The sequence below is a fragment of the Salvelinus fontinalis genome, chromosome 4 (genome assembly GCF_029448725.1).
Source record: "Salvelinus fontinalis isolate EN_2023a chromosome 4, ASM2944872v1, whole genome shotgun sequence".
NCBI lineage: Eukaryota > Metazoa > Chordata > Actinopteri > Salmoniformes > Salmonidae > Salvelinus > Salvelinus fontinalis.
This window is the reverse complement of record NC_074668.1, coordinates 23751202-23812149: the sequence shown is the minus strand read 5'-3', so window position 1 is coordinate 23812149 and position 60948 is coordinate 23751202. Positions and strand designations below refer to the sequence as shown.

General features: G+C 43.7%; 3 protein-coding genes across 13 annotated transcripts in view; all 3 read right to left on the bottom strand.

Moving 5' to 3' along the window:
- Positions 1-7148: 7148 nt before the first annotated feature.
- On the bottom strand, positions 7149-30659 carry LOC129853416 (endophilin-B2-like). 11 transcript variants are annotated; one of them, XM_055919430.1, is made up of 14 exons: positions 30333-30651; positions 29058-29199; positions 28802-28813; positions 26689-26817; positions 21701-21834; positions 21512-21604; positions 17920-17931; positions 13399-13461; positions 12952-12975; positions 12647-12736; positions 11835-11935; positions 11657-11671; positions 11316-11517; positions 7149-8687 (listed from the first exon to the last, which is right to left on the bottom strand). In XM_055919430.1, exons 1-14 carry the CDS (start codon positions 30393-30395, stop codon positions 8580-8582), a joined length of 1188 nt encoding a protein of 395 aa, XP_055775405.1. In that variant the 5' UTR covers positions 30396-30651; the 3' UTR covers positions 7149-8579. The 11 variants fall into 11 exon arrangements, with proteins under 11 accessions (XP_055775405.1, XP_055775406.1, XP_055775408.1 ...); XM_055919424.1 differs by lacking the exon at positions 7149-8687 and adding an exon at positions 10960-11128 and having other exon boundaries at positions 30333-30658; XM_055919431.1 differs by lacking the exon at positions 11657-11671 and having other exon boundaries at positions 30333-30652.
- Positions 30660-30899: 240 nt separating this feature from the next.
- LOC129853415 (phosphatidylinositol 4-phosphate 5-kinase-like protein 1) lies at positions 30900-37224 on the bottom strand. The gene is made up of 11 exons (XM_055919422.1): positions 37139-37224; positions 36964-37023; positions 36038-36226; positions 33266-33316; positions 32965-33119; positions 32732-32856; positions 32606-32640; positions 32474-32529; positions 32287-32396; positions 31953-32115; positions 30900-31740 (listed from the first exon to the last, which is right to left on the bottom strand). Exons 3-11 carry the CDS (start codon positions 36224-36226, stop codon positions 31302-31304), a joined length of 1323 nt encoding a protein of 440 aa, XP_055775397.1. The 5' UTR covers positions 36964-37023; positions 37139-37224; the 3' UTR covers positions 30900-31301.
- Positions 37225-56884: 19660 nt separating this feature from the next.
- LOC129853414 (early estrogen-induced gene 1 protein-like) overlaps positions 56885-60948 on the bottom strand; it is a 17517-nt gene continuing 13453 nt past the window's right edge. Inside the window, exons 8-12 of the mRNA XM_055919421.1 lie at positions 60879-60948; positions 58452-58635; positions 58167-58288; positions 57969-58038; positions 56885-57879 (exon numbers count right to left, since the gene is read on the bottom strand). The exon at positions 60879-60948 is cut by the window's right edge and continues 38 nt beyond it. Of these exons, the coding sequence (XP_055775396.1) occupies positions 57825-57879; positions 57969-58038; positions 58167-58288; positions 58452-58635; positions 60879-60948 (501 nt within the window). The 3' untranslated portion in view covers positions 56885-57824. The remainder of the gene's footprint in view (positions 57880-57968; positions 58039-58166; positions 58289-58451; positions 58636-60878) is intronic.

Below are 60948 nucleotides of genomic sequence, written 5' to 3'. Positions count from 1 at the left end.
CTCTGACAAGGGCCGTGACTTGTCACTTGTACAAAGTTATGTGAAACTATTATATCTCATAGTTTCTCAAAGCACATCCCTTTTTTATGTTTATTTTATTTTATTACCCATTTTTATCCCCAATTTTGTGGTATCCAATTGGTAGTTACAGTCTTGTCGCATCGCTGCAACTCACGTACGGACTCGGTAGAGGCGAAGGTCGAGAGCCGTGCGTCCTCGGTCCTGGCAATATGACCGCAGAAACCTACCCACATCCTGATTCACTCTCTCCACCTGCCCGTTACTCTCGGGGTGAAAACCTGAGGTGAGGCTGACCGAGACCCCCAGACGTTCCATGAACGCTTTCCAGACCCTGAACGTGAACTGGGGACCCCGATCAGAGACTATATCCTCAGGCACCCCATAGTGCCGGAAGACGTGAGTGAACAGGGCCTCTGCAGTCTGTAGGGCCGTAGGGAGACCGGGCAAAGCGAGGAGATGGCAGGACTTAGAAAACCAATCCACAACATCCAGGATCGTGGTGTTGCCCTGTGATGGAGGAAGATCTGTCAGGAAGTCCACCGACAGGTGCAACCACGACCGTTGTGGAACGAGTAGGGGTTGTAACTTCCCTCTGGGCAGGTGCCTGGGAGCCTTGCACTGGGCGCACACCGAGCAGGAGGAAACATAAACCCTCACGTCCTTGGCCAAGGTGGACCCCCAGTACTACCCACTAAGGCAACGCACCGTCCGACCGATGCCAGGGTGACCAGAGGAGGGTGACGTGTGGGCCCAATAGATCAAACGGTCGCGGACAGTAGACGGAACATACAGGCGCCCATCACGATCCTGGAGGTCCCCGGGGTCCCCAGTCCCCCACCGTGTAAAAAACATGGCCCACCTTGCCTGGCGAGGGTTCAGTCTCCTCGCCGCCCGGATATACTCCAGATTGCAGTGGTCAGTCCAGATGAGATAAGGGTGTTTAGCCCCCTCAAGCCAATGTCTCCACGCCTTCAGAGCCTTGACAACAGCCAACAGCTCCCGGTCCCCCACATCATAGTTTCGTTCTGCCGGGCTGAGCTTCTTCGAAAAGAAAGCACAGGGGCGGAGCTTTGGTGGCGTACCCGAGCGCTGAGAGAGCACGGCTCCTATCCCAGCCTCGGACGTGTCCACCTCCCCTATGAACCCCAAAGAGGGATCCGGATGAGCCAGCACAGGAGCCGAGGTAAACAGAGCCTTCAGGTGACCAAAAGCCCTGTCCGCCTCAGCCGACCACTGCAGCCGCACCGGTCCCCCCTTCAGCAGTGAGGTAATGGGAGCTGCTACCTGACCAAAACCCCGGATAAACCTCCGGTAGTAGTTGGCAAACCCTAGAAACCGCTGCACTTCCTTTACCGTGGTGGGAGTCGGCCAATTACGCACGGCTGAAATGCGGTCACTCTCCATCTCCACCCCGGAAGTGGAAATGCGGTACCCTAGGAAGGAGACGGACTGTTGGAAGAACAGACATTTCTCAGCCTTGACGTACAGGTCATGCTCCAACAGTCGACCAAGCACCCTGCGCACCAGGAACACATGCTCGGCGCGTGTAGCGGAGTATATCAGAATATCGTCGATATACACCACTACACCCTGCCCGTGCAGGTCCCGGAAAATCTTGTCAACAAAGGCCTGGAAGACTGATGGAGCATTCATCAACCCGTACAGCATGACGAGGTACTCATAGTGCCCTGAGGTGGTACTAAATGCTAAATGCACTCCTGAGATCCAATTTTGTGAAGAAGCACGCCCCGTGCATTGACTCGATCGCACTGGTGATGAGAGGCAGCGGGTAGCTATACCTCACCGTGATCTGATTGATCCATTGATTGTCAATACACGGGTGCAGACCACATCCTTCTTCTTCACAAAAAATAAACTTGAGGAGGCAGGTGAAGTGGAGGTCCGAATGTATCCCTGCCCCAGGGATTCGGAGACATATGTTTCCATAGCCGCAGTCTCCTCCTGTTACAGAGGATACACGTGACTCCTGGGAAGTGCTGCGTCTACCAGAAGATTTATCGCACAATGCCCCCGTCGATGAGGTGGTAATTTAGTCGCCCTCTTCTTACAGAAGGTGAGCGCCAAATCTGAATTTTCTGGGGGGATGCGCACAGTGGAGACCTGGTCTGGACTTTCCACCGTAGTCGCACCGATGGAAACCCTCAAACACCTGCCTGAGCACTCTCGTGACCACCCCTTGAGAGCCCTCTGTTACCATGAAATAGTGGGGTTATGACAGGCCAACCAGGGTAGGCCCAGCACCACGGGAAACGCAGGAGAATCAATAAGGAAGAGACTGGTTCTCTCCTTGTGACCCTCCTGCGTAACCATGTCAAGTGGAGCAGTGGCCTCACTAATCAGCCCTGACCCTATTGGTCGACTATCTAGGGCGTGCACAGGGAAGGGCATATCCACAGGAACAAGGGGAATCCCTAAACTATGAGCAAATGAAAGGTCAATAAAATTCCCAGCTGTGCCTGAACATGTCCACCAGCTGGTCCAATGTGAGGGTGGTGTCTCGGCAGGCCAACTCCCGACGGACGTCCTCGCACAGACTGCACAGGTAGTGACTGATCAGGGCCCTGTCGTTCCATCCCGCGCTGGCCGCCAGGGTCCGGAAGTCAAAGGCGAAATCCTGCGCACTCCTCGTCCCCCTCAGGTGGAACAGACGTTCACCCGCCGCTTGACCCTCAGGCAGGTGGTCGAACACTGCCCGAAAGCGGCGGGTGAACTCTGCGTAATGGTCCAACGCAGCGTCTCCTTCACTCCATACGGCATTGGCCCACTCCAGGGCTTTGCCTGAGAGGCAGGAGACGAGGGCGGACACACTTTCACGCCCCGAAGGAGCCAGGTGGCCGGTCGCCAGGTAGAGCTCCAGCTGTAGTAGAAACCCCTGCCATCTGGCAGCCGTCCCATCATACTCCCTCGGGAGCGCGAGTCAAATCCCACTGGGACCAGGTGGAAGAGGAGTGGACAGTGGGACCTGTTGTAGTGGGGCTGGTGGAGGCGCTGAAAAAGCTCCTCCTCTCTCCCAACGATCCATCGTCTGCAGCACGCGATCCATGGCTGTGCCCAGACGTTGCAACATGGTCGCGTGCTGCTGAAAGCGCTCCTCCACTGGAACTGGGAGGGCATCTGCTCCTGCTGACTCCATATCAGGTGAGTGATTCTGTAAGGGTCTATGTGTAGCTGGTGCAGAGGAGTCAGGCGCAAGACAGCAGAGATGAGTAAATAAAGGTAACTTTACTCAAAGTCATCAAAATACAAGATGAATCCAAGCCCACAATACGGACCACAATACAACAAACAATCACTCACAACCAAACATGGGGAACAGAGGGTTAAATACTAAACAGGTAATTGGGTGTGTAAGACATAGACAAAACAAATGGAAAATGAAAAGTGGATCGGTGGTGGCTAGAAGGCCGGTGACGTCGACCGCCGAACGCAGCCCAAACAAGGAGAGGGACCGACTTCGGCGGAAGTCGAATAAGTGCTGACAAAAAATGTCACCTTTTGCACACAGTGCTTCAGAAGTGGATACTCTGTGTCTGACACAAGTCACCAGAAATGGGTAACACCTGATCTTAGTTCACCTTACAATATGTAATTTGCCTGCAGCTCCACTATCTCACTCTCTATGCCAGCACGGTCAGGACAGAGGGCTGTGATGACTGGGGTCAAAGATGACACTGGCACATGAAAGGGGTCCTCAATGAATTTGAAAAACTCCTTGATATCCTTGAATCTTGACTCTTAACTCCAACTTCAACTCTTCCAACACACACACAAATGCATCATAGCTAAAATGTTGCAGTATGTCTGGGTTGGATGTGGTGACTGGTCTGAGTTTTGGGAAATGAACAAACTGTCCGTCAGGTATGAACAGTGAGATGATTTTATTTTGAAATGTTGTGACCACACGCAGCATTTTGCCCAGAGATGTAGCTTTCCCTTGGAGCTGGATATTCACCGTGATCAGGTGGCGGGTAATTTTTTGTTTAAAAAGCCAGCTTTAATATCCACTTTGGATTATCCAAAGCTGGCTCCTCTCTCCCCTTGCTTGCAACAAATTCACGGATTTGAGGGAAGAGAGGGAGAAATCTTTCTAAAACTCTGCCACGAGACAGCCATCTCACCTCATTGTGGAATATCAAGTTGCCGTATTCTGTCTGGTATTCCTCCAGCAACTCAAGGAATTGCCGGTGATTCAGTGCCCTCACAATAATAATGTTCACCACGCACACGACTTGCTGGATCACATTCTGTAAGTCACAGTCATTGAGTTTAGCCACAAGTGCTTCCTGATACAATGAAACGTAACAAATTCGGGAATATCCTTTCTCTTTCTCGTCAGGCCTATGAGTCCCTTCTTCTTCCCTCGCATGTTCGGGGCGCCGTCAGTGCACACAGATGCCAGATGAGGGCTTTCAGAATATCCTCTTCTCGTATTTGTCTCTAAAGGGGCAGTAAACATAAACGTTCCTCTCTGAACGATTCGTTTTGAGGGAAGCGGATACAAACACATAATTGTCACTAACATGCAATGTCACTTACATCAGTGCTTTCATCAAGCGCAATACTAAAACACGGCGCCACGGATATGTCAGTAATCAGTTGCTTACCGATGTCCTCGTCGTTACCGTTGTCTCATCTTCCTGGCATCTGGGAAACTAAGCCGGGTTGGGGGTAAAACACCATCCTGTGTAGATAACCAATGTGGCTTAGTTGGAACCAGTCTGACTAAGCATTTTTAGGTCCTATATAATATCTGTTTTTTTTTCATTTTCAGTTAGGCAGTTGACGGTTTCATTATTGTAATAATTAATCAATATTAAATAAAGATGATTGTTTGAAGAAATTACAAAGTCTCTCTCAGTACTAAATTTCGACAGAGGTTGCTTTGTAGCGGATATGTTTTGTCAAAGTGGGCATGGTGTGACTGGAAATGCCGCTCTAAATTTGCTCGTTTAAAACAATTGACTGCCTTCCAGCAAATAAGACAAAGTGAGCTAGTCCCATCATGCAGTACAAAAAAACAGTTGTCTGTCCATTTCTCTTGGAACTTTCTGTGTTCTTCTTGAATAGACTGCATCCTTCTCTTGGCCACCGGAGCCACGTTAGCTAGCTGCATTTCCCCGCTGCCATTTTCCTGGTTCTCCGGGGGTTGTTTGTTCATAGCTGTCCCATTGTTCTAACAGCTCTTCCTCCTCATTTTCATTGTCAATAGATTTACCTTTCTTTTTTTTACAATAAATCGATCCATGTCGACCAGCCTGCAAAATTAGCTAGCAGCAAACTGATATTTGTCAGTCGCTTTAGCTGAGCAGTTGCATTCTATTTCGGCAAACGTTCCATTTCGGCCTTTCTGTTCAACAGCTGCGCTATACTGCCATCTATCTGCCGTCCAGGGAACAATCGATATATTCAGTGAAGTGATTCAGGCATGAATTAACCACATTGGATTGAAATTTTATCATTATGTATTATGAATGGAAAATAGGCAAATCACCGTGAGCTGCAAATTAGGGGCTCGGAGGCTGCACAATGAGTGCCACTGTGTTACAGCCTGAATTCAAAATGGATTAAATCGATTTTTTTCTCACCCATTTACACACAATATCCCTAAATGCCAAAGTGAAAACATTTATTTATTTTTTGCAAATGTATTGAAACTTATTATACAGGAGTATCTCATTGACATAAGTATTTACGACCCTGAGTCAATACATGTTCGAATCACCTTTGGCAGCGATTACAGCTGTGAGTCTTTCTGGGTAAGTAAATAAGAGCTTTGTGCACCTGGATTGTACAATACTTGCGCATTCAAAATTCTTCAAGCTCAAGTTGGTTGTTGATCATTGCTAGACAGCCATTTTTAAGTCTTGCCATAGTCAAGCCGATTTAAATCAAAACTGTAACTAGGCCACACCGGAACAATCAATGTCGTCTTGGTAAGCAGCTCCAGTGTATATTTGGCCTCGTGTTTTAGGTTATTGTCCTGCTGAAAGGTGAATTTATCTCCCAGTGTCTGTTGGAAAGCAGACAACCAGGTTTTCCTTTAAGACTTTGCCTGTGCTTAGCTCTAATTCATTTTTTTTATTTTATTCCCTAGTCCTTGCCGTTGACAAGCATACCCATAACATGATTCACCCACCACCATGTTTGAAAATACGAAGAGTGGAACTGAATAATGTGTTGTGGGATTTGTGAAAACATAACGCTTTGAATTCAGGACATACATTTTCGGCAGTATTACTTTTGTGCCTCGTTGCAAACAGGATGCATGTTTTGAAATATTTTTTTGTTCTGTACGTTTCCTTCTTTTCACTCTGTCATTTAGGTTAATATTGTGGAGTAACTACAATCAGCTTTTTCCTAGGATAGGTATTAAACTTTGTAACTGTTTTAAAGTCATCATTGGGTGAAATCCCTGAGCGGTTTCCGTCCTCTCCGGCAACTGGGTTAGGTAGAACGCCTGTATCTTCATAGTGACTGGGTGTATTGATACACCATCCAAAGTGTAATTCATAACTTCACCAGGCTCAAAGGGATATTCAATGTCTGCTTTTTTATGTTTACACATCTACTAATAGGTGCCATTCATTGCAAGGCCCAGGAAACCCTCCCTGGTTTTTGTGGTTGAATCTGTGTTTGAAATTCACTGCTTGACTGAGGGACATTACAGATAATTGTATGTGTGGGGTACAGAGATGAGACAGTCATAAAAAAACTATGTTAAACACTTATTTCACACAGAGTGAGTCCATGCAACATATTATGTGGCTTGTTAAGCAAATGTTAACTCCTTAACTTATTTAGGCTTGCCATAACAATACATTACAAATTAATTAAAAATGAAAAGCTGAAAAAATTTCTAAAAACTTTGACATTATGGGCTATTGTTTGTAGGCCAGTGAAAGAAAAGCTCAATTTAATCCCTTTTTAACACAACAAAATGTGGAAAACATCAAGGAGTGTGAATCATTTCTGAAGGCACTGTACATATTGTATATCCACCGATTTGCTGGACAAATGACCTATAGTACTTATTTGAAATATGGGTTTAAGCTATATTTCTTGCATAGTTTATTTGAAATGAAATCATTACATTAATGCCAAACATGCCAGATTAAAATACTTTATACGCATGAACATGTTGATGCAGTAGTCATAGAAAATATTGTAAAAAGGAGAGCGTGTTGTAATTACCAGTATGAGTTAGAATGATGGACAAAGTTTGAATTTGAAAAAAATACATGTATTTAGAAAATAATGATTACTTCCAATCCGACAGACTGCTACACCAGAATATTAGATCAAGAACCTGAACTGACAAACCACACAAACTAGATTGTGTCCAAAGCATATAGATATATATATTTTTTATTACATCCTACGCATTCACCCAGCATGGCTTGGGAACAGACAATAAATACATTGACAGTAAAGGCAGAAAAGGGTCAAAACAAGACATGGCAAAACAGTCACAGCATCACAAACCTTGACAGAGTGCATGCATACACATGTATACTTAAGTTTGCTTTGGTACTAAAAGGTCTATGAGAAATAAATATACAGACATTAAAATTCTGATTACAAGAAAGACAGAGGCTTTGCATTGAACAGAGTAGTCTGACTAACTCCTGCCAGTAGCACATGTAGCAGCCTAGGTCCTGTCTTGAAGACACTGAGACTATCACAGAAAAGACAACATCGGATCAAACAATTCAACTAAAAACATACAAAGACAACTGAAGGAACAAGGACATGTTAAAGAAACAGAACAGCAAAAAGAGCAAAGTAAAAAAAGGGACACAAATGGGAATATAACTCACCACAGATACTTCAATAATAACAAGTTACAGTTTTGCATGCCAAAATGTATGTTCTGTGTTAGATCTGGCTTGTCCTCTTCAAAAGAAGTGTCCTAAGCAAACAGGCAAACTGGAGTGTGGACATTGCGGTGTGTCCAATACATTCTATGAGTTATAGCACATGGACACAGCCTCTCTCCCATTATTTTAAGGCAGTTAGTAAAAGACTAGGAGTGCTTCAAATCGCCGCTGTATGAGTGCTTCAATTTCTGGTTAGGCACTAAGCAGGGCATATGGCCATATCATGTTTCAGTGCCAGGTAGTGGTAGAGGTGTCCAGGAAAATGACAATATAGGAATGTGGACTAACGAGAGGTGCACAGGGTGTATGGAATGTTTTACATAAAAGTAATGGATTTGGGAAAGATGTCTAAAACAGGTGCAAGTGTCTGGGCAGGCTGTATGAAGCTTTTTCCACAGCTGTGAAAGGTCACCAAAGGTCACCAAAGCCTGAATAATACAGGGCATTTCAGTAAGTAAATATCTTACATTTCAGAATTTTCGGCCAAGTTGTCATGGTAACTATTCCTCCGTATTCAATGTTGTGCATTTTCCTTCATATTCACCAATGATGTAATGTGGTCCGTGTGCGTACAGCATGTGGGTGTGTTTGGTTGGTTGAATTTGTCAACGTCAGCATGTGAGCGCAATGTTGCAAGCGTGCGTCTTTCAATTTATCTCTTTAGCTGAGCAGCTCCAGGTATGTGACAGGCACCTTCCCTTTCTGGTTCCCTCTCTCTCCCACCAGCCAGTCTGAGTCCATGCCTGGCACTGTGTAAACTGTGATTAGCTGGGAAAAGACAAAATAATAACATGCACGGAGTGTACAAAACATTAAGAACACCTTCCTAATGTTGAATCCCTGAACATATTTCAGTCTGTGCTAGCAAACAGTCCTGCAGCTTAGCATCTGCGTCATCTGACCACTTCCATATTGAGCGAGCCAATGGTACGTCCTGCTTTAGTTTTTTCTTGTAAACAGGAATCAGGAGGATAGAATTACAGTCAGATTTGCCAAATGGAGGGTGAGGGAGAGCTTTGTACGTGTCTTTGTGGAGTAAAGGCGGTCTCAAGTTTTCTTTTTCCTCTAGTTGCACATGTGACATGCTGGTAGAAATTAGTTAAAACAGATTTAAGTTTTCTTGCATTAAAGTCCGCAGCCACTAGGAGCGTCGCTTCTGGATGAGCATTTTCTTGTTTGCTTATGGCCTTATTTAGCTTGCTGAGTGCGGTCTTAGTGCCAGTATCGATTTGTGGTGGTAAATAGACAGATACGAAAAATATAGATGAAAACGGTCTTGGTAAATAGTGTGGTCTACAGTTTATCATGACGTACTCTACCTCAGGCGAGCAAAATCTTGAGACTTCTTAAACATTAGATTTCACGCTGTTATTGACAAATAGACTTATTGACAAACCCCTCGTCTTACTGGAGGTAGCTGTTCCGTCTTGCCGATGCATGGAAAACCCAGCCAACTGTATATTATCCATGTCGTCGTTCAGTGAAACATAAGAAATCATCATTTTTATTGTCCCGGTAGGATAGTCTCGAACGGAGCTCATCCAGTTTATTCTCCAATGATTGCACGTTTGTCAATGGGACGGATGGTAGAGACGGGTTACCCACTTGCCGACGAATTCTCACAAGGCACCCGGAACTGCGTCCCTTGTATCGCCGTCTCCTCTTCATGCGAATTACGGGGATTTAGGCCTGGTATCAGCATTAAACTCATTAACTTCTTATGGCTGCAGGGGCAGTATTGAGTATCTTGGATGAAAGGTACACAGAGGTGCCCATAGTAAACTGCCTGCTCCTCAGTCCCAGTTGCTAATATATGCATATTATTATTCGTATTGGATAGAAAACACTCTGAAGTTTCTAAAACTGTTTGAATTATGTCTGTGAGTATAACAGAACTCATATGACAGGCAAAAACCTGAGAAGTTCCACTTCCTGTTTGAATTGTTTCTGAGGTGGCAGATTTTCAACAAAGCTCTCATTGAAATTACAGCGGGATATTGATGAGTTTTCACTTCCTACGGCTTCCACTAGATGTCAACAGTCAATAGAACTTTGTCTGATGACTCTAAGGTGAAGGGGGGCCGAAGGAGACAGGAATGAGTAATCACTGCCACGAGCTGACCATGCTTTCACATGCGCCTTCACATGAGGAGGACCTCCGTTCCACCGCTCTTCTGAAGTCAATCTAATTCTCCGGTCGGAACGTTATTCAAGATGTATGTTAACAACATTCTAAAGATTGATTCAGTACATCGTTTGACATGTTTCTACTGACTGTTAAGGAACTTTTGGACATTTCGTCACGTTATAGTGGATGCGCTTTGTGACTTTGGAATTGTTTACCGCTAACGCGCTAACCAAAGTAGCTAATTGGACATAAATAACGGACATTATCGAACAAATCAAGCATTTATTGTGGACCTGGGATTCCTAGGACTGCATTCTAATGAAGTTCATCAAAGGTAAGGAAACATTTATCATGTATTTTCTGGTTTCTGTTGACCCAAACATGGCGGCTAATTTGGCTATTGTTCTGAGCTCCGTCTCAGATTATTGCATGATTTGCTTTTTCCGTAAAGTTTTTTTGAAATCTGACACAGCGGTTGCATTACGGAGAGGTATATCTATAATTCCATGTGTATAACTTGTATTATCATCTACATTTATGATGAGTATTTCTGTTGAAACGATGTGGCTATGCAAAACCACTTGATGTTTTTGGAACTAGTGAATGTAACGCGCCAATGTAAACTCCGATTTTTTGTTATAAATATGAACTTTATCAAACAAAACATGCATGTATTGTGTAACATGAAGTCCTATGAGTGTCATCTGATGAAGATAATCAAAAGTTAGTGATTAATTCTCTATTTCTGCTTTTTGTGAAAGCTATCGGTCGCTGGAAAAATTGCTGTGCTTATTGTGGTTTGGTGGTGACCTAACAATCGTTTGTAGTGCTTTCGCTGAAAAGCATATTTGAAATCGGACACTTTGGTGGGATTAACAACAAGATTACCTTTAAAATGATATAAGACACATGTATGTTTGAGGAATTTTAATTATGAGATTTCTGTTGTTTGAATTTGGCGCCCTGCACTTTCACTGGCTGCTGTCATATCGATCCCGGTAGCGGGATGCAGCCATAAGAAGTTAAAGAAAAAATCTTTGTCCAGTTCGAGGTGAGTAATTGCTGTTCTGATATCCAGAAGCTACACAAAAAACACAAAAAAACACAAAATAGCACCATCTTGTATCTTGCATCTAGTCCTAGTTGTTTCAAGACTGTAGACTGTTTCCTGCCCACCATACCACATATTCTAGCACTGCACGGATACACCTGATTCAACTAATGACGGGTGTGCAGGTAGAATTCTGTGTGTGTGTTCGTGTGCTCACCTCGTCAGCCAGTAGGGATAGCTCACTGGTGTCGGCAGCGTCGTAGTCGTACAGGACCTTGGCCTTGCGTGTGCCTGTGGCAGGGGCCTGCACCTCCTCGATCTTCAGCGTGTCTGTCTCCACAGCGCTGGTAGGGTCCAGGGGAGAGGAGCCACCGGAGGCCATGGAGTGGCCTGGGTTACCAGCAAACGCATTGGGAAACCTGCAGAGGTTTAGGGAGTGAAGACATTCATAAGGTATACAGCACATTCCCTGGGAAATAATCAGACTTAACTAACGGTTAACAAAAATATGTTGAGTAATGGTGAGTTCAACTGTAATCGTCATCAAATGTTACTTACACATCTCCATTGGAACTGAGAGCATAAGAGATAATAGTGGAGATGGTCATTGATAAACAGCTTACATCCATTTGAATAGCAAACACTGCAACAAATAAAAGCCAGATCTAGACAGCCCAGCTAAGTATGCTAGTATGTCCAATATAAAGTTGTGCATCTACCCAGAGCCAGTCCTCACCTGTCCAGCTCTTTCTGCAGGTCCTGCATGTGCAGGTGACACTGCTTGTAGTAGGCTGTCTGTGCCTCCACAAACTCATGCAGGCAGCGCAGGTGGTTCACCTACAGACAACATACCCAAAACACATATAACACAGTTGTTACTTGGTCCCCCTCAACATACCCTGTCACCACCATGTTAAAACAGTTTATACCATGGCATTGTTAAATATAAGTTTCTGATTGGCTTGAAGTGCATTCTGGCGCATGCATTATTTCCCTATAATGCACGGTATATCAGTACAGTAGAATTCAATAGCTATAGTTCAGTCTTACATGTTCTATGTTTGAGCTGCTTTGAAGGCAAAAGTCAAATTGAAAACATTATTGGCACTGTTGAATTCGATTTTCAATATGTTATTCATTCATAATAACAAGATAGGACTGATTGTTTGGTTAGCAAAAACCAGTAAGTATGTTCGGTTGCCAAGGCAACTACTGTAGCTATCTAGTAACCTTGTAGCTATCTAGCTACCTACTTTAGTGGATGTTGATCACATTTCTACCTGCAAATAAAAAAATTGTTGCTGCAAATGTGTTAAATTATGTTATAAAGGGATAATCAACCCGGGGCTCTATGCATTTTCTGGAAAATAATGAAACTCTGTGGAAGGTTAGTCCACACCACACCTTCCACATCGTTCATTATTTTCCATAGAGCCCCTCATTGATTATCCCAAACTTATTACCTGGTAAACAGTGCATATGCTGAAGAGAGTGGCCATGTGTAGTGGTCATGTTGGTCCACTCTACAGGTTTGACCTCATGACTCACGTGTGTACTGCTGATTCCCTCCAGCAGGAGCCGTGTGACCTCTGCCTGTCTGTCAAACTCTGTCTGTGCCACTCGAAGCTCATGTTCTGCCTACAGAACAACCAAAACAAACAGAGAGCGGTATCATGTAATACTACAGCCCCCATTTTCCATTATCAGCTGTTTTGTTCTTGTGTGAACTCTGAAGGTAATAACTTGTGAAACGAGACAGACACTTTACCTAGAAACAAAGATCACTAGGAGTAAAGATATTACTTATTTATACAATACGGGAGGAGGATGGTGTCCAAACATGTCATACTCACTTTGTCCACCTCCTCGCTCCAGAGCTGAAAAGCCGCAGGGCAACAAGAGAGGGGGAGAGAGAGATACATTCTGATGACATCACAGGGGAGACACACATTCTTAGATTGGATTGAGACTGATGACAGTAACGATACAGATTTTCAACCTAGGGGTGCATTCAAAAGAAAGCATTTTCCAAATATTCTGGTCCTGCATTCAGAGTTCATTTTATTTGGATCAATTGAAGTATAACATCTTTGAAGAGCTTTGCCCTACTTTTGATTGTTGTGCCTGGGAAATTAGACCGTTGCCTGTGTTAAGTCAAGTACCACATAGATAATGGATTACTCTATTACTATGCCAGAAGCAATCTGGTGATATGAAGAAATACCATAGAATTTGTAACGTGACAGTAGGCTACATGTACAGTGTGAGTGTAGAGTGGACTGGCTGTTTAAGCTCCTTACCGCAGATGCACTGGCAGAGAGGACATAATTTCTGGGCCTGGTTTCCTGAAAATCAGGCACAGCCTACAGACACAGCAGAGCAGTTTACACATACAGTATGGTGTGCACCAAACCAAACAACATACACAAAAGGACAAACAAAACAACAAACAAAACCAAAAGTATAAGAGAGTCATGTGACAGGGACGCACACATAGCAAAAACTAAACCCTTTGTTATTATCTTGATGATATGAGACAAGTCTGTTCTGCAAGCACTGGCCAATCAAAGACTGCAGAGCTCTACGCTCACCTTCTTTACAAGGAGCACGTGTGTGCGCATAAGTTGTAAAATGTATGTGCACACAAAGAAATGTAGGAGCACAACGAAAAATTTTCAGATATTAAAGCTAAAATCCTTACTTTTTCTAGGCACACTAGTGTTCCAATATAAACATTCCAGGTCCCAAAGCAAAATATTTAGGCGCATATGTGAGTAAAATGGTCCCACTGTTGAGCCCTGGAATGGTACAAATATCTTTCTTCACCTGCATATCAGTGAACGCTGCTGAGGAGAGGACTGTTCATAATAATGGCTGGAACGGAGCGAATGAAATGGAATCAAACAGTTTCCATTCCACTTATTCTGCTCCAGTCATTACCACAAGCCCGTCCTCCCCAATTAAGTTGCCATCAACCTCCTGTACTGCATACCTACTGCCTGGAGTCCCAAGGCATGTTAGACTAGAAGGACGACGACCATGCTACATGTGTAAATAAACACAGCAGCATGAGAGATGTGTACACAGCCTGTCATCCGTCATTGTCATAGCCCTTAAAGAAAGCCATCCTTCAACCATCATCTCATTCTAACCCCAAACAAACCAGGTGCTGGATTTAAAACAAATATGTGTGCAGTAGCCCATAGAATGTGTAGCCTACAGTATATCTGGAGAATAGTTCCGGTCGTCTGGTCACAGAGGTTAATCTATCATATATGGAGTATGGAAGAAGAAACTGTGAATGTTATGTCTGGGAGATAAGTTGGTTTGATTTTTTATGTACAGTTTCTATAAAATGTTGAGGTCTGTGGAAAATAATTTCCTCTTCAGAGGACAATACATCTACGGTATCTAATCGAATACAGTAAATTAGTCTCAATTGACTTCTTAATCATTACATTGGGCTGGCCAAATCCCAATGTAATTAAAGTACTTCTAAAAGACAAATATTTTGCAGGAAATAAATAAGTACGCTAAACAAACATATTTTTCAAAATGTGCATGCCTTCATTTGGCAATCACCATGCATACAGGTTTCAAAAATCTGATTTGAAATTAGTCTAAAATCAAAATAAATTGTATTTATGGAGTTTCCTCTGTATATCGGTTTATTTAATCATGCTATCAAGAAAACATATATTATCAAATTAGATCTTTGACCTGAAGGAAAAAAACAGCCATACATCTTAACATTTCAAATGCTCTCACAGAGTGGGAGCTGGGAATGTGATGTGGCGGTAGACATTCACTGGACATGGTATAATTGGGCAAGCATGTGAGCAATCAGGACTTTTAACCCAAGTCATCTGTACTCACATGGGACAGGGCCATTCCTCTCACTACTGGTCTCAAAAAGGCCTTTGTGATTTAATAGGAGGATGAACTTGGTAATTGGATGCAGTTAGTCACGTTGCACCCATACACTGTTCCATTTTACAAATGATTTTGTGTACTACTCAGTTTTGTTGACTCTAGGGCAGTAGTATTCAAAGTTGAGGTTGCAACCCCACTGGGAACTGCAATGGGCTCCCCAATTTGTATGTATGTATGTATAGTGAAGTTGGAAGTCTACATACACCTTAGCCAAATACATTTAAACTCAGTTTTTCACAATTCCTGATGTTTAATCCGAGTAAAAAGTCCCTGTCTTAGGTCAGTTAGGATCACCACTTTATTTTAAGGATGTGAAATGTCAGAATAATAGTAGAAAGAATGATTTATTTCAGCTTTTATTTCTTTCATCACATTCCCAGTGGGTCAGAAGTTTACATACACTCAATTAGTATTTGGTAGTATTGCCTTTAAATTGTTTAACTTGGGCCAAATGTTTTGGGTAGCCTTCCACAAGTTTCCCACAATAGGTTGGGTGAATTATGGCCCATTCCTCCTGACAGAGCTGGTGTAACTGAGTCAGGTTGTAGGCCTTCTTGCTCGCACACTCTTTTTCAGTTCTGCCCACAGATTTTCTATGGGATTGAGGTCAGGGCTTTGTGATGGCCACTCCAATAACTTGACTTTGTTGTCCTTAAGCCATTTTGCCACAACTTTGGAAGTATGCTTGGGGTCATTGTCCATTTGGAAGATCCATTTGCGACCAAGCTTTAACTTCCTGACTGATGTCTTGAGATGTTGCTTCAATATATCCACATAATTTTCCTGCCTCAACCAGTACCTCCTGCAGCAAAGCACCCCCACAACATGATTCTGCCACCCCTGTGATTCACAGTTGGGATGGTATTTTCATCTTGCAAGCCTCCCCCTTTTTCCTCCAAACATAACAATGGTCATTATGGCCAAACAGTTCTATATTTTTTTTTCCATCAGACCAGAGGACATTACTCCAAAAGTATGATCTTTGTCTTTGTTTAAAGGCACAGTCAACTTATTGTATGTAAACTTCTGACCCTCTGGAATTGTGATACAGTGAATTGTACGTGACATAATCTGTCTGTAAACAATTGTTGGAAAAATTACTTGTGTCATGCACAAAGTAGATGTCCTAACCGACTTGCCAAAACTGTAGTTACAAGAAATTTGTGGAGTAGTTGAAAAACGAGTTTTAATAACTCCAACCTATGTGTATGTAAACTTCCGACTTCAACTGTATGTATGTATGTATGTATGTATGTATGTATGTATGTATGTATGTATGTATATACAGTTGAAGTCGGTACTGTAAGTATTCAGACCCTCAATACTTTAAAGCACCTTTGGCAGCGATTACAGATTCGAGTCTTCATGGGTATGACGCTACAAGCTTGGAAAACCTGTATTTGGGGAGTTTCTGCCATTCTTCTCTGCAGATCCTCTCAAGCTCTGTCAGGTTGGATGGGGAGTGTTGCTGCACAGCTATTTTCAGGTCTCTCTAGTGTCGATCGATCGGGTTCAAGTCCGGGCTCTGGCTGGGCCACAAGGACATTCAGAGACTTGTCCCGAAGTCACTCGTGTGTTTGCTCGGCTGTGTGTTAAGGATCGTTGTCTTGTTGGAATGTGAACCTTTGCCCCAGTCTGAGGTCCTGAGCAGGTTTTCATCATGGATCTCTCTGTACTTTGCCTCAATCCTGACTAGTCTCCTAGTCCCTGCCACTGAAAAACATCCCCACAGCATGATGCTGCCACCACCATGCTTCATCATCCCAGAGAATCTTATTTCTCATGGTCTGAGAGTCCTTTAGGTGCCTTTCGGCAAACTCCAAGCGGACTGTCGTGTGCCTTTTACTGAGGAGTGGCTTCCGTCTGGCCACTCTACCATAAAGGCCTGATTGGTGGAGTGCTGCAGAGATGGTTGTCCTTCTTGAAGGTTCTACCATCTCCACAGAGGATCTCTGGAGCTCTGTCAGAGTGACCAATGGGTTCTTGGTCACCTCCCTACCCAAGGCCCTTCTCCCCTGATTGCTCAGTTTGGCCGGGCGGCTAGCTCTAGGAACAGTCTCGGTGGTTACAAACTTGTTCCATTTAAGAATGATGGAGGCCACTGTGTTCTTGGGGACCTTCAATGCTGCGGAAATGTTTTGGTACCCTTCCCCAGATCTGTGCCTCGAAACAATCCTGTCTCGGAGCTCTATGGACAATTCCTTTGAGACACGTTTTTGCTCTGACATGCCTTCCCAAATCATGTCCAATCAATTGAATTTACCACAGACTCCAATCAAGATGTAGCAACCTCGCAGGGATTATCAATAGAAACAGGATGCACTTGAGCTCAATTTCGAGTCTCATAGCAAAGGGTCTGAATACTTATGTAAATAAGGTTATTCTGTTAATTGTTTATAAATTAGCTGTTTTTCCTTTGTCATTATGGGGTATTGATTGATGAGAAAAATATTTTATTTAATCCATTTTAGAATAAGGCTGTAGCGTAACAAAATGTAGAAAAAGTCAAGGGGTCTGAATACTTTCCAAAGGCACGGCACGGCACACACACACAGATGTAAAAATCGTAATTTTATGATTGTGTCATTACATTTGAGGTGGGGTCCCCAGAAATTCTGGTGGGAAAAAATGGGATCCTTGCTGAAAAAGTTTGAATACCACTGCTCTAGGGTCATATATGGGTTTGCTCCAGTGTACCATGCCGCAATATAATTTCTTTCACTTTCAAAAGGACGTGAAAGTCTGTTCTCTCTCTCTCTTGGCTTCTCACATGCGTTCAACTGGACTTCAAAGTACCAATGAGAAAATGGACAGAGCATGTCAGAATGAAAAAAAAGGGGGGGGGGGGGAAATAACCAAAGTGGACAATATTTTACACTAATACTCACTTCTCCCTCACACTGTGAACATAATTAGAACAGAGATAGATGTTAGTTAGCAGTAGCAGTTCACTGAACTGGAGCCTGGTTACATGATGCAGCTGAACTGGAACAGGGAGGGGTAGAGGGGGATGCCTTATTATATTATGTAATAGAAGGGGAACAAGGAGAGGTGGAGGGGGTAGAGGGTAGACTCCCTGCTACATGATGCAGCTAAAGGGAAACAGGAAGAGGTGGAGGAGGGTAGAGGGTAGACTCCCAGCTACATGATGCAGCTGAAGGGAAACAGGAAAAGGAGGGTAGAGGGTAGACTCCCTGCTACATGATGCAGCTGAAGGGAAACAGGAAGAGGAGGGTAGACTCATGGCTACATGATGCAGCTGAAGGGAAACAGGAAGAGAAGGGTAGAGGGTAGACACATGGCTACATGATGCAGCTGAAGGGAAACAGGAAGAGGAGGGTAGACTCATGGCTACATGATGCAGCTGAAGGGAAACAGGAAGAGGAGGGTAGAGGGTAGACTCATGGCTACATGATGCAGCTGAAGGGAAACAGGAAGAGGAGGGTAGAGGGTAGACGCATGGCTACATGATGCATCTGAAGGGAAACAGGAAGAGGAGGGTAGAGGGTAGACGCATGGCTACATGATGCTGCTGAAGGGAAACAGGAAGAGGAGGGTAGAGGGTAGACGCATGGCTACATGATGCAGCTGAAGGGAAACAGGAAGAGGAGGGTAGAGGGTAGACTCATGGCTACATGATGCAGCTGAAGGGAAACACGAAGAGGAGGGTAGAGGGTAGACGCATGGCTACATGATGCAGCTGAAGGGACACAGGAAGAGGAGGGTAGAGGGTAGACTCCCTGCTACATGATGCAGCTGAAGGGAAACAGGAAGAGGAGGGTAGACTCATGGCTACATGATGCAGCTGAAGGGAAACAGGAAGAGGAGGGTAGAGGGTAGACGCATGGCTACATGATGCAGCTGAAGGGAAACAGGAAGAGGAGGGTAGAGGGTAGACGCATGGCTACATTATGCAGCTGAAGGGAAACAGGAAGAGGTGGAGGAGGGTAGAGGGTAGACTCATGGCTACATGATGCAGCTGAAGGGAAACAGGAAGAGGTGGAGGAGGGTAGAGGGTAGACTCCCTGCTACATGATGCAGCTGAAGGGAAACAGGAAGAGGAGGGTAGACTCATGGCTACATGATGCAGCTGAAGGGAAACAGGAAGAGGAGGGTAGAGGGTAGACTCATGGCTACATGATGCAGCTGAAGGGAAACAGGAAGAGGAGGGTAGAGGGTAGACTCATGGCTACATGATGCAGCTGAAGGGAAACAGGAAGAGGAGGGTAAAGGGTAGACTCATGGCTACATGATGCAGCTGAAGGGAAACAGGAAGAGGAGGGTAGACTCATGGCTACATGATGCAGCTGAAGGGAAACAGGAAGAGGAGGGTAGAGGGTAGACTCATGTCTACATGATGCAGCTGAAGGGAAACAGGAAGAGGAGGGTAGACTCATGGCTACATGATGCAGCTGAAGGGAAACAGGAAGAGGAGGGTAGACTCATGGCTACATGATGCAGCTGAAGGGAAACAGGAAGAGGAGGGTAGAGGGTAGACGCATGGCTACATGATGCAGCTGAAGGGAAACAGGAAGAGGAGGGTAGACTCATGGCTACATGATGCAGCTGAAGGGAAACAGGAAGAGGAGGGTAGACTCATGGCTACATGATGCAGCTGAAGGGAAACAGGAAGAGGAGGGTAGAGGGTAGACGCATGGCTACATGATGCAGCTGAAGGGAAACAGGAAGAGGAGGGTAGAGGGTAGACGCATGGCTACATGATGCAGCTGAAGGGAAACAGGAAGAGGAGGGTAGAGGGTAGACGCATGGCTACATTATGCAGCTGAAGGGAAACAGGAAGAGGTGGAGGAGGGTAGAGGGTAGACTCATGGCTACATGATGCAGCTGAAGGGAAACAGGAAGAGGTGGAGGAGGGTAGAGGGTAGACTCCCTGCTACATGATGCAGCTGAAGGGAAACAGGAAGAGGAGGGTAGACTCATGGCTACATGATGCAGCTGAAGGGAAACAGGAAGAGGAGGGTAGACTCATGGCTACATGATGCAGCTGAAGGGAAACAGGAAGAGGAGGGTAGACTCCCTGCTACATGATGCAGCTGAAGGGAAACAGGAAGAGGAGGGTAGACTCATGGCTACATGATGCAGCTGAAGGGAAACAGGAAGAGGAGGGTAGAGGGTAGACGCATGGCTACATGATGCAGCTGAAGGGAAACAGGAAGAGGAGGGTAGACTCATGGCTACATGATGCAGCTGAAGGGAAACAGGAAGAGGAGGGTAGACTCATGGCTACATGATGCAGCTGAAGGGAAACAGGAAGAGGAGGGTAGAGGGTAGACGCATGGCTACATGATGCAGCTGAAGGGAAACAGGAAGAGGAGGGTAGACTCATGGCTACATGATGCAGCTGAAGGGAAACAGGAAGAGGAGGGTAGACTCATGGCTACATGATGCAGCTGAAGGGAAACAGGAAGAGGAGGGTAGAGGGTAGACGCATGGCTACATGATGCAGCTGAAGGGAAACAGGAAGAGGAGGGTAGACTCATGGCTACATGATGCAGCTGAAGGGAAACAGGAAGAGGAGGGTAGACGCATGGCTACATGATGCTGCTGAAGGGAAACAGGAAGAGGAGGGTAGAGGGTAGACGCATGGCTACATGATGCAGCTGAAGGGAAACAGGAAGAGGAGGGTAGAGGGTAGACTCATGGTTACATGATACAGCTGAAGGGAAACAGGAAGAGGAGGGTAGATGCATGGCTACATGATGCTGCTGAAGGGAAACAGGAAGAGGAGGGTAGAGGGTAGACACATGGCTACATGATGCAGCTGAAGGGAAACGGGAAAAGGAGGGTAGAGGGTAGACTCATGGCTACATGATGCTGCTGAAGGGAAACAGGAAGAGGGTAGAGGGTAGACGCATGCCTCTGTGATGCTGCTGAAGGGAAACAGGAAGAGGAGGGTAGAGGGTAGACGCATGGCTACATGATGCAGCTGAAGGGAAACAGGAAGAGGAGGGTAGAGGGTAGACGCATGGCTACGCATGGCTACGTGACCATTGTAAAGTGGCTGTTCCACTGGATGTCATAAGGTGAATGCACCAATTTGTAAGTCGCTCTGGATAAGAGCGTCTGCTAAATGACTTAAATGTTAAAATGTTAAATGATGCAGCTGAAGGGAAACAGGAAGAGGAGGGTAGAGGGTAGACTCATGGCTACATGATGCTGCTGAAGGGAAACAGGAAGAGGAGGGTAGAGGGTAGACGCATGGCTACATGATGCAGCTGAAGGGAAACAGGAAGAGGAGGGTAGAGGGTAGACGCATGGCTACATGATGCTGCTGAAGGGAAACAGGAAGAGGAGGGTAGACTCATGGCTACATGATGCAGCTGAAGAGAAACAGGAAGAGGAGGGTAGAGGGTAGACGCATGGCTACATGATGCTGCTGAAGGGAAACAGGAAGACGAGGGTAGACTCATGGCTACATGATGCAGCTAACGGGGAACAGGGAGAGGAGGGCAGACTCACCGCAGCCTTGGACTCTGCTAATTTGGCTTTCTTCAGCCGTGCTTTACAGGAGTCCAGGTCCAGTCTGCGGTTCTCCAGGAGACGCCTCTCTTTCTGAGACAGGGAGGAGAAGATCAGCAAATCCTGGTCTACACACTGGTCTGCATGCAATCCCAAGATGTCCCTCTGAGGCCAGATAGCCAGACTCACTGAGATGGTCCTCCAGTCTCCTTCCAGAAAGTTCCTGAGTGGGGTGAGGAAGCCGATAGCGGAGGTCTGTAGGAACTCCCTCTGTACACTGCCCAGTCTCCTCTCACAATCGCCTACTTTGATCAGGGTGCTACCTACAGCAGCACACACACACACAATATATGTGAAATATAGGCCTAGGAGTGACTTATTAATTAGGAATGACTTATTATCAGAAGAATAGAAACAGACAAAGTCTAGACCAATAGGACATGGTAGCGCAATACAACCTGTATCAAACATTTAGGCTATTCCCATCCCAGTAATCTATGGCACAAACGCCCCTTCACCAACTGTCTATCAATGCCCTGATTAGCCTACCCCACAAAGCCTGCTGTTTTGGTGTAGTAGTGTAGATTCAGAGCTCCATCTAGATAGCAACACCCAGTGCATCAATAATAAATGCACTCCAACTGAGATAGTGTGTGGGAGAACCTTGGCCAACTACAATATACCTGCAAAGAGAGGGGGAGGGCCACACTGAGGGAACCTCTAGACACGGCGACATTCTTGACATGACTTTTACCAAAGCAACAAAACTCAAAATTCCCCATTTTAACATTGGGGTTTCCCCAGATGTAAAACAGACTAGATTACAGACCTCAAGGGAATATCTAATGAATAACAACACACAGCAATGATTATAGCGTCAAAAAGGCCTATACTAGCTAAATTTGAAGTATGCAAATCTGTGTCAAACATGGACAGACCACATTCTAATACTTAGGAAATGTTTTTCTACACATCTTTGCTGTTTTTGCTGTTAGAGCCACTATTTCAACAGTTTTTCTACACCCATCAACACGAAAGGCTACATCACTAAAAGCCACCACTGAGAAACAGGCCACTAATGATCTGATTAAAGCAACTGAGTGTTCATCTAGTAATAGTTGCTATGGCAGGAGAGAATGGGATTGATGTCTTGCTCTTCCACAGTTCCAAAGATGTCTGTGACATTTATTTTTAGCTACAGAACTGAATACCCTGTGTACAAATGAATTCATTATAAATCAAATTATTTCAAAATCACTAAAACATGCCTGTTTCTCTCATGAGGGAATTACAGGGTATAAACGTAACTTGCTTAGTGTAGGCAGGGTTGGGGAGTACCGGAATACATGTAAGGGATTACAAAAAATGGTAACTGTAATCCGTTACGTTAACACCAAAAATATTGTAACCAGATTAGATACTTTTGAAAAACTAGATGATTACTTCGAGGTTTACTTTTAAATTCAGAAAGGATGTTTGCGAAAAAAATAATAATTGACACTTCTGTTTTCTCAATGACATTCAAACCAGCATTGAAAAAAGGCACAAGTTTAAATTTGTTCCACCTGAGCGAGTCAAAGACCACTATGATGACACACTAAATGTGTTTGATGGATCGTGGGAAAAGAGCAGGAATATCCTTTTGTAGGCTACAGTCCAAGCTATGACTGCTGTCTGCATCCAGAGTTTATCCAACTTGAATAAACTCTTGGAGGTAAGGATGACAGCAGTGGTGTAGTCTACGGCGAAATGGATATCACTTGTTATTGATATCTATATAGTGCATGTAGCAATTTGCGCCTTACAGATTGTGGTTGTTGTGGACGGCTGTTCACAAATCTAAATGTGTATTTGAACCCAATAATGGTTCAATTCAAGAAGTTTAAACTGCCTAACAATCATTGTTTTTGAAACCAGTGAACAGCCAGTGACAATGCGCTCGTAACAGCTGCATAGTGCGGATCCCAGCCTATGAAATAAAAGTGGGGCTTTTATCGTTCAATCGAATTCATGCTGGTAATTTTTTTATTTTATTCATAGGCCTAATGGACACATGCTCAAACCCTCACACATTTGATAGACTTAAAGGGGAAATCTGTAGTTGCTACATCCATTTTTGGACTTAGAAATTATATTTATTTATGGTAAAGATAATTGAATTGAATTGTATTATTATATATAGTAGAAAGCGATGGGTTTGAAGAAGCCTACATAACCAACCCATGAAGTAAAATGTAACATCCATATATGGCCAGCTATGTAAACTGCAATAGATGTCGTTCAATTGGTAACATACATTTTTGCCTATTTCTAATGCCTCTTCAGGGGAAAGTAGTCTAAAAGTAACGGAATGTAATCAGATTACATTACTGAGTTTAGGCAATACAAAAGTTACGTTACTGATTACAATTTTGGACAGATAACTAGTAACGGATTACATTTAGAAAGTAACCTACCCAACCCTAAGTATAGGCTACTGTATTTGTGATTTTTTCATCTTGGAAAAAAGTCACCGTGGATTTATTGGCATGAGCTTTCCATTCCAAATTAGCTGAATTAATTTAGAAAACAACTCCTAGCTAAACAGGAGGTCTGCAGAGCCCTAAATAAATCTGTACATGACCCATCACTCAGGTCTCTGTGACGAAGTTACATTTCTCCAACTGAAGGGGAAAAGCTCCACAGAGAGACAGCCTAGTAAACTAATATGTGCATAAACTTTATGCATTAAGGTTGTCGTTGCAGAGCCAAGCCTGCAGAGCCAACTCTGAACAACATTGAACAACATTAAAAGAGAGAGAGAAAGAGCACTATTGATCCTCAGGATTGCCAGTGAAGGTGATTTATTGGGCAGACAGATATGAGACAGGCTGGACCGCAGGGGAGTGAAGAGGCAGGAGGAAATATATTGACTAATGCTGACAACAGCCCTGATCACCAATCTCACTACTCACTCACTTTAGGGTGAAATCATCAGTATAAGCAAAGGCTTTGGGAAAAGTGACACTACAAACTTTTGGAAAAAGAGCATAGAGTCAAGATCAATATCAACTATGGTGATGTTTTCTCACATGGATATACAGTACCTTCAGGAAGTATTCATACCCCTTGACTTATTCCACATTTTGTTGTGTTACAGCCTGAAATCTAAATGAAAAAACAATAATTTAATTCACTGATATACACACAATAACCTGTAAGAGTTTGTGCAACAATTTGCCCATTATTACTTTCAAAATTCTTCAAGCTCTGTCAAATTGGTTGTTGATCATTGCTAAACAAACATTTTCAGGTCTTGCCATTGATTTTCAAGTAGATTTAAGTCAAAACTGTAACTCAGCCATTCAGGAACATTCACTCTTCTTGGTAATCAACTCCAGCGAAGATTTGCCCTTGTGTTTAGGTTATTGTCCTGCTGAAAGGTGAATTCATCTCCCAGTGTCTGGTGAAAAGCAGACTGAAACAGATTTAGCCTGTGCTTAGCTCCAATTCATTTATTTTTTATCCTGAAAAACTCCCCAGTCCTTAATGATTACAAGTATACCCATAACATGATGCAGCCTGCTTACTCAGTAATGTGTTGTAGTTCACACTGAGTTAGGAAGGACGCCTGTGTCTTTGTAGTGACTGGGTGTATTGATGCACCATCCAAAGTGTAATTAATAACTTCACCATGCTCAAAGGGATATACAATGTCTGCACCTTCTACCAATAAGTGCCCTTCTTTGCGAGGCATTGGAAAATCTCCATGGTCTTTGTGGGAATCTGTGTTTGAAATTGACTGCTCGACTAAGGAACCTTACAGATAATTGTATGTGTGGGGTGCAGAGATGAGGTAGTCATTCAAAATTAATGTTAAACACTTATTTCACACAGAGTGAGTCCATGCAAATTATTGTGACTTGTTAAGCACATCCAGCTCAGTCTTCTCTACTTGTCCAAACTTCTCCCCTGTGAACTTTGGCAAAAGAAACAATAACATCACCCTTCAGTTCTCTGTTAACAAGGCCTATTGCAGTTACACAACATCAATAGTGACCTTCCACTGTTTCTGTGTATCATTGTACTTTCACATGGTGCCCATGAAACTGCCCTATGCCATGCCACTAGAAGCTGCATCATTATCACTGGTTTGGGGGTATTAAACTATGCAACTAAATACCAAGCCCTTATAGGCCATAAAACAATACACCTGCTAGTTGTCTAATGTTTCACCAGTCTTTTCCCATTCCAAGTATCCTCTGCCAATAGGTTCAGATACAAAGAAAAACTAAACTGAATATAATTTCTAAGGGCTGAGCAGACATTCATTGCTCAATTCATTGCTTAAATGCAACATAGTCATTAGGAAATTAATCTGACTGTCATTCCCTGGGGACATTTTCATCAAGACCTGTTACACATTGTCACAACAATGAAAGATATCTCTTGCATTGGCATTTTTGGGGGATGGGGGCACGAAAGGTCATGTCTGATCGCATAGATACACTGACTGTACCTGAAACCGAAAGGCAAAGAGTTCTGCGAAGCTAGCAGTGCCAGTGGCTATAGCAGACGGCACAGAAACCTTCCTCTAATATCTAACATTAGTCTGGCTATAGCACAAGCCAGAAAAGCTACCTAGCAGTATGACAGCTACTGCAGAGAAGGGAGGATAATTCATGTCAGCTGAACCAATGTTTTGTGTAGGATATATAGGGTATGCAACTTATTAAGCACATTTTCACTCCTGAACTTATTTAGGCTTGCCATAACAAAGGGGTTGAATACTTATTGAGTCTTGTAAAACTTTTACAAACATCATTCCAATTTCACATTATGTGATAGTGTGTATACCAGTGACAAAACATCTAAATTGAATACATTTTAAATTCAGGTTGTAACAACAAAATGTGGGAAAAGTCAAAGTCTGTGAATGCTTTCTGAAGGCACAAAAGGTTCAAGCCATTCTTAGGGATTGCATGAGGGAGAGAGCACAGAGTGGAGATGTATTGAGTAAGATCATCTGGTGAAATGCATGTTCCAGAAAATCTAATTATTGGATTTGACTGGAGCCAAGACACGGTCTCAGTTTCCTCTCTCAAATTGTATTATCACTTGCTAATCCTATAAAAAAAACAGTTTTATACCACCTGGAAAGACCGTGTAGGCCTACACAAAGCTTGAGTCACACTCACCATATGGCGTTCCAGGACCAAAATCTTTTGCCGCATCTTGCATGTAATGACCCAGCAGTTCTTCATTATTTGGTCTGGAGGGAACAGTTCTGTCAAGCTTCTCATACAGGAACTCCTCAATCCTGGAACCTGCAGATAGAAAGAACGGGCCTGCTTCAAGAGAGTACTGGCCAAAAATAGCCATCAAATGAAACTTGAAAATGGAAATTGGTGGGAGAGGAGAATGCCAAAGCAAAGTAAGCCAATGCCCAGTATGAGAATGTACAGTATTGTAATTCAACATTGTGGGAATAAGGTGTTGAATGAAGTCGTCATGGAAATAAATGTTTTTCACTCAGATAATGAAAAGAACAAGCCTTAGTAGTAGGGCTGACTCCATTTAGTAGACTGGTCGATTGTTTGGTCGATAGGCTGTTGGTCGACCAAGATGTTTTTTAGTCAAGCAGTGGCAAATACATACTAAATAATTGTCACGAGACACATCTGATTCACACCTGGCTGAGAGGACTAATCCATTGCGGAGGCCACGGGGATGGCACACCAGTATCACCAGTAGTACATTTACCATTTGTTCCTGTAATTTCTAATCTACAATGTTTGCTTGGTTATGGTCATTTCTCTTAATGCATTCAATATATTATTATTAGTCTTACCGTTGTCATTGTAGGAGTGGACACGTTGTTTGCAGAGTGCACAACCTAGGCTACACTTGTAAGAAAAAGTTTTGGTTTACTTCATTACAATTACGAGTAGTCAATTTATTCATTGTCTTTTGTTTGGAGTGCTCCTGTCAATCTTGAGTTAGGACACGCACCCAATTACGCATATAGAAGTAGGACTAGTCTATATGGCCTGTGTGCAAATGTAGGCCTGCCTAGAAGTGTGCCCATTTGGGGATCTGACACCATTTCTGATTGTCTTAACTCACCATCCCTGTGGAGCTTCTCAGTCATTTTTTCTTCGCCTCAAAACAGCAAGTAAACAAAGTCCGTTTTTACATCCACTGAAAATGACAACAGTTCCTATACGTACCCTATTTGAAAAATATTTTCAGCTCTCTCCATTTCGATTACCACTCAGCATGAAAGGGGGAAAAAATGTCATGCTCTGATCTGGTGGAAACAACATAAAATAGGCCTACCTGATTACTTCTTATCCCTTGCGCAAAATAGCCTACAACTGTGTCTGTTTGGGGCAGTAAACTCTAAGAGGACACAGAATATTTTATATAATGTTGCAAGTTTGCTAGCACTAGCTTTGGGCTGGACCAAGTTAATACAATAGTTGATACAAAGTTTCAAGTTCCTTGCAGATAGCCAATGTGATTTATAGGATATTTATTTTCATCAGAATATTCTCTACCTGCAGGCTTTATGTTTTTATTTGTTGGCTTTATGTTTTTACATATTGGCAATATAAGTTACTTTTTGATTTGTATCATTTTCATTTAAAATTGATTAACCACATGACATTGATTTTGAGTTATGAAGACTATTATAAATTAAATTAACCTGTTCCACAAAAATGTGCATATTAAAATCATAACTGCCATGCAGATCAGTAGAAATGGTAGGATAACTTGGCACTCCAAAAAGAAAAGGTTGCCGACCGCTGGTGTAGCCTATTACCGGCAACTTTAAGAGCTTAATGGCAGAATCTGCTAAGGCCAACAGCAGCAGGAGGAGGCTTAAAGCATCAGACAAGCTCATTAGCCTACACATAGTTGATTTTATTCAAAAATAGGGTGTCTATATATGGAAAAATACACATTTTTAAATGTTGACCAATTGATTGGTTGAAAGAACAGATGACTCTCAGTCTACCAAGATTATATATTTTTTTCTGGGACAGCCTACTTAGTAGAGAGACTAACATGGGAATTAATTTCTGCATGTTACCCACAAGCCCGCAGTGCTGAGTCATTGTCTGGTGTGGCTAACGGACACAGCTGTTGAGCTGCTCACTGATAAGTACTACTTGCGACAGAGGATAGGCTAAACAACAGGTTTTCACAAAAGACTGGTGCTTGAAAACACCCAATACAGCATCGTAACACTTGTCTGTTGCACTACAGAGCACACGGATGAAAAGATTGCATGACAGAGATACTCACCAGTGTTGTCAACTGTAGCATGGAGAATCAGAAAGGCACAGGTTAGCGCTCCCTGCTCTCCATCACCATGTAACCTAACCACCATGTTTCCCATTAAAAAAAACTGATCTGAAGTTTTTGAAGCAGTTTTCAATTGATGTGTTTTTGGCTAACTATCCTGTGTGTGCATGTGTTTGCATTAAGCAGGGAGTAGGGATGGGTGGTGGGAGTTGGAGGCCTCTGTCCTGATACGTTCAGTTTGTATGCTGGGCCTTACTGGGGTTGGGCTGCAGCAGAACCTCTGTCTGCCTGAAGATTTTCTCTGTCCAGTTTTTAGTGGAATCAGCACGGCTGAGCAGATTTTCAAAGTGGGCATCCAGCTCAGTCTTCTCTACCTGTCCAAACTTTTCCCCTGTGAACTTTGGCAAAAGAAACAATAACAGCATCACCCTTCAGTTCTCAGTAAACAAGCTCTCAGTAAACAAGGCCTATTGCAGCGACTCAACATCAATAGTGACCTTCCACTGTTTCTGTGTATCATTGTACTTTCACATGGTGCCCATGGAACTACCCTATGCCATGCCATTATCACTGGTTTTGGGGATGCACTTCATGTCATGGTCTCCTCATAGGCTACTGGAAAGCATACAACTAAATGCCAAGTCCTCATAGGCCATGGAGCAATACACCTACTAGTTTCCCCATCTAATATTTCACCAGTATCCTCTGCCAATGGGTTCAGATACAAAGATAAACTAAACTGAATGCAATTTCTATGGGCTGAGCAGACATCCATTGCTTTATGTGCAACATAGTCATTAGGAAATCAGTCTGACTGTCATTCCCTGGGGAGATTTTCATCATGACCTGTTACACAGTCACAATAATGAAATATATCTCTTGCGTTGGCATTTTTGGGGGGGTGAGGGCACGAAAGGTCACGTCTGACCCCATAGATACTGACTGTACCTGAAACCGAAAAGCAAAGAGTTCTTCGAAAACAACTATAGTAGATAGCGAAAACATAACTACCTAGCATCAAGCTAGCAGTGCCAGTTGCTATAGCAGACGGCATAGAAACCTTCCTCTAATATCTAGCTAATGTACTGGCAAATATGCTAAATCATATATAATGATGCTTCCAGTTTTTACATCTGACCCCATAGACATAATAGATACACTGACTGTAGCCGAAACCAAAACGCAAATAGCTATGTTTTTGAAAAAAACGAAGTTAGATAGCGAACGTTTGTTAGCCAAAACATAGCTAGCTGTCGATAGCCACTGGCACTGCTAGCTTGATGCTATAGCAGACGGCACAGAAACCTTTTCATATCTAGCTAAAGGACTTGCAAATATGCATAAATCAGATATGTAATGCTTCCAGTTTTTAATAAAGCCAGACGCTAGCTAACGTCAGCTAGCTAGTTATCGAACATTAGCTAGCTAGCGAGCAACAGTAAACAGTAACTTTACTAACGTTATTTAGTAAGTTTATTGGAGACACGAAATACATTGAATGTAAAAATCTAGTTACTGTTTTATGAGTCACCTGTATAGCTCGAGTGAAGAAAATTCCTGCATCCGAAGCTAATTTCTTCACGTTGAAATCCATGTCAATAGTATCTGGCTAAACCAACGACTAACGTTAGCTAGCTATATACAATGAACACACACACACTGTCTCCACGAGAGTTCACGGCATCAAGCTAGCTACTGTATGTCCAGTCAGGGACATAACGTTACGTTGCCCAGTCAGTGACAGCGCTAGCTCGGTTCTGTCACTGTCAAGCACTGTATCCCTGGTATTTACACATCGTCCTGGAATTATTACTTATATCCTTTATCGTCTACCCATACTACAATTTATGCAGCGTATGATTTAGTATGCAGTGACAGGTTTTTATTATTGATTCTGTATTTACGACTAATTGCAAGAAAATGTAATACATATTCATGCATGATTGTTTTCTGAGAAACTTGGCACATAATTGTTTGGGTAAAATATATATTCAGTGAAATTCCTGTTGGTAATTGATGTATATAAACACACAGAATACCATAATAATATGAACAAATTTAATAACAAGTATAAACTGGATGGTTTGAGCCCTGAATACTGATTGGCTGACATACAATGGGTATGATAACACTTTTCTTTTTACTACTCTAATTACATTGGTAACCAGTTTCAAATAGCAATAAGGCACCTCGGGGGCTTGTGGTATATGGCCAATATAAGAGCTGTATCCAGGCACTCCGTGTTGAGCCGTGATATATTGGTCATATACACACCACCTCATGCCTTATTGCTTAATTAAATTGTGTGTGTTGCATCTGTATTTTGAAATAGACTACCACCACTACAACATAAACTGTGGTGCCACCTATTGTTCATACTGTTACCTACAAAAACTGAAAAAAAATGCCCAGATTATCAATTGAATAATCAGTCTCCTCTGTGTCTTTCAATTGGCTTTGAGATGGCTAGATGCAGTTCTAGAGACACAGTGTGCCTGTTTTACTTGGTGTGGTCCTTTACCCACTGGCAGAACCTCTGGGAGTAGGTAGCTGGGCTGACAGTGGAGAAGGCTCTACCAGGGAAGCGCAGACTCTTCCACAGGTTCTCCAGCCTTTTCTTCAAACCGTACACAGTAAAAATGTCTACAATACCCACAAAGTAGCGCAGCTCTGGCCCATCTATGACATGCACTGAGTTCTTGAAATTAGGCAGCAGCCTACGGTGATGAGCATGGAACTCCTGGAGTTCTGCATCTGTACTGTTTACAGAGGGCAGGTTTATCTCCTGGCAGTGGATTGAATGGCCTGAGTGCTCCCCTGTGTCCTGGACATGGTCTGGCCCACTGTCTATTGTATCTGATGCCAGTCGAGAAGAGTCTCCCCCCAACAATGGAATAGTGGGGTGATCTTCCTCTGTGGGACTGTCTTGGGCCATGGACCTGCGGAGGAAAGAGCATGTAAGAACTGAATAACAAAAGAGATTACAAATCAGCTTACATTAGGATAAGAGTAAAAGCCCTCATTACCAATGATCTTCTCACTGTGTTACCTTACATTAGCTGAGCAACAACTGCATTTCTGGAGTGTCCAATAAAGACTACTCCATAACATTTTTTTCCATACAGTAGATTGTGCACCACTGAACACCTACTTTTCAGTGCGCACAATAAGGTTACTAAAGGAGTGCTTCCCATCCAGCTCATCTTTGTGCAAGGGTTGATGGGCCAGCAGGATGCTGTAGTCAAGCACATTGAGGCTACGGAGGAAAGCGGTGTCTAATTCAACCTGATCCACAAGCCAGGAGCTCTTCTGATCTGTCAACACATGATAAACTTCTTAGGGGAATGCATGAGTTTTTACCTTTGTGAATGACACTTAATTTCTCTTTCTGTTTAAGTCATAAGACACAAGGAAACAACACAATAAAATATGACTTTCTCCATTCCGTCAGGTGCTGGCAGATATAGGGCATACCAGGCTCTTACCCAGAATGATGTGCTTTCCTTCAAAGTTGTTATCCTTCAGAATCTTAACTGGGCTTCCAGTAGATGCAGGGTCAGTCCACCTACCCACCTCACAGCCCTTAATGTCATATCTAAGAGACAAAGACAAAATTGTCAACACACAATCCAGAAAGAGATTTTTTTAAACTACATCACAAACGATGTTCACCTTGTATCAATCCTCTCGTCCGGGTAAAACACACTCTGCATCACAATGAAATATTTCTGAGAAAGATTAAGAGAAGAGTTAAATAGTAGTTTTTTTACAGCTGTGTTTGAATGTGTACTTCATTATAGTCACCTTTGTTTCATTTGGTACTTGGATACTATGGAGACCTGGAATAAGAAAAGAGCATGCACAGCTGACAAAAAGATATGAAACAGGTGACATTGTACCCAATATTTCTCATGTGATATTTTCTCTCACCCAGGAACCTGACCAACAACGAGTGGGGGTATTTCTCCAAGTGATCCATATATGCCATCAGGTTGGAAAGAAGAAACTTCACCTCCCGCTTATTCTGTGTCTTTAGGAAGAACCTCTTGTCATTCCTTAAAGAGGTAAAAATAAATAAAAAATCTGCATGTGCAACTATAGAGTTGGGATAGATTAAATGTGTTGATTTTATGATTTGTATGTTGTCCTTCAGTAGGCCTCACGTGAGGAAGAAGTCAGCCTTGCTCTTGGAGTTGCTCATGAACTGTAGATAGCAGCAGTCTGAAGAGAGGGATCTCTTGTACTCCTCCTCATTTATGTCCAGGGAGTGCCGCAAGCTGGAAAACACCAGTCCTGCAAATGTCTGCATCTCATAGTCCTACAGGGACAGGCAACAGAAGACCATGGATCAAAACATATGTCCCACAAAACATTTACTAAAATAGACAGTAAATTGTCAGGATTGGTTTTCCATGCGAATATTGATTCATAGTGTTATTCATGTGAATATTGTTTAAATAGCACCTTGTGGACTTGAGTCTGCTCCGATTTGTAATGTTCAGCAGAAAGTTCATCCTGAGTGAAACAATAAATCAACCCACAATGAAAGGTTTGTCATATGCAACAACAAAAAAACTATGGGTATTTAGCAGATCCTCTTATCTAGAGCGACTTACAGTTAATGCATTCATTTTAAGATACTGTAGCTACAGTGTATTCCGAAGTGTTTAGACCCCTTCACTTTTTCCACATTGTTACGTAACAGCCTTATTCTAACATGGATTAAATTGTCCCCCCTCCCCCTCAATCTACACACAATACTCCATAATGACAAAGCAAAAATGGGTTAAGAAATGTTTGAAAATGTATTAAAAATAAAAAAACTTAAATATCAAATTTACATAAGACTTTCAGACACTTTACTCAATACTTTGTTGAAGCACCTTTGGCAGCGATTACAGCCTCAAGTCTTCTTGGGTTTGACGCTACAAACTTGGCACACCCGTTTCTCCCATTCTTCTCTGCAGATCCTCTCAAGCTCTGTCAGGTTGGATGGGGAGCGTCGCTGCACAGGTATTTTCAGGTCTCACCAGAGATGTTCGATCGGGTTCAAGGCCAGGCTCTGCGTGGGCCACTGAAGGACATTCAGAGAAGCCACTCTGGCAATGTCTTGGCTGTGTGCTTAGGGTCGTTGTCTTGTTGGAAGGTGAACCTTCACCCCAGTCTGAGGTCCTGCGCGCTCTGGAGCAGGTTATCATCAAGGATCTCTCTGTACTTTGCTCCGTTCATCTTTCCCTCGGTCCTGACTAGTCTCCCAATCCCTGCCACTGAAAAACATCCCCACACCATGATGCTGCCACCACCATGCTTCACCGTAGGGATGGTATTGGCCAGGTGATCAGCAGTGCCTGGTTTCCTCCATATGTGACACTTGGCATTCAGGTCAAAGAATTCAATCTTGGATTCATCATACCAGAGAATCTGTTTTCTCATGGTCAGAGAGACCTTTAGATGCCTTTTGGCAAACTCCGAGCAGGCTTACATGCATCTTTTACTGAGGAGTGGCTTCCATCTGGCCACTCTACCACAAAGGCCTGATTGGTGGAGTGCTGCAGAGATGGTTGTCCTTCTGGAAGGTTCTCCCATCTCCACAGAGGAACTCTGGAGCTCTGTCAGAGTGAACATCGGGTTCTTGGTCACCTCCCTGACCAAGACCCTTCTCCCCCGACTGATCAGTTTGGCTGAGCGGCCAGCTCTAGGAAGAGTCTTGGTGGTTCCAAACTTCTTCCATTTAAGAATGATGGAGGCCACTGTGTTCTTGGGGACCTTTAATGCTGCAGAAATGTTTTGGTACCCTTCCCCAGATCTGTGCCTTGACACAATTCTGTCTCAGAGCTCTCGGACAACTCCTTTTGACCTCATGGCTTGGTTTTTGCTCTGTCAACTGTGGGACCTTATATAGACAGGTTTGTGCCTTTCCAAATCAATTAAATTTACCACAAGTGGACTCCAATCAAGTGATGATCAATGGGAACAGGAGGCACTGGAGCTCGATTTCAAGTCTCATAGCGAAGTTTCTCAATACTTATGTAAATAAGGTATTTATTTTTTATTTTTTTTACAAACATTTCTAAAAACTTGTTTTAGCTTTGTCATTATGGGGTATTGTATGTAAAATAATTTAATACATTTTAGAATAAGGCTGTAATGTAACAAAATGTGGAAAAAGTCAAGGGACCTGAATACTTTCCGAATGCACTGTCGATGGGACAACCACATTTCTCAGTCATAGTAAGTAACTGTTACCTCAAAGTAGCTACCAAAGACAGTGCAAGTAGTTGGGAAAGGTCAAATATGAGTGTTAGTTTACAAAAGGCAATCTTATTAAATTGGGGGTGGGGGTGCTGTGGGATTATTTAAGAAACTCTTTGAAAATACGCTGAAATATGCTGAACAAAAATATAAAAAACGCAACATGTAAAGTGTTGGTCCCATGTTTCATGAGCTGAAATAAGATCCCAAAAATGTTCCACACGTACAAAAAGCTTATTTATCTCAAATTTTGTGCACAAATTAGTGTACATCCCTATTAGTGAGCATTTCTCCTTTGCCAAGGTAATCCATCCACCTGACAGGTGTGGCATATCAAGAAGCTGATTAAACAGTATGATCATTACACAGGTGCACCTTGTGCAGGGGACAATAAAAGGCCACTCTAAAATGTGCAGTTAACACAATGCCACATCTCAAGTTGAGGGAGCGTGCAATTGGCATGCTGACTGCAGGAATGTCCAACAGAGCTGTTGCCAGAGAATTTAATGTTAATTTCTCTACCAACATAGTTTTAGAGAATTTGGCAGTAGATCCGACCGGCCTCACAACCGCAGACATGTAACCACGACAGCCCAGGACGTCCACATCCGGCTTCTTCAGCTGTGGGATCGTCTGTAATAAAGCCTTTTTGTGGGGAAAAACTAATTCTGGGCCTGGCTCCCAAGTAGGTGGGCCTATGCCCTCCCAGGCCCACCCATAGCTGCGCCCCTGCCCAGTCATGTGAAATCCATAGATTAGGGTCTAATGAATTTATTTCAATTGACTGAACTGTAACTCAGTAAAATATTTGAAGTTGTTGGATTTACATTTTTTGTTCAGTACATCTATACAATGCAAGTACTGTATGTACAGTACTTTTTTCAGAGGTGTTCTCAGTCAATGTAGTAAATTCCTATGGTATAAAAATGTATTCTGTGCGACAGTTGAAATAGTGTGTATATTGTTGCCTATAGTTTTACTGACAGGTCCTGGTGTGTCGATGCTGGTCTGCAGGGCAGCATGCAGCCCCGCTTTCATAAGACAGGTGAAGCTGTAGAACTCATGTTCCTGGTTGATTTCAAACAGGCCTAACATTCTCCAGCGCCTCCTCAGACCCCACCACCGCCTCCGCCTTGTTGTCCCAGAGCAACGCTGACCGTTCCTCTTCGCCATCTGACACACACACACACACACACACACACACACAGAGTGCACAAAACTTGAAGAACACCTTCTTGATATTGAGTTGCACCCCCCTTTTCCTTCAAAAACAGCCTCAATTCGTCAGGGCATGGACTCTACAATGTGTCGAAAGCGTTCCACAGGGAGCTGGCCCATGTTGACTCCAATGCTTCCCACAGTTGTGTCAAGTTGGCTGGATGTCCTTTGGGTGGTGGACCATTTTTGATACACACAGGAAACTGATGAGCATGAAAAAAACAGCAGCATTGCAGTTCTTGACACACTCAAACCGATGTGCCTGGCACCTACTAGCATACCCCGTTCAAAGACACTTCATTATTTTGTCTTGCCCAGTCACCCTCAATGGCACACATACACAATCTATGTATCAAGGCTTAAACCTCCTTCTTTAACCCGTCTCTTCCCCTTCATCTACATTGATTTAAGTGGATTTAACCGGTGACGTCAACAAGGGATCATAGCTTTCACCTGGTCAGTCTGTCATGGAAAGAGCAGGTGTTCCTAATGTTTTGTACACTGTATACTGAGTAGCTCAATTTCAAGTTAGACAGGTGTTTTTAATTGGAAGAAATTGAAATTATCTCGTGGCTAATAAATTCATATTTTTGGGGAGAACATGGACAAATGTATGTTCGTTACAACAGTAAGCAATGTCTGAGTGTAACTGGCATGAAAGCTGACAACCACTATGCCACAAAAGTTCTTACCTTAACCTGGTTTCCTGACGTTGTCCTGTATCTTTGGATGCCTGGCAGTACCAAGAATATCTGAATTCAGTGAAAATCATTAGTCAATATTTTCATATGCGATTGAATAGCATTTGGTTTAGCTATGTATACAAAAAGAAGCACATTTCATGACAATGGTCTATATTCTCTTAACTCTTTCTCCAGCCGAGAGTAGTACCACAGTAAGTGGGTTGGACACAATTTTCAGGGTGTATCACACCTGCAGAGGCCTAAAAGGTGTGTGCAATGCAGTGAAGGTGTTTACTTCCTATTGTAGTGATGTAGGCCGTGTTCAAAACAACTGGGAACTTGGAAATCTGCAACTTCCGACTTCAGTGCGTTCAAGACAATTGGGAACTCGGAAAAAAACTAGCTCCAACTGGTGAAATGTTTGTCTGAAGTCTGATACTCTGGCATCTTTCTAGAGCTAGACCTGAAAATCACTGATGTCAGGATTTTACCTTGTTTTTTTCCCCAGTTGTCTTGAAAGCACCATTATAGTTCCCCACATTGGATGTGTCATAATACCCATAAAACCTAGTGTTCAAACCCAGAAATGGTTCCAATCATCTTTCTACCATTAATTCTTCACATAGTGAATTTTACAAACACTTCAAATTAAGTATGTATTTGGTCAAATCAAATGTTATTTGTCACATGCGCCTAATACAACAGGTGTAGACCTTACCGTGAAATGCTTACTTACAAGCCCTAAACCAACAATGCAGTTCAAGGAATAAAGTTAAGAAAATATTTACTAAATAAACTAAAGTAAAAAATCAAATTAAAAGTAACACAATAAAATAACAATAACAAGGCTGTATACAGGTGGTTCCCGTACCGAGTCCATGTGCTGGGGGGTGGGGTATTAATGTAAATAGTCCGGGTGGCCATTTTATGAATTGTTCAGCAGTCTTATGGCTTGGGGGTAGAAGCTGTTAAGGAACCTTTTGGACCTAGACTTGGCACTCCGGTACCGCTTGCCGTGCGGTAGCAGAGAGAACAGTCTGGGTGACTGAAGTCTTTGACAATTTTTTGGGCCTTCCTCTGACACCGCCTAGTATATACAGTGGGGCAAAAAAGTATTTAGTCAGCCACCAATTGTGCAAGTTCTCCCACTTAAAAAGATGAGAGAGGCCTGTAATTTTCATCATAGGTACACTTCAATTATGACAGACAAAATGAGAAGAAAAAAAATCCAGAAAATCACATTGTAGTATTTTTAATGAATTTATTTGCAAATTATGGTGGAAAATAAGTATTTGGTCACCTACAAACAAGCAAGATTTCTGGCTCTCACAGACCTGTAACTTCTTCTTTAAGAGGCTCCTCTGTCCTCCACTCGTTACCTGTATTAATGGCACCTGTTTGAACTTGTTATCAGTATAAAAGACACCTGTCCACAACCTCAAACAGTCACACTCCAAACTCCACTATGGCCAAGACCAAAGAGCTGTCAAAGGACACCAGAAACAAAATTGTAAACCTGCACCAGGCTGGGAAGACTGAATCTGCAATAGGTAAGCAGCTTGGTTTGAAGAAATCAACTGTGGGAGCAATTATTAGGAAATGGAAGACATACAAGACCACTGATAATCTCCCTCGATCTGGGGCTCCACGCAAAATCTCACCCCGTGGGGTCAAAATGATCACAAGAACGGTGAGCAAAAATCCCAGAACCACACGGGGGGACCTAGTGAATGACCTGCAGAGAGCTGGGACCAAAGTAACAAAGCCTACCATCAGTAACACATTACGCCGCCAGGGACTCAAATCCTGCAGTGCCAGACGTGTCCCCCTGCTTAAGCCAGTACATGTCCAGGCCCGTCTGAAGTTTACTAGAGAGCATTTGGATGATCCAGAAGAAGATTGGGAGAATGTCAGATGAAACCAAAATAGAACTTTTTGGTAAAAACTCAACTCGTCATGTTTGGAGGACAAAGAATGCTGAGTTGCATCCAAAGAACACCATACCTACTGTGAAGCATGGAGGTGGAAACATCATGCTTTGGGGCTGTTTTTCTGCAAAGGGACCAGGACGACTGATCCGTGTAAAGGAAAGAATGAATGGGGCCATGTATCGTGAGATTTTGAGTGAAAACCTCCTTCCATCAGCAAGGGCATTGAAGATGAAACGTGGCTGGGTCTTTCAGCGTGACAATGATCCCAAACACACCGCCCGGGCAACGAAGGAGTGGCTTGGTAAGAAGCATTTCAAGGTCCTGGAGTGGCCTAGCCAGTCTCCAGATCTCAACCCCATAGAAAATCTTTGGAGGGAGTTGAAAGTCCGTGTTGCCCAGCAACAGCCCCAAAACATCACTGCTCTAGAGGAGATCTGCATGGAGGAATGGGCCAAAATACCAGCAACTGTGTGTGAAAACCTTGTGAAGACTTACAGAAAACATTTGACCTCTGTCATTGGCAACAAAGGGTATATAACAAAGTATTGAGAACTTTTGTTATTGACCAAATACTTATTTTCCACCATAATTTGCAAATAAATTAATTAAAAATACTACAATGTGATTATCTGGAATTTTTTTCTTCTCATTTTGTCTGTCATAGTTGAAGTGTACCTATGATGAAAATTACAGGCCTCTCTCATCTTTTTAAGTGGGAGAACTTGCACAATTGGTGGCTGACTAAATACTTTTTTGCCCCACTGTAGGTCCTGGATGGCTGGAAGCTTGGCCCCAGTGATGTACTGGTCCGTACATGGTGTGTACGGACCACACATGGTGTGTTTGGACCATGATAGTTTGTTGGTGATGTGGACACCAAGGAACTTGAAACTCTCGACCCGCTCCACTACAGCCCCGTCAATGTTAATGGGGGCCTATTCGGCCTTCCTTTTCTTGTAGTCCACAATTATCTCCTTAGTCTTGCTCACATTGAGAAACCTCCTCCCTATAGGCTGTCCCATCACTGTCGGTGATCACTGTTGAGTCGTCAGCAAACGTAATGATGGTGTTGGAGTCGTACTTGGCCACGCAGCCGTGGTTGAACTGGGAGTACAGGAGGGGACTAAGTACGCACCCCTGAGGGGCCCCAGTGTTGAGCATCAGTGTGGCAGATGTGTTATTGCCTACCCTTACCACCTGAGAGCAGCCCGTCAGGAAGTCCAGGATCCAGTTGTAGAGGGAGGTGTTTACTTCCAGGGTCCTTAGCTTAGTGATGAGCTTTGTGTGTACTGTGGTGTTGAACGCTGAGCTGTAGGGTTACCTTGGAATGACGTTTTTAATAACATGTAATTCTCTCTCTGACAAGGTGAGTTTTATCAATATATTTGCCTCCGTATACAAAAAAATAGTTTGACCGCTAATTAGCAACAGAGAAGACCTCTTAAGACTACAAATTCCTGCAAGAAGCTCCTACACGTCATATCTAGCCAACAATGTCAACTAGCATTCACCAGCGCAATCGGAGACCTTCTGTGCCCAATCCATGATGAATCCATGTGCTGTATTGAAATTATTTGAATAAAGTGTTGAACTTCTTATGTCCCCTTTCTATGTCTTAGCTAGCCACTGACTACACTTTAGCTAGCTAGTTAGCAGAGCAGTAGATCAAAAAATCATTTTGTTTTACTTAGCCTAGATAATTGTTTGTACAGTATGTCGACTTTGGTCTCTAGTTCAGACCTTATGGTATTTTTCCAAAGCATTAAAAGGGGAAAAGACCATTATAAGTCTGGCCATGTGGAGAAGTGCAGCTATAGTGAGGGGGTGTAAAGTACTTTTAAGTAAGAATACTTTAAAGTACTACTTAAGTTGTTTTTGGGGGTATCTGTACTTTACATTACTATTTATATTTTTGACAACTTTTACTTTTACTTCACTACATTCCTGAAGAAAATGTTGTACTTTTTACTCCATACATTTTCCCTGACACCCAAAAGTACTCATTACATTTTGAATGCTTCGCAAGATAGGAAAATGGTCAGATTCAAGCACTTATCAAGAGAACACTTGGTCATCCCTACTGCCTCTGGCCAGGTGGACTCACTTAACACAAATGTATTTTTTGTAAATAATGTTGGAGTGTTGGAGTGTGCCCCTACTTAATATAATTAATTTTAAATGATTTATAGTTTTACTTTTACTTTTGATATTTAAGTAAATTTGAGCAATTACATTTACTTTTGATACTTAAGTATATTTAAAACCAAATACTTTTAGACTTTTACTCAAGTAGTATTTTACTGACTGACTTTCACTTTTACTTGAGTAACTTTCTATTTAGGTATCTATACTTTTACTCAAGTACTACAATTGGGTACTTTTCCACCACTGGGTAAGGGCCAGCATGGGATAAAGTTTATCCTGTGTCGGTGAGTGTAGCTATTAAGTTTGAGCATCTTAGCAATACTATGTGTTCTACACAGCTGTCAACATTCTACAAGGAAAGAGACACTTAATCAATTATATAATCATAAACCAGATTACCCTGTATACCAGACTTAGATGAGTGATAACTCAGTTCTAGAATGTTGTAAATGATGAGAATGAATCAAACAATCTATTGACATTCAGAATTATTGACTTTGTTTAGACAACCAGCCTGTATTGTAGTTGCATGACCAGAGCACAGTATTTATTTATCCTGAATGGTACAACTAGCCTACCTGGTTAAATAAAGGTGAAATAAATGAATAAAAACATGCATTCACACAGTCTTGATTTATAGGATCCTTCCCACTGTATGATTGATATGTCAAGTGATAAAATCCCAAGTTATCAATTAAGTTTATGGAAAAACGGCACTTGTCCTCATGAAAATTACAGTTGATTCAATATTTTACAGCTGTAATGTCATCAATCAAATCAAACTTTATATTGCACATTTCTTAAAACAAAGGCATTTGAATGTGTTTAAATTCATGCATTGAAAGGCATGTGGCACTTAACATCCTTCCTCTTGGCAGGTCTCTATAGGTGACCAGGGGATTCTCTCTACTACATGTGAATGGCGCCGTGAAGCTCATAAATGTAGCCATGCTGCTGCATTGGCTATTTATGCGGTTCACAATGTCTGCTGTACGGATGTGGAATGTCAGTGGAGGAAGCCAGCCGTGCCCATCGAGGTGCAGTCAGTGGAGGACCTGTACCTGGACGAAGACTACAAGCCTCTGTCCCTAGAGCCCACAGAGGAGGATCTCCTATGGTGCAAGGGACCTTACCATTGAAAAGGCAGTGAGTGAAGTCTAAGGATTTTTATATCCAAGAGGAGGGATGGTTTTACCGCCTCCTTGAAGAGCATCCTCACTGAGGTCCAAAGGCAGCTCCACATCACTGGAATGGACACTTGATTCTTCGCTGTGTGTACCACCAAAGCCTCCATCACTATCCCCATCCAGCATGACGACCTCTGGCAGACTCATATTGCTGGACTAGACAGGTTCTGTGCAGTTGGCACTGCAACAGTGAACATCTGTAAATATCTTGTAAATAGTTTTTTGCACACAAATCAGTTTTTATCTTACCTTGAGGTTTTATTCCAATCAAATTGGGTTTTGCGGGGAGTCGGCACTGGATCAGTGTTCGTCACGCCTTTTGTCAGTAGCCAATGGTCCAAAAATATTCCACACACACTAGGCTCCCAGAATAGGTTACATTACATACAAGTTTTGATAAAAGCAGCCAACTAAAGTTAACTTTATCATGGGCACAGTGGGAATTTATATCTGATGTTCAAATAATTTCTTAATTAATCCCTATCTTACTTGCTGAAGGCCCCAGTCATCCCTGCCTGTCCCTGGCTTTGTTGAAAAACAAGTGAACAATGAATAAAGATCATACACAAACAATAGGCTCCTAGAATAGGTTGTATTACATTCAAGTTTTGCTCAAAGCAAACCAAATTAAGTAATGTAGGTAGTCTCTGCACAGTATGTTAGTTTGTCAGCTAACTAGCCAGCCAGATTAAGTGGAAGGATTAACTGACAATATCAGTATAATCAATATAATCAATTTCGCCCGAAAATGACATACCTAAATCTAACTGCCTGTAGCTCCGGCCCTAAAGCAAGGATATGCATATTCTCGGTACCATTTGACAGGAAACACTTTGAAGTTTGTGGAAATGTGTAAGGAATGTAGGAGAATATAACACAATAGATCTGGTAAAAGAAAGAAAACAACCGTTCTTTCGTATTTTTTGTACCATCATCTTTGAAATGCAAGAGAAAGGCCATAACGTATTATTCCAGCCCAAGTGCAATTTAGATGTTGGCCACTACATGGCAGAAGTGTATGTGCAATGTTTTAGACTGATCCAATGAACCATTGCATTTCTGGGGGGGAAAAATGTCAAGACTGCCCAAATGTGCCTCATTTGTGTCACGTTCCTGACCTATTTCTGTTAGTTTGTTATATGTGTTAGTTGGTCAGGACGTGAGTTTGGGTGGGCATTCTATGTTTTCTGTTTCTATGTTGGTTTTTGGGTTGCCTGGTATGGCTCTTAATTAGAGGCAGGTGTTTGGCTTTCCTCTAATTAAGAGTCATATTTAGGTAGGCGTTGTCACAGTGTTCGTTGTGGGTGATTGTCTTCCGTGTCTGTGTCTGTACACCACGCGGGACTGTTTACGGTTTGTTCGGTTTGTGTAGCCTATGTTTCCTATTCGTGCGTTCTTCTTGTTTTATGTAACTTCGTCGTCTAGGTCTGTCTACACCGTTTGTTGTTTTTGTTAGTTTAGTCAAGTTCGTGTTTTCGTTAATAAAATATGTCATTTCACTACGCTGCGCCTTGGTTCCCTCAATACTCCTCCTCTTCAGATGAAGAGGAGGAGGACTGCCATTACAGAATCACCCACCAATCCAGAACCAAGCAGCGGAATTTCGAGCAACGGGAGAGTATACAGGACTTGTGGAGTTGGGAGCAAGTATTTAACGGAGAAGGACCATGGGCTAAAGTGAATCACCGTCCATGGGAACAGCTGGAGGCAGTTCGGAGAGCGGAGGAAAAGAGAGAGAGGAACCGGAGTTATGAGGGGACTCGTCTTGCACAGAAGCCCAAAAAGCCCGTGAGTAACACCCAAAAATTTCTTGGGGGGGGGCTAAGAGGTAGTGGGCCAAGGGCAGGTAGGAGACCTGCGCCCACTTCCCAGGCTTACCATGGAGAGCGGGAGTACGGGCAGGCGCCGTGTTACGCAGTAGAGCGCACGGTGTCTCCTGTACGAGTGCATAGCCCAGTGCGGGTTATTCCACCTCCCCGCACTGGTAGGGCTAGATTGGGCATTGAGCCAGGTGTCATGAGGCCGGCTCAACGCATCTGGTCTCCAGTGCGTCTCCTCGGGCCGGCATACATGGCACCTGCCTTACGCATGGTTTCCCCGGTTCGCCTACATAGCCCGGTGCGGGTTATTCCACCTCCCCGCACTGGTCGGGCGACCGGGAGCATTCAACCAGGTAAGGTTGGGCAGGCTCAATGCTCAAGAGAGCCAGTACGCCTGCAAGGTCCGGTATTTCCGGTGCCACCTCCCCGCCCCAGCCTAGTACCTACAGTGCCTACACTACGCACTAGGCTACCAGTGCGTCTCCTGAGCCCTGTTCCTCCTCCACGCACTCTCCCTGTAGTGCGTGTATCCAGTTCGGTGCCTCCAGTTCCGGCACCACGCACTAAGCCTCCTGTGCGTCTCCAGAGCCCTGTACACACTGTTTCTTCTCCCCCTACTAATCCTGATGTGCTTGCCCTCAGCCCGGTGCCACCAGTGCCGGTATCACGCACCAGGTATAGAGTGGGCTTTGAGAGTCCAGTGTGCCCTGTCCCTGCTCCCCGCACTAGCGTGAAGGTGCGTGTCCTTAGCCCGGTGCCTCCAGTTCCGGCACCACGCACCAGGTCTACAGTGCGCCTTATCCGGCCAGAGCCATCCGTCTCCCCAGCGCCATCTGAGCCATCCGTCTCCCCAGCGCCATCTGAGCCATCCGTCTCCCCAGCGCCATCTGAGCCATCCGTCTCCCCAGCGCTGTCTGAGCCATCCGTCTGCAATGAGCCTGCAAAGCCGCCCGTCTGCCAGGAGCCTGCAAAGCCGCCCGTCTGCCATGAACCTACAGAGCCGTCCGCCAGACAGGAGCCGCTAGAGCCGCCCGCCAGACAGGAGCCGCTAGAGCCGCCCGCCAGACAGGATCTGCCAGAGCCGCCAACCAGACAGGATCTGCCAGAGCCGCCAACCAGACAGGATCTGCCAGAGCCGCCAACCAGACAGGATCTGCCAGAGCCGCCAGCCAGACAGGATCTGCCAGAGCCGCCAGCGAGCCATGAGCGGCCAGAGCCGTCAGCCTGCCATGAGCGTCGAGAGCCGTCAGCCTGCCATGAGCGTCGAGAGCCGTCAGCCTGCCATGAGCGTCGAGAGCCGTCAGCCTGCCATGAGCGTCGAGAGCCGTCAGCCTGCCATGAGCGTCGAGAGCCGTCAGCCAGCCATGAGCGTCGAGAGCCGTCAGTGAGCCATGAGCGTCCAGAGCCTTCAGCCAGCCATGAGCGTCCAGAGCCTTCAGCCAGCCATGAGCGTCCAGAGCCTTCAGCCAGCCATGAGCGTCGAGAGCCCTCAGCCAGCCATGAGAGCCGTCAGCCAGCCATGAGCGTCGAGAGCCGTCAGCCTGCCATGAGCGTCCAGATCCGTCAGTCAGCCATGAGCTGCCCTTCAGCCGGAAACGGCTATATACCCAGAACTGCCCCTCAGTCCAGAGCTGTCTCTCTGTCCGGAGCTGCCCTTCAGTCCGGAGTTGCCCCTCTATCCTGATCTCCCTCTCTGTCCTGAGCTACCTCTATATTCTGATCTATCCCTCTGTCTTGTGCTATCCCTCTGTCTTGATCTATCTCTCTGTCCCGGTGTTGTCCCTGTCAGTGATGTTACCAAGAGGATTTTGTGGGGGTAGAATGAGGGTGGACATTTTTAGGGGGAGATGGAGGCTAGGATTGATTATGGTGGGGTGGGGACCTCGCCCGGAGCCTGAGCCACCACCGTGGTCAGATGCCCACCCAGACCCTCCCCTAGACTTTGTGCTGGTGCGCCCGGAGTTCGCACCTTATGGGGGGGGTTATGTCACGTTCCTGACCTATTTCTGTTAGTTTGTTATATGTGTTAGTTGGTCAGGACGTGAGTTTGGGTGGGCATTCTATGTTTTCTGTTTCTATGTTGGTTTTTGGGTTGCCTGGTATGGCTCTTAATTAGAGGCAGGTGTTTGGCGTTCCTCTAATTAAGAGTCATATTTAGGTAGGCGTTGTCACAGTGTTCGTTGTGGGTGATTGTCTTCCTGTCTGTGTCTGTACACCACGCGGGACTGTTTACAGTTTGTTCGGTTTGTGTAGTCTATGTTTCCTATTCGTGCGTTCTTCTTGTTTTATGTAAGTTCGTCGTTTAGGTCTGTCTACACCGTTTGTTGTTTTTGTTAGTTTAGTCAAGTTCGTGTTTTCGTTAATAAAATATGTCATTTCACTACGCTGCGCCTTGGTTCCCTCAATACTCCTCCTCGTCTGATGAAGAGGAGGAGGATTACCGTTACAATTTGTTAATTAATAACTTTTCATGTTCAAAATTGTGCACTCTCCTCAAACAATAGCATGGTATTCTTTCACTGTAATAGCTACTGTAAATTGGACAGAGCAGTTAGATTAACAAGAATTTGAGCTTTCTGACAATATCAGATATGTCTATGTCCTGGGAAATGTTCTTGTTACTTACAACCTCATGGTAATCGCATCAGCCAACGTTAGCTCAACTGTCCCCGTGGAAGGGACACCGATATATATATATATATATATATATATATATATATATATATATATATATATATATATATATATATATATATATATATATATTATTAACTGCCAACATCATAGCATAGCAATGGGCTACCTGCTATCCTTGCATCTGGCATTCTTCCTCGTTCCATGGAATTCCAAATAAGAGGTAAGTAGAGTTGGATAGGTCACACCATACAAAAATCATCTGGACTGCTTAACTAGAGCGAGAGAGAGTACATCTCAACACCCAATCTTTAGTCATGAGAACCTTACACAAACATGACAAACATAATGTGCAGATATATCTACAAAATCATTGTTGTACACAATATTGTATCATATTTGATGAGTTACTGACCTGTCCGTCCACAGGCTCGATCTGCTGTATTTTCAACAACTGGACGCTTGTGCTCAGATCACACTGGCACAGGATGTCCATGCATCGGATGGCCTGAGGGTGGCACTTCTATTGGATGGGAAATCAAAGAGACATTTGGTCAGTGGTAGGTCTTTTTCAATGCCTTATCAACATCTTTATCTGGACAGAAAATACATTGTTTATCATAACACCATCCCACCTTGGACAATGTGACAAGTGGTCCCTCAACATCTAATCCTCATGCCTCATTGTTTGTTCTTGTTTCCAATCAACAGCTACTTCTCTGATGAGTGGGTCTTGGAGGTTTACAAGTGCACAGCAAGTCTGCACCATCACATTACTATAACAATGCAGATAAAGTGGGATGAATCTCAGGATTTTGAAATCTTTTGGTAGAGCATTTGCCCTCTCAACATGGATCCTATTTCTCGCTATGTCTTTTGTGAGATGTCTCTCACTCTCTGTTAACTTTCCATGGATCAAGAATGGAGGAATGTTCACAGTGACTCCAGCATCCATCAAGCTCTAGATCAAGAAGCCTTTGGTTGCCAAAATAATGCCTCCAGACATCTCCAGATCTTCTCAAATTCCGACTTCTGGACAATGGCTTTGTCCGACACAGATCCTGGATACAGATCACTGCAGTATGTTATCATCACATTATGTGCAACTCCCAGGAATAGGAGGGCATTGATCTGTACACAGAGTAGATTTGCTTCTGCAGAGCCATCTGACTTGGAGTAACAACTTCTATGTCAGTACAGTCAATGACCATCCTGCATTTTCTGGAGCAGTCTTTATGATGCTAATGAAAAAAAGCTTGTGGATCACATGAATGAAAGTGATGGTAACATTGCTGACAGTGATTGCACTACAATGGAATAATTGAGCCAGGTGCACGTTGGTGTAGCTGTGACGCAACTTCATAAGCGCCATAAACACTCGATCCTCAAAAGACAGCACCTCGACCCTTCACTTGGCAAAGTAGACAGTGCAGTCCTTGTAATGTTTCAAGTATCCAACAACGATGTTGAACATGTCTTATGTCTTTGGCTGGAAGTCGTGTTTCCATCCTAAGTACTTTATCAGACAGCTGTGATGCTAAATACCTGTTGCGTGTATACAGCTGATTCTCCTGTAGAACCTTCAACTGCGTTAATGTTTCCTACACATCAGTGAGAACATTCTGCAATTGTGCAGACAGCAGCCTTTTACATTCTTCAGCAGCTGAAAGGCCTGGATCTTCCTCTTCTGCCATGGTGGTCCATATCTCTTTTCCAACAGAAAATGGCAGCTGCAGACCCAAAGTGAAAGACCAAAAAAAAGTTCCTTTTACTAGCTACACTGAACAAAAATATAAATGTAATATACAATAATTTCAAAGAATTTACTGAGTTACAGCTCATATAAGGAAATCAGTCAATTTAAATCAATTCATTAGGCCCTAATCTATAGATTTCACAAGAATACAGATATACATCTGGGAATACAGATCTGTCGGTCACAGACACCTTAAAAAAAGGTAGGGCGTGGATCAGAAGACCAGTGAGTATCTGGTGTGACCACCATTTGCCTCATGCATCGTGACAGATCTCCTTCGCATCGAGTTGATCAGGCTGTTGATTGTGGCCTGTAGAATGTTGTCCCACTCCTCTTCAATGGCTGTGAAAAGTTGCTGGATATTGGTGGGAACTGGAACATGCTGTCGTACATGTCGATCCAGAGCATACAGAACATGCTGAGCATGGGTGAAATGTCTGGTGAGTATGCAGGCCATGGAAGAGCTGGGACATTTTCAGCTTCCAGAAATTGTGTAGAGATCCTTGCGACATAGGGCCGAGCATACCTTATGTTTCAGGGCATGAGGGCAAGCACACTACCTTATGTTTCAGGGCATGAGGGCAAGCACACTACCTTATGTTTCAGGGCATGAGTGCAAGCACACTACCTTATGTTTCAGGGCATGAGGGCAAGCACACTACCTTATGTTTCAGGGCATGAGGGCAAGCACACTACCTTATGTTTCAGGGCATGAGGGCAAGCACACTACCTTATGTTTCAGGGCATGAGAGCAAGCACACTACCTTATGTTTCAGGGCATGAGAGCAAGCACACTACCTTATGTTTCAGGGCATGAGGGCAAGCACACTACCTTATGTTTCAGGGCATGAGGGCAAGCACACTACCTTATGAATTCTACCACTTAATGTCCCCAGCACAAGGTGTATCTGTGTAATAATCATGCTGTTTAATCAGCTTCTTGATATGCCACACCTGTCAGGTGGATTCATTATCTTGGCAAAGGAGAAATGCTCACTGACAGGGAAACAAATTTGTGACAACCTTTTAGAGAAATAAGCTTTTTGTGCATATAGAACATTTCTGGAAACGTCTATTCCAGCTCATGAAACATGGAACTTACATGTTGTAGTTCTGTATGATAGCCACATTAGTGGTTAATTAGTATTTCATTTTGAGGGGATGATTACAGGCGAATGTATTGATAAAAGTTACTTTGTCCCAGAGATTAACGTTATCAAAAGTCAAGCCCACACAAAAAAGGGAATACCTAGTCAGTTGTACAACTGAATGCCTTCAAATGTGTCTTCCACATTTAACACAACCCCTCTGAATCAGAGAGGTGCGGGGGCCTGCCTTAACTAACATCCACATCCCCAGGAAACAGCCTTGCTCAGGTGCAGAACAACAGATGTTTACCATGTCAGCTCGGGGATTCAATCCAGCAACCTTTCAGTTATTGGCTCAATGCTCTAACCACTAGGCTACCTGCCTCTCCACCATAAAACTACAAAGTAGTTTTAATATCCCCTGTGGTGGAAATTGTGGGAAAAACTATTGGAACCATTTCCGTGTTTGACCACTAGATTTTATGGGTATTATAACTCATACTGGGGTACTCAATATAGGGGACTGTCACACATGCATAGGCGTAAAAGCTGTGTGCAATGCAGTGATGGTGTCAACTTACTGCCTATCATAGTGATTTATATAGGGGGCTGTCAAACAATTGTTTCAGGGCATGAGGGCAAGCACACTACCTTATGAACCTCTACCACTATAAAGCTGAACAAAGAAGTCTGTCTTCTGCACCATTATTGTCCCAATGTATTTTAAGTGTGCTGAGTAGTTTTATTCTATCTAGTCCCATCTGTGTTTTTAATACCCCCACACCCTAGCCTAAAGCTGCAACTTCTCATTATAGAGGGGAAATATTCAATGTATAATTGAATGTATGGGAATAGCTATAATACAGGAGTAGTCTGAACTAAATTGTGTGAATGTATGGGTTTGTGTATGGTGTCATTGATTGTTTATGTGCCTCTGGGAACAGATCACACCTTGTGGACTGCCTGGAATGTGTCAGTAGATGGGCTCTAATGAGTTTGTCAGTGGCACTACGATGCTACATTACAAATGACTGCCTTAATGAACCTTCCTCAACAGACAACTAGCTGGAGATCCACTTCAACATCGTCCAGATAAGGTTTCAGATGGTTCTTTACTTTATCCATCTGCTTTGGTGTCATTTCATCGTCTCCCTCCATGTCCAACACTTTGCCTTGCACTCGGCCTTGAAGAGAAGAAGGATGGGCTGTTTTAAAATAAGTAACTGTAGACGCATCATGAAGGATGGCTCAGGGGTGACAAACCTGGCAGCCATTGGAGATTCAGATGGATTCCTGTGACACTTAAAGCCTGTGCCATCTGAGAATGTGCCACTGAATGCAGAGATCCTCCTCTCCTTCAGCGCGTCAACCATTCTCTGAGCAGGGACAGACTGCACAGATATGGTTGCCTGTTTGACAGTCAGGTATTTACTTTTTCGTAAAAATCTTCATAGTTAAAAAATATATATGCAGTATTTTGTGTTGGTCAATATTACATACTGTAAAACATCGATATAGGCCTAAGTCTTTACAGAGGATCCCAAAGATTAATTCAATTATTTTTTATTTACTAGACAGGTTTTACAGAAATAACACGTACATCAGTCACTACATAAACTATAGAAGACATGAGGGCAAAAAAAACCCAGCTTGCAGACATTATCTGTTTCATATTGTGGTAAGCAGAAGCGTAATTCAGAAGTGTCATTATTGTTGTCTGTGCGCAACACTAACATCAGCTTTCCCTAGTCCTAGAGTACACCTACCCCCTGACATCAGCTTTCCCTAGTCCTAGAGTACACCTACCCCCTGACATCAGCTTTCCCTAGTCCTAGAGTACACCTACCCCCTGACATCAGCTTTCCCTAGTCCTAGAGTACACCTACCGCCTGACATCAGCTTTCCCTAGTCCTAGAGTACACCTACCCCCTGACATCAGCTTTCCCTAGTCCTAGAGTACACCTACCCCCTGACATCAGCTTTCCCTAGTCCTAGAGTACACCTACCCCCTGACATCAGCTTTCCCTAGTCCTAGAGTACACCTACCCCCTGACATCAGCTTTCCCTAGTCCTAGAGTACACCTACCGCCTGACATCAGCTTTCCCTAGTCCTAGAGTACACCTACCGCCTGACATCAGCTTTCCCTAGTCCTAGAGTACACCTACCGCCTGACATCAGCTTTCCCTAGTCCTAGAGTACACCTACCCCCTGACATCAGCTTTCCCTAGTCCTAGAGTACACCTATCAATCAATCAATCAATCAATTTTATTTTATATAGCCCTTCGTACATCAGATAATATCTCGAAGTGCTGTACAGAAACCCAGCCTAAAACCCCAAACAGCTAGAATGCAGGTGTAGAAGCACGGTGGCTAGGAAAAACTCCCTAGAAAGGCCAAAACCTAGGAAGAAACCTAGAGAGGAACCAGGCTATGAGGGGTGGCCAGTCCTCTTCTGGCTGTGCCGGGTGGAGATTATAACAGAACTATGCCAAGATGTTCAAAAATGTTCATAAGTGACAAGCATGGTCAAATAATAATCATGAATAATTTTCAGTTGGCTTTTCATAGCTGATCATTAAGAGTTGAAAAACAACAGGTCTGGGACAGGTGGCGGTTCCATAACCGCAGGCAGAACAGCTGAAACTGGAATAGCAGCAAGGCCAGGCGGACTGGGGACAGCAAGGAGTCACCACGGGCGGCAGTCCCGATGCATGGTCCTAGGGCCCAGGTCCTCCGAGAGAAAGAAAGAGAGAAGGAGAAAATTAGAGAGAGCCAAGATTTTCAAAATGTTCATAAATGACAAGCATGGTCAAATAATAATCAGGAATAAATCTCAGTTGGCTTTTCATAGCCGATCATTAAGAGTTGAAAACAGCAGGTCTGGGACAGGTAGGGGTTCCATAACCGCAGGCAGAAGAGTTGAAACTGGAATAGCAGCAAGGCCAGGCGGACTGGGGGCAGCAAGGAGTCACCACGGCCGGTAGTCCCGACGTATGGTCCTAGGGCTCAGGTCCTCCGAGAGAAAGAGAGAAGGAGAAAATTAGAGAGAGCCAAGATTTTCAAAATGTTCATAAATGACAAGCATGGTCAAATAATAATCAGGAATAAATCTCAGTTGGCTTTTCATAGCCGATCATTAAGAGTTGAAAACAGCAGGTCTGGGACAGGTAGGGGTTTCGTAACCGCAGGCAGAAACAGTTGAAACTGGAATAACAGCAAGGCCGGGCGGACTGGGGACAGCAAGGTGTCAGCATGCCCGGTAGTCCTGACGTATGGTCCTAGGGCTCAGGTTCTCAGAGAGAAAGAGAGAACGAGAGAATTAGAGAGAGCATACTTAAATTCACACAGGACACTGGATAAGGCAGGAGAAGTATTCCAGGTATAACCAACTGACCCTAGCCCCCCGACACATAAACTACTGCAGCATAAATACTGGAGGCTGAGACCCCCTGACATCAGCTTTCCCTAGTCCTAGAGTACACCTACCCCGTGACAGTAGTGCTCCACTGTAGGCCCAACACTTTGGTGGAGACATCCCCTTGCAGATCTGGGTGGAAAGTCCCTATGCCTGTCCCAACGCCTGTGCCCTGGGGGATGTGGGTCCTGGCACCATCGTCCTCTCCCTCAGCGCCATCACCTACTTCATCCTGGGTAAATACTGTATCCACATCTACAGACAGGTGACAGCAGATGCCTTACTATATTACAGTGTGCCCTCTTTTGAGCCCCTTCTATCCTCCCCTCGCTTCCTCCTCGTGCTCCTGTCTGCAGGGTCCTCTACTCCGCGTCCATTCAGGACAGGCAGTGGAGTGCAGATCGCTCCAGAGGAAAGTGTGTGGTGCATGCTCGGTTACATGTTCACTAAACGCAGAATGAATAGAGGAGCAGAAGATACATCTCCCTGTGAGAGGAAACCCTGTGAAGGGTGGGATAGTATAAATGGTAAATGAGATGGTTGGAGATAAAGAAAACTTGCACTTTTATTTAAGTGCCATTCTTCCTGAGTTGCTCTATAATGAGACAGATAAAAAGATAAACATTTCTAGTGATGGAACTGATATTTATGCAGGACACATGATTTTCTATCTGTTATTGAGTGGGCTAATAGCAGTGAGTTAGCATTAAACAGCATAACTAAGAACTTGACTAACATCTGAAAAAAGTAATTTCTCCATTTAGTTTAAAGAGCCAATGCAGCTGTTTTTATCTCAATATCAAATCATTTCTAGGTAACAATTAAGTACCTTACTGTGATTGTTGATTTTTGACCATTTTAATTGAAAACAAATTGCTTGTAAGCAAAGAGCAATTTATTAAGCAGGAATTTAGCGAGGACTGTCTGGGGGGGTCTGAGTGGGGAAGGGAAAGCAGAAAACTAGCTGTTATTGGCAGAGAGGTTTGGGACTCTTATTGGACTATTAACTAATTTACCGCCTGGTGATGTAACCAGGCAGGTCAAAACTTCATCCCACCAAAACAAGACGACATTTCAATGGTCTTTTCAAACGGCTCTTACACAAAGGAAATATAATTTTCACAGTATTATTCCAACCTCAGTGTGGAAATATATACACACAGTGCCAGTCAAAAGTTTGGACATCTACTCATTCAAGGGTTTTTCTTTATTTTTACTATTTTCTGCATTATAGAATAATAGTTTAGACATCAAAACTATGAAATAACACAAATGGAATCATGTCGTAACCAAAAAAGAACAAATCAAAATATATTTTATAGTTGAGATTTTTCAAAGAAGCCACCCTTTGCCTTGATGACAGCTTTACACACTATTGGCATTCTCTCAACCAGCTTCATGAGGTAGTCACCTGGAATGCATTTCCATTAATAGGTGTTCCTTGTTAAAAGTTAATTTGTGGAATTTCTTTCCTTCTTAATGTGTTTGAGCCAATAAGTGGTGTTGTGACAAGGTAGAGGTGATATACAGAAGATAGCCCTATTTGGTAAAAGACCAAGTCCATATTATGGCAAGAACAGCTCAAATAAGCAAAGAGAAATGACAGTCCGTCATTACTTTAAGACATGAAGATCAGTCAATCAAGAACATTTCAAGAACTTTGAAAGTTTCTTCAAGTGCAATCGCAAAAACCACCAAGCACTATGATAAAACTGGCTCTCATGAGGACTGCCACAGGAAAGGAAGACCCAGAGTTACCTCTGCTGCAGAGGATACGTTCATTAGAGTTAACTGCACCTCAGATTTCAGCCCAAATAAATGTTTCACAGAGTTCAAGTAACAGACACATTTTAACATCAACTGTTCAGAGGAGATGGTGTGAATCACGCCTTCATGGTCGAATTGCTGCAAAGGAACCACTACTAAAAGGACACCAATAAGAAAAGAGACTTGTCTGGGCCAAGAAACACGAGCAATAGACATTAGACAGGTGGAAATCTGTCCTTTGGTCTGATGAGTTCAAATTTCCGATTTTTGGTTCCAAAAGACGTGTCTTTATGACATGCAGAGTAGGTGAACGGATGATCTCCGCATGTGTGGTTTCCACCATGAAGCACGGAGGTGGTGTGATGGTGCTTTGCTGGTGACACTGATTTATTTTGAATTCAAGGCACACTTTACCAGCATGGCTACCACAGCATTCTGCAGCGATACGCCATCCCATCTGGTTTGTGCTTAGCGGGCCTATCATTTGTTTTTCAACAGGACAATGAACCACAACACACCTCCAGGCTGTTTAAGGGCTATTTTTGACCAAGGAGAGGGATGTTGTGCTGCATCAGATGACCTGCCCTCAACCCAATTGAGATGGTTTGGGATAAGTTGGACCGCAGAGTGAAGGAAAACCAGCCAACAAGTGCTCAGCATATGTGGGAACTCCTTCAAGACTGTTGGAAAAGCATTCCTCATGAAGCTGGTTGAGAGAATGCCAAGAGTGTGCCAAGCTGTCATCAAGGGAAATGGTGGAAACTTTGAAGAATCTAAAATATATTTATATTTGTTAACACTTTTTTGGTTACAACATGATTCCATATGTGTTATTTAATAGTTTTGATGTCTTTACTACTATTCTACAATGTAGAAAATAGTAAAAATAAAGTAAACCATTGAATGAGTAGGTGTGTCCAAACTTTTGACTGGTATATGTATATTCATAAAACATTTCTGGAGGATCTCAAATAGATAAGATTACAGTCAATTGTTTTATTTAGTATACATGTGCGTTTGTTAAAATAATCTAAAATCATTTTATTTTGTTAAAATAATATTACAAAAGACAAGATTAGATAAATTGTTAATGTATGTGTAGGACACTGGGGCTTTGTGCATAGCTTAAAACCCTCTTCAAACACAGGAAAGGAGAATGGAAAAACATAACTTTTTAATACATGTTATTTCTATCTGAAGTGCTGTCGCAATGAACGTCACATCACCCGAGACCACCAAACCCTGCTGTGGATAATATAAGCCCATGTGACAATGTTGTGGAAAATTAGATCGATATTTTGCCACCACAACAATAACATATTTTGTACATAATGCATTCAGAACGTATCCACACCCCTTCCGTTTTCCACATTGTTGTTACAGCCTGAATTTAAAATCGATTAAATTTAGTTTTTTTGTCACTGTCATTAAAAATGAATAGCTGAAATGTCTTGAGTCAATAAGTATTCAACCCCTTTGTTATGGCAAGCATAAATAAGTTCAGGAGTAATAATTTGCTTGAGTCACATAAGTTGCATGGACTCACTGTGCAATAATAGTGTTTAACTGGATTTTTGAATGACTACCTCATCTCTGTACCCCACACCTACAATTATCTATAATGTGCCGCAGTCAAGTAGTGAATTTGAAACATAGGTTTAACCACAAAGACCAGGGAGGTTTCCCAATGCCTCGCAAAGATGGGCACCTATTCATAGATGTGTAAAAATGAAAAAGCAGACATTGAATATAGTGAAGTTATTAATTACACTTTGGATGGTGTATCAATACACCCAGTAACTACAAAGACACAGGTGTCCTTCCTTACGCAGTAGCTGGAGAGGTACTAAACCGCTCAGGGATTTCACTACGAGGCCAATGGTGACTTTAAAACAGTTAGAGATTAATGCCTGTGAAGGGAGAAAACTGAGGATTGATCAACAACATTGTAATTATTACATCTAATTGAGTGAAAAGTAGGAAGCTAGGAGTATGAATACTTTCTGAAGGCACTATACACAGACTGATATTATTTAAGGCAGTCTTCATAGGCAGACGACTTATAGATGATAGTTATCAGCACATTGCAAAATGTTGACGCCGAACAAGTGTATCAGACGTACGAGCATTAAGTCCATAACAACAGTCCTTTTAGTCACATAGTATAGAAAAGGTAAAATCACAGTTAACATTCAAAAAAAAAGTTTTATTTATAGGAGAGAGAGAGAGATTCTATAAAATATATAATACAACAGGGACCCTTTTCACCATCTTTGTAGTGTTAAAATCAATTTAAAAAAATACAACAAACCAGCCTGCTGGTTGGAAAACACAAACAAATCATGATCCTTCATAAAATCATGTTTGGAGACATCTACTAGTGTAAAAGTATGCTGAATATGTATGCCCAAATCTGAGAACACCACCTAGCTTCTTACCTCTGGTGTTTGCACCAAATAACCATCAAATGGGTTTAGATTTATAGCATATAAAACTTCCCAAAACTGCTACACCTATCCAGTTCCTTGAGATCTGTAATTACAAAATAATGGACAGAATAGGAGATGTCTGTATTTGGGAACATAATCCTCACTCGTTTCCTTCTCAAACCCCATTGGAAGAGAAGGTCAGAAGGGAGGGACCTCTGGCTTTCTCATCCAATGGGTTTTGAGAAGGAAACGAGTGGAGAGGAAATTTGGGAGTATGCAATTGAGATAGTTGGTTGAAGGAGAGACTGATCCCTCAGTAAACCATTTCTCCACAAGGGGGAGCCAGAGTACTACAGTCTAAATTGGACAAACACCAGTCAGACAGTGCTGAGGACTTTCTCCATCACCAGGTCTCCTTCAGTAGTGACTAGACTAGCACGGTCATCACAGAGAGGATCTGGTGCCTTGGGTCATGTAAGGGAAAAATACATTACAAAGTAGCGTTTTTAAAAAATGTAGTACTTTAAAGAAAATACCAATACATTTGTCCGATAGTTATTTATTCATATTTGTGAAAACTGTGCGGTACGGTCCTCCTCATGGCTCACAGCTCAGCCAGTGCTCCAGAATGACTGCAATATATTTTTAGAGTAAGTCCACAAGCTTCATTGCAGAGGCCTCAATTAAAATTAATCTTCACCAGTCGTAATGGCTCTCTATCACAACTTGCTCATAGACACCCACACGCACCCTGAAAGAATGAAAAGTGGCAGAGTAAGACCTGTGTGTACGTTTGATGTATTACTATTGTGTGTGCGTGTGCCCTTTCTGGTTTCTCACCTGTTACTGCGCAGTAAACCATTCAGGGATGTGGTGCCGTCTCTACTGACAAACAGTCGCAGGTTACTATCTGAGGAGGAAATAAACACACCAAGAGACAAATTAAACAGTACAAAAGAGACAAGTTATGTACAAAAAGAGCCCCCCAAAAAATGTAGTGGACAAGTGAAAGGGCAGGGTGAGGTTGGGGCTCCATACCTTCAGTGTTACTTATGTCAGCAAAGTTCTGGCTCTGGATGATCTTTTCAACAATATCGTCGGCATCGATGCGGGTGTCATTCACCCAGGAGGGATGGCTCTCCACGGAATCCTGCTTCCTCCTGTCACAGGGTGGAGGGAAAAAGGCCCAGTCAGGCAACAGTGGATAAACAGCAGTCATACAAATAGCAATAGTGTTCCACTGACTGTTCCACTCATTTTTTTTCATAGATTGTCAAAACAGACACATTGGGCTAAACACATCTGGTGAGTGGAAGGTCTTGCCTGGGGGGTCTGTTGGATGGCAAGACGGGCCGAGGGGGTCGAGGGGGTCTCTCTGGCTTCTCTCCCTCTGTTGGAGTGTCTACTGTCACACTGAGGCCCCCAGATATGCCACTTCCTGTGGAGGTGTTCCTCCTGTGTGTGAGGTCAGACATACTAGAGGAGCAGGAGTGCTCTGTAATGTAGCCTGGGGGACAAGACATTTACATTACAGACTTAGGTGCAAATACCAACAAACAAACAAAAAACTCTGAGTTGGAAGATGGGGAACATGAGCCCACACACCTGAGATCCTGCTCAGCTGGCTGACATAGCTGGAGTTGGAAGATGGGGAACATGAGCCCACACACCTGAGATCCTGCTCAGCTGGCTGACATAGCTGGAGTTGGAAGATGGGGAACATGAGCCCACACACCTGAGATCCTGCTCAGCTGGCTGACATAGCTGGAGTTGGAAGATGGGGAACATGAGCCCACACACCTGAGATCCTGCTCAGCTGGCTGACATAGCTGGAGTTGGAAGATGGGGAACATGAACCCACACACCTGAGATCCTGCTCAGCTGGCTGACATAGCTGGAGTTGGAAGATGGGGAACATGAACCCACACACCTGAGATCCTGCTCAGCTGGCTGACATAGCTGGAGTTGGAAGATGGGGAACATGAGCCCACACACCTGAGATCCTGCTCAGCTGGCTGACATAGCTGGAGTTGGAAGATGGGGAACATGAGCCCACACACCTGAGATCCTGCTCAGCTGGCTGACATAGCTGGAGTTGGAAGATGGGGAACATGAGCCCACACACCTGAGATCCTGCTCAGCTGGCTGACATAGCTGGAGTTGGAAGATGGGGAACATGAGCCCACACACCTGAGATCCTGCTCAGCTGGCTGACATAGCTGGAGTTGGAAGATGGGGAACATGAGCCCACACACCTGAGATCCTGCTCAGCTGGCTGACATAGCTGGAGTTGGAAGATGGGGAACATGAGCCCACACACCTGAGATCCTGCTCAGCTGGCTGACATAGCTGGAGTTGGAAGATGGGGAACATGAACCCACACACCTGAGATCCTGCTCAGCTGGCTGACATAGCTGGAGTTGGAAGATGGGGAACATGAACCCACACACCTGAGATCCTGCTCAGCTGGCTGACATAGCTGGAGTTGGAAGATGGGGAACATGAACCCACACACCTGAGATCCTGCTCAGCTGGCTGACATAGCTGGAGTTGGAAGATGGGGAACATGAACCCACACACCTGAAATCCTGCTCAGCTGGCTGACATAGCTGGAGTTGGAAGATGGGGAACATGAACCCACACACCTGAAATCCTGCTCAGCTGGCTGACATAGCTGGAGTTGGAAGATGGGGAACATGAACCCACACACCTGAGATCCTGCTCAGCTGGCTGACATAGGTGGAGTTGGAAGATGGGGAACATGAACCCACACACCTGAGATCCTGCTCAGCTGGCTGACATAGGTGGAGTTGGAAGATGGGGAACATGAACCCACACACCTGAGATCCTGCTCAGCTGGCTGACATAGGTGGAGTTGGAAGATGGGGAACATGAACCCACACACCTGAGATCCTGCTCAGCTGGCTGACATAGGTGGAGTTGGAAGATGGGGAACATGAACCCACACACCTGAGATCCTGCTCAGCTGGCTGACATAGCTGGAGTTGGAAGATGGGGAACATGAACCCACACACCTGAGATCCTGCTCAGCTGGCTGACATAGGTGGAGTTGGAAGATGGGGAACATGAACCCACACACCTGAGATCCTGCTCAGCTGGCTGACATAGGTGGAGTTGGAAGATGGGGAACATGAACCCACACACCTGAGATCCTGCTCAGCTGGCTGACATAGGTGGAGTTGGAAGATGGGGAACATGAACCCACACACCTGAGATCCTGCTCAGCTGGCTGACATAGGTGGAGTTGGAAGATGGGGAACATGAACCCACACACCTGAGATCCTGCTCAGCTGGCTGACATAGGTGGAGTTGGAAGATGGGGAACATGAACCCACACACCTGAGATCCTGCTCAGCTGGCTGACATAGGTGGAGTTGGAAGATGGGGAACATGAACCCACACACCTGAGATCCTGCTCAGCTGGCTGACATAGGTGGAGTTGGAAGATGGGGAACATGAACCCACACACCTGAGATCCTGCTCAGCTGGCTGACATAGGTGGAGTTGGAAGATGGGGAACATGAACCCACACACCTGAGATCCTGCTCAGCTGGCTGACATAGGTGGAGTTGGAAGATGGGGAACATGAACCCACACACCTGAGATCCTGCTCAGCTGGCTGACATAGGTGGAGTTGGAAGATGGGGAACATGAACCCACACACCTGAGATCCTGCTCAGCTGGCTGACATAGGTGGAGTTGGAAGATGGGGAACATGAACCCACACACCTGAGATCCTGCTCAGCTGGCTGACATAGCTGGAGTTGCGAGAGTGGCCCAACTGGAATACTTCCCCTGG

Coding starts and splice junctions, on each gene's coding strand:
- LOC129853415 (XM_055919422.1), bottom strand. CDS start 36,226: ATGGCGAAGAGGAACGGTCAGCGTTGCTCTGGGACAACAAGGCGGAGG. Junction 33,317..36,037: donor GCATCGACACACCAGGACCT/GTCAGTAAAACT, acceptor TGTTTCACTCAG/GATGAACTTTCTGCTGAACA. Junction 32,530..32,605: donor AAGTACCAAATGAAACAAAG/GTGACTATAATG, acceptor AATCTTTCTCAG/AAATATTTCATTGTGATGCA.
- LOC129853416 (XM_055919424.1), bottom strand. CDS start 30,395: ATGGATTTCAACGTGAAGAAATTAGCTTCGGATGCAGGAATTTTCTTC. Junction 21,605..21,700: donor GAGACTGGAGGACCATCTCA/GTGAGTCTGGCT, acceptor TCCCTGTCTCAG/AAAGAGAGGCGTCTCCTGGA. Junction 11,936..12,646: donor AGGGAATCAGCAGTACACAC/GTGAGTCATGAG, acceptor TGTTGTCTGTAG/GTGAACCACCTGCGCTGCCT.